Source organism: Aulonocara stuartgranti (assembly GCF_965226115.1).
Source record: "Aulonocara stuartgranti genome assembly, chromosome: 7".
NCBI classification, from domain to species: Eukaryota; Metazoa; Chordata; class Actinopteri; order Cichliformes; family Cichlidae; genus Aulonocara; species Aulonocara stuartgranti.
The window spans coordinates 26,449,789-26,520,095 of record NC_138945.1 but is presented as its reverse complement, the minus strand read 5'-3'; the positions used below and the strand labels follow the sequence as shown (position 1 = coordinate 26,520,095).

Below are 70,307 nucleotides of genomic sequence, written 5' to 3'. Positions count from 1 at the left end.
AAAAGGAAAGCCTCTGTGTCGCTAACACAGTAGCTGCTGAATAATAAAGTTGGAAAAAGTGTTATTAGACAAATTATGATATTGTCTGTCATTAAACTTTTAACATCTTTTAACATCTACCACGTCTCCGGAGGTATGTTATGGTGTAGGACTGAATAATTATTTGGCCAAACTTCAAGCAATGGGCTTTGTTTAATAAGAAAAAGCTTGTGCTTCTAAAGCTTGTGGCTAAAACACTTCCTAACATGAAGCCTGAATGGGTCATCGTGGTCTGGCGGATGTTAAAAAGTTAATCTGAGACATGACTAAACACAGAAGACGAGCATAAAATGTTTGCTAGTCTTATTGGGCATGAAATCCATTATTTTAAAAGGTCTCATATTTTTTTAAAGAGGCATCTGTGTACAAAAAATGCACATAGTATAATATTTGTATATAAAGTTAAGGATAGACAGACTCACAGATGATGCGCAGAGATACATTAGACATTTCCCCAGTTATGAAAAGCATGTGCAAGAGTGATTCCAGGCACAGGAAAATGTTCGGAAGAAAATAATGCCGAAACGTTTTGCCAAGCAGTGAACTGAAGCATTGAAGCACGTCTTCACACAGACTACCTGCTTAAAAAAGGTTTTCCTTAATTTTTACAGACTTGCCCCCCTAAAGAAAGGAAACCTTTATATGTAGCTTGATTTCTCAAAGAAGAAAACTCATTACATGGTTTTCACAAGAGAGAGGAGCACTTCACTTGGATCAATCAGTGAGTGAACTTTAAACTTGGACTTGAATTACTACTAGTTTTCAATCATCCCACGTTTTTGGTTTGATCAGCTTGAGAAACGAAACCCTGCATTTTTCTGAGCACACACACACACGCACACACACACGCACGCACGCACGCACACACAAAAGCTGAGATATTTTTCAGTCTTACATTTTTTTTCTGGACTGAATTATTATGGCAGGAAGGCTCCAAAGCTCGTGGAGCTAAATTTGTCTGTGTGTCTGTATTTGTTTGCCTGTCAGCCAAGCAACATGAAAGCTTGTGAGGGGAGCAGCAGAGCTGTAACAGGAAGCAATATCACTTCAGGAGCAGAATTATTATTGGGAGGTGACTTTTCACGAGAGAAGAAGCGAGGATGATGCACAGCTCCAAGTCATCTGAAGTTAGTTTCATGATGGTGACCTGCTCCACAAGCCAAAGAAAGCACTTCTGTGGTTGTGTATAAGTGATGGCTGTCACATTTGTGTATTTCTTATGACTTTAGTCTGCATGTGGTCATCAACTTACAACACAATATGTTCCCTGAAATTAAACGGTTATATTCACAAAAAGTATAAATCATAAGTGGTGTTTTTTCACACTGATTTCGGCGTAAATTCAACATTTCATTGTAATATTTCAGAATCAAGATGAACCATCGAAAGACTTTTACAAGTGTAATTTGTTGCATATTGCTGTAAAGTGATGATCTTACCTGGACATCCTCAGTACCACACTATCACAGCTCTACTTTCTTTTACTGGTGTGCAATTTGGCTGATATGGCCATATGATCATTTGTGACAGGGGTCATGTGGGTCAAGTGGGGTCATGAGTAGTATCCTGACATCCTGGCAGTCTAATCACCTGTTTATTTATTTAACAGCCAAACTCTGATCGACACCGACTAAAGCAGAGAGCGAGAAAGTGAAAGTAGCAGGAGGGGTTGATTAAGGTTCAGAGCTCCGTGGCTGGTGTTGGCGTGCATATCTCATATCCAACTGTTTGTCCAGCTTGTTATTCATTTCATAGATTGCAAAAATACAGATCCAAAAGTTCATAAAGATGTGAAAAAGAAATTTGGGAGGAAATAAAAAAAAAATTAAGCATCGTGTGCATAAAATGATGCCCGATTCATCTACCTGTAAATTATTTTCATCTGAATTAACGTTTCACCCAAATAACAGAAAAAAACTATATTAATTAAACTGCAAAACTATATGTGAGAGGGTTAAAATAATACTTTTTTGTTTTTAATATCAGTCATGAGCTCAGTTATTGTGAATTTTGCCCTTACTACATTCAAAAAGGAATACAGCCTTTCATCTGGACTGTAAGGGAAGTGCAGGAGCAAAGCTTGCTGCTGCCCTCTTTTGGAAAGTTCTGGTGCTACTTTTAGATTAAACTTCGCTTGTATTTACAAGCCTTTGCCACACAGTGGAGACGCATGATGGACTATTATTTCAGTATTTAAACACCTCTTTCAACCACTCACATAAGTATGTCCACTTTGGTTTTTGGTTATCTTACTGCAAAGTCTTCCTACATAAATTTCTGCACTTTATTATTTTAATGATCAGTTCTTAAAACTAAAGTTTACCCATTTGTTTCCTGTTTATAATAATAATAATAATTATTGCATTGGTTATAGATCTTGTGTAATGACTACAGCTGAACAGGTCGTCCACTGATGTCGGAGGTTCGATGCCCAGCTCTGAACCTGGCCTGAATACATCCACCAGCAAACAGTGCGTATGGCGGATGAGGCTCTGGATGAATGTGTGTACAAATAGGCAAATGGGGCCTAAAAAAGCAGGGCGTGTACAGTTACATTCATCACAGGACTGATGTCATCTTTCTGATGATATGGTATTTAGCCAATCACAAGAGTGCTTGGTGTTTATAAAATCTATTTTTTTCCTCCTTTCTTTAAGGAGGAATCTTGAGTGTTGATTTACTAGTTTGCACAAGACACAAAATGTAAAAGTTATAAACAAATGTGTTTTCATTTTATCGCATGCAGGACTGAAGAATTCTGAAAGTCTAAGAATGAGATGCAAATAAAGATATTTGCTATGCTGTGAGACGCACGCGTTATTTTCATCAGACTTCAATTTGAATATGATAATACAGGCTGGAATCACATGCTTTACCCGCATTTTAATATCAGCAGCACCACTATTTCTCTGAGACTTTGCATAGACAAAATTCACAAGACCAGAGTAAATGGAGTCCCTGGTCTTTCTTCCTCTGTGGGAATTTGAGGGTATAAGCATGAAAAGGAGCTTCCATAGTAAAGAACGCATACACAATTAGTTTAGAGGTTAAAATTTTAAGTACACTGAAACATTTTTCTGTCTTGTTCCTCAGTGCACCAATTACAGAAAGCACTGATCGTTTGGCTAATTTTCTCATCCTCTACCACATTTGTGTATAAGTGCTTCCACCAGCAGCTTTTCCTTCTCTGAGTGACTTTTTGAATATTTCATCTCCAGCGTGGAGAAGGAGGGTTGAGTTACAGCAGGATGAGTGACTGCAGGGCAGGAGGGTTGCAGAGATCCACAGGTGGAGCCTCGCACACATACGTGCTAGCGGTAAAAGGCTGGTGGGGCTAATTAGATATTCAATAGCACAGACACATGAGAGCACACACATTATTGTGATGAGAGGTGGAAACTGAACAGCACAGTAGCTACGTTTTGAGGATATGCTGGTTAAGGAGTATTAGTTACTCAGAAAGTTACTCTAATCAATGTCTTTATATCACTAATAAAAAATTATTGTAATGCCTTGCGAGCATCTTTGTGCTCACTGCTTTATGGTTTTACACCGCAGCTCTTTTACTCACTACTTTCATCAGCCAACCACAACAAGCCATTGCTACCCAGCAGACAGGTTATCAGCCCACGGAATGACTGTTATCATCTGTTAGCGTCATTCAGTAGGTGATCATGCAGGGCAGCTCTTGTAGCCGTGAGAATATGTAGGCTTACTTGTAAAATTTCATGCTTGGAGGCTTTTGGGGCTTTCTATATGGTGGAAGTCTGTTTTTACCCAAACCCTGGCTTTCCCTAGTTACAACCAAGTAGTTTTGGTGTTTACGCCTGACCAAACAGCAAAAAACCCAAAACCTAAAACAAAAGACATATGAAACTCAAGTCTCTTCAGTGAACATCACTGATTCTCTTAATGCAAAATTTTATTGTGCTTATAAAGCGGAAACACTGGGCCTGAACGTTGTTTCAGTAACACAGGACTAACACACCTAAATGAGGTGACATGAACTTAGTTTGTGGAACAGGCCAGATAGTGTTGATATGTCTGGGAATGACAATAACTGACTGCAATCAGTGAGGTGATACAAACAAATGCAAAGTCATCGGCAAAAGAATGACCACAGTGGATCATTTAGCTGCCAGTGAGACTCGTATTACTCCCAAAAAGACCAAAATAGAAGTCCACCACTTAGCCACAAAATGAAAATCATTTCTGCTGAATATTGTGCGTGTCCCTCTCAAACTATACAGATCAGAGCCACAGAAAGGTCTCGGTCAACTTCTTCCCTATGCTAAACCAACAAACGATGAAATCCACAAGACTGCTGAAGGTGTCTAGTGGTATCAGACAAGTGGAATTAGCTGTAGATCCTGTGACTTTAAAGGTGAGGCCTCCATGATTTTATACTACTTTTTTCCAAACACATCTCGTAAATGCTTGTTCAGATTGAGGTCTTGGGAATTTTGAGGCAATTTCAACTCTTTACTATGTTCTGCAAACCATTTATGAACATTCAAGGACTTCTGTTGTTTCAGTTATGAGCACAAGTCACTGTAACGGCCACATGAATGCCAGGTTTCCTAGCAGCACCTGTCAACCTGGCTTCTTCCTGTACTGCATCACATTGTCACCTCTTCTCTCAATAAATGACACACATGCGTTTGTTGTCAGTCGCATGAATTAAAACAAAATGTAATTCCTCAGACCAACTCATACTATTTCATTGATCGGTGGTAAGTTGAGCACACATGCCAATTATAGGCGCTTAGGAAAGAGGTTAGCATAAGAACTTTTGGTATGTTGCAATGCGTTCTGCTTTCTTTCTATTATATCCTTTTAGTAGTACCTGCCATTCTGGAGATGATCTGACCAAGAGTCTTGCAGTTTCAGCCATCAACAACTATGCTGCCCGTTTTTCCTGCTTCAACGCAGCAATTTTAAGAACTGCCTGCATGTTGCTAGTAATGTTTACAGGTGTCATTTTCCTGAGATAAACAGTGCTACTCACTCTGCCTGATAGTGGTTTTAAATGTGTGCCTGATGCTGTGAAACCCGATGACTCCATGAGTGTCTGCAGAAATCTATAGAACATATTATCGGGTTTATGAGGAGATCTAAAGCTCCTATCCCTACCATCACCTCCCAAAAATGTAGCACCTGGTTTTTTCATTATGTCTTGCGTTTAGTTTACCTGTTCACTTTTCATCGGAGTTTAAACGCAAATAACAATGACAAAGACATAAAGTGAGCAGGCATGAGTGGGAAGAGCACCCTACCTTTCTCAAGACCTTCAGGTGCATTAAACACACCTCTACTTGAGAGTTAGATCCTCCCACTCCCGCTCACCTGCATATAAGCACACCTGTAGCATCAGCAGCAAACAGAGCCTACTACATTCTTCTGGATCGTAGACTGACTCTACCTGAACAAAGTCCTGGTAAGGAGAATATATATCTTGTTGGTTTTATTCTTTTATTCTTTATTTTTAGGAATCAGACTTAAATGAAACAGGTAAATATTAATTAGTGGTTTTGCTTGCTTGTTTAATACATTTAATTAGTAATAAGGTTGTTATCATGGAATAATTATAATAATGCACTGACATGAATCCAAATAAAACTTCTAAACTTCTTGCTCAGTTTCATTCAAATGGTCAGCACACATATTAGTCAGTTGATAGCGTGATGATGATCCCACATTATAAAATGCCCATTTCCTGCTGTACAGCGTGTCCCGTTGTGTTGCTGGAATTCACTCTGAATATTTTCTAGATCATTTTCCCAAGCTCTATCTCTCATCTGAACAAGGACTGTCTGTCTCCTGCTGGGTCCTTTGTAGTGTTGTGGGAACGGTGTTGTGAGGATCAAGTGACAGAGAGACAGAGAGGTTCCCTTGACCGCTAATCTGCTACTGAAACTTTGCGAGCGTACACACACACACACACACACACACACACACACACACACACACACACACACACACACACACACAAAGCCACCCTGTCCTTCACTACGTTTGACATCCAAAAAACAGTTAACCTTTTGTAAAGTCAAGGAAATACCATGAACACCTGTTGCGTTGGTACTAATATTACTGACAGTAACATCATTGATCATTAAAAACCGATTACAAAGACGTGCCATTTGAAGGCGCATAGACACCTGTATCCTTCTCTGTTTGCTTCTGTTCTTTTAGAAATCCTCTATCAGTCTCTTCTTGAATATAAAACACATCTTATTATCAGACGTAAAAGAATATGTGAGAGTCCCACAGTCTCAGTGAGAGGCTCTTCTTCAGCCCATAGCCGAGCTGTGGTCATTTGCATTTAGATTTTATGCTGACTTGAGTTGAATTATGTCTGCACAGAGCTGAGACTGACAGACTGAAGAGTCTCCGGCCACGAAGTCAGTCATCTCTTGATGCAGATGCTTAGGATGAACAGCCACGAGGCAGCCGTGCATACGCTCATTGAAAGACTCCTTTCATCATTTTCAGTGGGCGATCAGTGGTCTTGAATATAAGACCCTACTTGTATTTCCATCAAAGTCTGCTGAAATGCTAGAATAAAGCACATTTGCTCAAGGATCACAAAAGAGCTTTTCTACAACCGGATCTCATGCAACACTACATTTAAATGACTGCCAAAGGTCAAACAGACTGGCTTTTGAAGTTATGATGTGTGTAATTTAAACATTCATCTGCTCTCTTCGAAGATATGAACCTGTAAGAGACTAAACCTCTGTGATTGTGCTCTGGTTCTGTTTCTCAAGTTTATGCATTTCCTCCGTCTTGTCTTCGTAGTTAAAAATAAACGTATAAGTACCCCAAGGGTAAGTCATGCTACATAGCCAAACTTAGCTAATATGTAATAACAGAAATTAACCATTTAATGTAAGATGAGAGCAGGTTTCAGCATTAAAGACAACTAAAAGTAATGGCTAGCAATGGAAATACACAACCAAAATAAATGTACATATGCTTTAAATACAAACAACTGGCTGAGATTAGTAGCTAACATTATAGCTAACTGTCAGCTAATAGCACAGAACTACTAAAATCAAGTTTAAGCTGCTCACTTGTTAACTTATAGGATGGATAAATAAATAAATAAAACACATTTAAAAGTTGTCATTAAAGTTATTCTAGTCAGTCTTGAGGAAAAAAATATCTATTTACCAACTGGTTGGCGAGTGTTTGCTGGAAGTCGCTGGCTGTCGGTATGAAATCAGCTGCAAAGAGGAGGCTACCTTTTTAATGTTTAATGCAGATTGCCACAGTTGCCTGTAGTTTGCTTGGAAGGTGCCAGTTGTCTGCAAATAGTCACAAAATACTTGCCGAGCAGTAGTAGAAGTTTTAAAAGTTTGAGGCAAACCTTAAACGAAGAATGTTCATCTTTAAAGTAAAATTTGTACTTCGTTGCCCCAACCAACACGTTTCAAAAGGTGCAGCTTTTACTCTGAAGGCGCTCAGAGAGTAGTTAGTGAATCTTTGCACTCAAGAGCACATGCTCCACGGAAACTACCAACCAACAAAATCAAGCTTTTTGCCAAATGGTCGGGTATCTGGCAAGATCTGTCGCTGGCTGACGGGGCAAGGCCTAGCATCAACCTCCAGCGACCATTTGCCATCAGGTTGGGGAATACACATTTTGCCCTTGCGACCAATGGTGTCCAGGGCTGTGTAATTGGCGTCTTGTTCAACTGACCTGACATTTGTCACATTTACAAAAAATGCTAGACAAGTTAACGCCATGCGGTTAGTGGTCACATGACTGCAAAACCTTGATATTGTAAGGTAAAAGCTGTCCAGATCCAGTTTAAATTGAGTTGATAAAGGGGCCGTGAGGCATATCAGAAAGGTTGGGAACCACTGGCTTGAAACACAACATTGTTTAACCCCCGAACCTTTTTGCTTTGTTCTTTACGCCTTCACAGCCGCCAATCATGGCCTCCAGTATTTCAATGAAAAGCTACTCTATTGGCCGTCAGCCCTCCTTTTCCAGCCGTTCGCTGATGGACACCGGCCGTGCTCGCTCTCGGGCTTCTGTGTCTTTTGCTGTAGCGAGTCCGCTCACCCGTTCAGCTTCCATCAGCCAGGATCTCAACGGGCCAGCAAGCCTTCAAATTAGCGGACTGCATGGCAACAGCACCAATGAGAAGGAAGCTATGCAGAGTCTCAACAACCGTCTGGCCAACTACCTGGACAAGGTCTGACAATAACACAGCACTCCACTGTTACGTTATCAGCCCAGGAAATAACACAAGCAGTAAGCTGAAAGACTTTGATCATTAACCTGTGTCCTCCCTTCTCTGTGGCTCTTTGTATCCTCCAGGTGCGTTCACTGGAGCGCTCCAACGCTGATCTGGAAATGAAAATTAAGCAGCTGATGCTCGAACGCATTCCCAAAGGTCATGACCTCGATTCCATGATGGCCCAAGCTCATGCTGTTGAGCAAGAGGTAGGCATCGAGTGGCAGGCAGGCAGGGGAAAATGTCAGGTCAGCATAAGATCTGAGTTTAGAAGGGGCAAACAAGGCTCAAGGTTATAATGACTGATCACTTTACATAGACAAAACATTCATGCAAATATCAGATCTATTTTAGCAGGAAGTGCACTAGGAGAGTCATCACAGGCAGAATCAGCTCATACTTCTAGTTAACAAGTAGTAAAAGAAGCCAGGCCAGAGTTAATGATTGTTTTGTGCTTTTTAAAACAGAATTAGTCACAGTTCAATGAAGCTCGAACAAATCCAACTCTTAATGTATCATTTAGAAACCTTGTTGCTATTAGTGTAACACACAAAGGTAACATGAACATACACTAAAGTTAAATTATATTATATAAGCTTTAGTCCAGGATTTAATGCTATTATTGACCTATGTTAATATTTATCAGGTGAGGAAGAAGACCTTGGAAAATGCTCGTCTCATGCTAGAGATCGATAATGCTAAACTGGCTGCCGATGACTTCAGAATCAAGTGAGTGATTAATGATTGCACCATGGTGATATAAAGCTGTTTTCGCAGAATGATACAAAGAGATGTTTCTGTTAATAATGTCATTGACGCCTCTGTCAAACATTTGCTCAATCAACAAAAAAATGTTTGCACATTAACACAGCGTTCTTTGGAAAAAGTTATTTAAGTACTGATTATTAAATTAAAAGATTACTGTAGGAACACTAAAAAGCATAAAAAGGATAGTATGTCAGCTAACATACAGTTTTCATTACATACAGCCAAATATTTATCAGTATATATCAGTAAATGTATATTTAATACAAAGTTTTTCTTATTATTAGAAAATGTTTGTGTTCTTTGAGTTTTTATTGCTGTATTAATTAATTTCAGGCTACTTTTGTAAGACTTCCTGACTGCATAGGCATTTCTTACTACTTTGACTAATAAATATTATGCAAAGGGAAGTCAGAAGCAGAAGTACAGCAACACAAATGCAAATGTTTAACTTTAATTATGAAAAAACAAAACATTAAAGTACTTTTTCCTGCAAACATGTCATATCCAATCATATCCATAGGCAGTTTCTACCGCAGTAAAAACAAGGGGGGGGAAAGCAGTTTATCTGTGGAGGTAATGAATAAAAGTTTACTGTAATATACGATGCTGCTCGTCTTTCCAAACTACTAGATGGGAGACTGAAATGGTGATGTGTCAGTCTGTGGAGCGAGACTGTATTGCCCTGAAAAAGGCCAAGACCGATCACGAGCAGATCATCGCCTCTTTGAGGGGAGATTTGGACAGCCTGAAAGAGGAACTTTACTTCCTCAAGAAAAACCATGAAGAGGTTAGTGTGTTTGCCACCATCCCCATGTTCTCGTTTTCTCTTCTCACTACTTGACATTTGTGTAGTCTCATTTTCATTTTGGCCCTCTCCCTTCCCCAGCCTGCCCTCACAAACACTTGCTTGAAACACGCTTGACCCACTTTGGTGGACTCAGTGGGCTTTTTTAGCGCCAACATAGACAGAAAACGATGTGTGGTTGAGGAGAGTGCAGCGATAGGTGGTCCTCTGGTTACTGTGGACAAAAGCAGCAGGTAGATCTGGTTGCTCACACCTGCTCTCTCTATCCAGTCAGCTGATCCGAGGTGTTCTCCAAGGCAAAGATAAACTTACCCCCTCACACCAAAGGAGGAACTGATCTCCCTTTTACTGAAACAAGACTGTGTAGATCCTATTTGGTGCCACTTAGAGGCCACTAGAATAATGTGATGCAAAGAAAGAAGCAATATGTCCGAGACTGGAGGTTTTTAAAACCTCATTTTCACAATGAAACAATGAACTGCTGCAAATATTCAGCATGAATTTAACCAAATAAGAGTAGATTATTAGAACAGATCACATATTCTTAATTTTTATGTATTTTACCCATGTGGTGCTTGCTTTGTGAATGTGAATCTCTGGAATCTATGCCTTTTTGTTGAATATATGGCAACTCATTTAGATAAGCAGTGTCTCTTTGGGGAGCATTGGGACATTAGATAGACCCTAAGCAAGAATTCAGTGACTAAGCATGAAATATATAAACTATAATTCAAGTTTGTTGCCCAATAAAGTTTAGAAAAATGTGTATAAACATATATCAAGAGCTTTAGTAATACACTACTTTAGAATAAAACAGACTAGTGACAGAGAACAATGTAACAAAGAAGAGAGAGTGAAAGAAATCCACCAAGCATGCTTGAGCAGGATTATTTGTGTGCAAGTTGAAAGGCCAGGGGTAAGCTGAGCTCTTTCCCATTCAGTATTTATGAGAAACATCTAAATAATTAAAGTGCCATCACATCCTCTCTGTCACTCTGCGGTGTAGGGTTCAGCGATCTCTTCCACGCCTTCTTCATATGCTGACTGTGGAAACCAGTGTTGGTTACATTTAATTAGAAGTGACATTTAATACACAGTGCAACTAAAATAATTTGGTTTAAAAATGACAATGTGAGCAATGTAATAAAAACAATCTCCTGTGTGCCTACAGGAACTCGAGCAGATGAAGTCTCGTATTGCCAGAGATGAGGTGAACGTGGAGGTGGACTCTGCCACCGGGCCCGAGCTAGGCACCATTCTGTCCGAGCTGCGTTCCCAATATGAGGGCATTGTGAAGAGGAACAAGGAACAGGCGGAGCAGTGGTATCGCAAGAAGGTGTGGGGAGTAATATCTAGTGTGAATCACTGTAATAATGTTGAATGGTCCTCGCAAAGTTACACAAAAGGTCACAGAAAACACTTCTTTGCCAGCTGGAGACGATGCAGAATGAGGTGAAGGAGAGCAACGAGGCTCTGAGGGGAGCTCAGGGAGAGCTGACCGAGAGGCAGCGCTTCCTGCAGACCCTGGAGGTGGAGCTGGAGAGTCTGCACAAACAGGTGAGCTGGGATGCAACAGCAAGATGAAACAGCGCACGGACATACTGTAAATTCCTTTAGCTTCCACTCATCACCAACTGGTCATGTTAGATGGTTTTTCCTTCCGACTGTCTTGTGCTTGCTCATAGGGGTTGTCTAATTGTTGGAATTTTCCCAGTTAGTGTATTTACCTTTAAATACAAAGCACCTTACTGTCATTTGACTGTATGTAAAATCGAATTGAAAAAGTCACTGTGTAGACAGAGAATGTCTACACAGTGACTACAGCAAGAAAAGTCGCCCATCCCTAGGAAAGGTTGTGGTGTAGGTGAGGGTGTGGTCTTACTTCACTGCTGTTTTTCCTTTCTGCAGGCAGAAGAGTGACGTGTCTGTGTTTCGGTTAAAAAAAAACATTTTGAGTTGTGCAAACATAGCCTAATACCCGCAAGAGCAGTGCAAACACACCTCAGGCGTGATTCTAAATTTATGGTTACGAGTATTAACTTTTCAAAAAGCCGCACTGAAATATGGTGTTGTATTAAAGAAAGAGATTTGTCCAACAGCAACAGAAAATCCTTACAGATGTCCAGATAAGTTTCGTGTACATTCTTTGTACATTTCCAGACCACTGCATCTTATATTCTGGGAAAAAATCATTTTGTTTTTCTTTCGTTTAATCCTGTGTTGACAGTAAACATGTTTTACCGTGCAGGGACATATCACATTCAGTTGCAAAATAGTATGGGGTGAGGTTCAGTGGCGAGGTGGGTTAATTGTGTCTGAGCAGCAAATGTTTGCTTTAGGTGCCAAGGACTTGTCCGTTCACAGGAGTTTGTTGATATGGGCTTGGGAAGCAATTTCAGAATCAGGCGACCTACTATGTCATCATATTACTGATCGCTGGTTACAACACAACACAGCAGAGTCACTGTTATGAGGAGAATCATAGGGTTATCATGTCCGGTGGACATGCCGGTGTTTTTTAACTTGATACTGATATCACGACTATGAGGAATATTCACGGCAATTCCGGATATAGATTGCTTTGTTTTGTTCCCTTTTGCTCCTCAGATAGCAGCTCTGGAGGGAAACCTCGGTGAGACGGGTCAAAAGTATTCTGCTGAGATGGAGCGGCTGCAGGTCACCCTGAACCAGCTGGAGGAGGACCTCTCTCAGCTCAGGCTGGACATGCAGCGCACCAAGACCGACTACGAGCAGCTTCTTCGCATCAAGCAAAACCTGGAGATGGAGATCGCCACCTACAGACGCCTGCTGGAGGGAGAGGACTCGTAAGTATAGCAATACTAATAAAGATGTAGCGCATGTCTCAAAGGGAAATTATAATTAAGTATGCTTTACCCAGCCCTTTAAAATAAATCTGTATGTTAGCTTTGGCCAGCAGGTAACACAGAAACTTTAGTGAAGAAGTTAGAGAAGGACAATAACACACCTGATATACTCAGAGATTATGGTGCATCCTTGTAGTTTGATGTTCAGTCAGAATGGGGATAATTTGGCTACACTGTTGCCTTGATCACAATACCTGTATGATCATCTTACATCAAGCGTTTCTTAGCCTGCCGCCTGGCATTGTTGGGTGTAGCCGTTCTCAGATGTCAGCTTTGGTGAGAACACTGTTACTGTGGCAATGTTCTCAACAGACAGGAAAACTGACGAGAGTGTAAACTGTACTGCGTTGTTTATAAAACCTAATCACAAAAAAATATAATGATAAGCAAGTTGTAAGAAACTGAAGCTTGCTGTCAGTGTCCGGGCGTGTTTCATGCTAAGAGTCCTTTTAGGGCAGTGTTTTTCTGATTGGCTGCCCCTAACAAACCGAAGGTTTGAACAACAAATGGGTGGGGCTTTTGCACTCACAGCCAGATCTGTGTGCCTGAGGTGACTATATTAAGGATATCTGCTCTCACTGACATCAAAAAGAGCTAAAAACTGAAATAAAGCTGCATGAAACCAGCTATTATAAAATATATATAAGTTCCCTTTAAATGATTGCTTTGATTGTGTTAGTCTTGCTTTAATTGAAAGGTAATTCTAACAGGTTTTCTTTCTGCCCTTCAGAGTCAAAGAAGTCCCTCCTCCACCAAAAAGTGAGTGAGTTATTGAAAACTTTATGGAAGGAAAGAATGACCAAAAGTGAAGTTATGAGAAAGATAAGTCAAGCAAAAAAGGAAAACTGTATTCAAAGTCAAATGTGGATCTGAGCCAGCATTGTAGTAGACAGACAGACAGACAGACAGAAGGGTATATCTATCTTTTACCACACCCAGGAGGCCCACAAATAATTATAGTTATGTAAATATCCAAACAATGCACAAACTACTTACAGCTCAGCTCCTATAGCAACTAATGTGGGTCTGAAAACATTTCCCCCGTGTTGTGTGTCCTAATCTCTCTGACTTGCACTGCTGGATTAAGAAACTGGAGTGTGATGTGATGTGAGATGAATAGGTAACACAACTTTTACAAACTCTGTGCTTTAGTAGCAGTCACATATCATCCTATATGTGAAACTACTGAGATTTTACATTTTTTTAATGTATTTATATGCGTAAAAAACTAGTTTAGTCAGCCTCACATTCTCTTCTCATGTCTTTTAAACACAGAGGAGCCCGAAGTCCGCACCAGAAAGATCGTGAAGGTGGTGACTCAGACCATGATCAACGGCAAGGTGGTGGACGAGTCCAGCGAAGTGGAGCAGATTGAGGAGTCGAAGAAATAGAACAAGCAAAGAGCCAGCTGAAATTTTAAAATAAACAAAATAAGTAGAAGTTAGAACTTTTTTCAAAAAAAAGGAGAAAAGGAAAAACAAGAAAAATTAAGAGTCCGCCCTATTACTCATGAATTGTGAAAATGAAGCTGAGAGCATTGTTGGAGGTACAGTAATGACTGACTATGAATGTCCTGTGTTTCCTATCATCTCACATGAAACGTGATTCAGACGTCACTACAAACAAGCTATGCTTTGCATGAGTTCATTGACTTTTAGATAGAAATGTGTGAAAACTGACTGATCACTGCTAAACTCTGTTTTACTAATAAAGGGTTTTGTAGTCAAATGATGTTTAATTCCTAGTGCGATAACATTCATTTTACTAAATGAACCTCTGTTCCTTTTACAACAATTTCATGTCTGCTGTTTACTGTTTGCATTCTGAATACAAAGACAGAATAAATCCACAATGTGTCCACCTTCTCTATTCTTACATCACCTTTGATAATGGCCTAGATTTTGGGATTTTTTGAGTCTGAATTGAGCAACTTAGAGTCAGCCTAAAGGCTTCATGAGGCTATTCTTCAGCACAGAAGTGCTTTGCCATGTTAAACGTCTGTGAAGGTTCTCATTCAACCAGGTCATCTTAGTCTAAGAAGATTGGAAAGAAAAGCGCCTGGACTTCTTTAAGTTGTTTGAAGACATTTCACCTCTCATCCGATAGCTTTTCTTTCCCAGCTCCTTAGGCCATGTTTAAAAGATTTTATTTAATTAAACAAGTTTACTGAAGTTAAGCATAAAGTGCAGCCAGGTTTAAAGGGACAATATATAAACAGTCATGAAAAGTACAACCTAGGGCGATCGTGGCTCAAGAGTTGGGAGTTCGCCTTGTAATTGGAATGTTGCCGGTTCGAGCCCCGGCTTGGACAGTCTCGGTCGTTGTGTCCTTGGGCGAGACACTTCACCCGTTGCCTACTGGTGGTGGTCAGGGGGCCCGGTGGCGCCAGTGTCCGGCAGCCTCGCCTCTGTCAGTGCGTCCCAGGGTGGCTGTGGCTACAATGTAGCTTGCCATCACCAGTGTGTGAATGTCAAATCAAATCACTTTTATTGTCACATCACATGTGCAGGTACATTGGTACAGCACATGTGAGTGAAATTCTTGTGTGCGAGCTTCACAAGCAACAGAGTTGTGCAAAATACAATAATGTAAACAAGCAAAATACAAGAATGGCTACATCTGAAACTAATAAATATATGTACAATATATAATAGTATATGCATTTCTGGATGTGTATACTAAATATTTTTCTACGTGTGTGTGTGTGTGTGTGTGTGTGTGTGTGTGTGTATACACATATTTTACAAATTAAATAGAGTAAACAATAAATAAAATATATAAAATAAAATGTACAGAGTTGAGACATGTGCAAAACAGTGGCATTACTGTACAGTATGGAGTGCATAATGTTAAAGTTCCAGTAGTGAAGCTGAGGTGTCTATGAAGTGTTCAGCAGTCTGATGGCCTGGTGGAAGAAGCTGTCTCTCAGTCTGCTGGTACGGGACCGGATGCTGCAGAACCTCCTTCCTGATGGAAGCAGTCTGAACAGTTTATGGCTGGGGTGACTGGAGTCCTTGATGATCCTCCCCGCTTTCCTCAGGCACCGCTTCCTGTAGATGTCTTGGAGGGAGGGAAGCTCACCTCCAATTATCCGTTCAGAGCACCGCGCTACTCGCTGGAGAGCTTTGCAGTTGTAGGCGGTGCTGTTTCCATACCAGGTGGTGATGCATCCAGTGAGGATGCTCTCAATGGCACAGTGATAGAAGGTCCTGAGGATGCGGGGGCTCATGCCGAATCTTTTCAGTCTCCTGAGAAAGTAGAGGCGCTGCTGCGCCTTCTTCACTGTTTTGTTTGTGTGTACTGACCACGTAAGATCCTCAGCCAGGTGTACACCAAGGAACCGGAAGCTGCTCACTCTCTCCACAGCAGCGCCGCTGATGGTGATGGGGGTGTGTACTTCTCTGCACCTCCGGAAGTCCACTATCAACTCCTTTGTCTTTGCGACGTTGAGGGTGAGATGGTTGTCTTGACACCAGTGGGTCAGGGCGCTGACCTCCTCCCTGTAAGCCGTCTCATCACCATTGGTGATAAGACCCACCACTGTAGTGTCGTCCGCAAACTTCACAATGATGTTGGAGCTGTTAGTGGCTGTGCAGTCGTAGGTGTGGATGATGTAAAGCGAACTGGATGTGTAAAGCGCTTTGGGGTCCTTAGGGACTAGTAAAGCACTATACAAATACAGGCCATTTACTTGTGGTGCCAGACAAAAAGTATGGCGATACCAGAAGTAGTAGGAATCATCCAAAGTAACAGACAGTGCACACGAGAAGTGCGGAAGAGAGTGCAGGCGGGTGGAGATGAGTGTCGGGGGTTATTTGTGACAAATAGATGGCAGCAAGAGTGAAAGGGAAGGTTTACAAGATGTCAGTGAGACCTTCTGTGATTCATGGTTTGGATACGGTGGCACAAAACAACAATAATGTGGCATATAGTAGGGTGGGCCTTGATGACTGTTTCCCTCTTTTGTTACAGGATTGTGCCATACTGCTGCTGTCTTGTTGTGTCTTGTTGTTGTTGTTATCTTACAAGCGTCTATGGACTGGCCATGACTGACTCCCGGTTTTATGGTCTTTTACTTGGAATTGTTTGATATCTTTTAATCTTGCTTTTATAAAAAACTGTATCTTAGGCTGTATTTGTTTTATTTATATCTCTTTTACTAATTTGTTTAACGTTTTATGCTTTGTTTTGTTGCTTTACTGGAGGTGCGGCCGATTGTTGAGGGGCTAGGCACGTGAGGTGGAATCCCCTTCCCAATGTATGAGATTGTACACATACAGATGGTAGATTGCACCATTTAGATTTCAGTGTGAGTGACAGTGAGGTTTGCAGTGGAACTACACGGGTGAGTAATTGGGGGCACCCTTGGGCACTGCTCTCTGTAGGGTTGCCTCCTCAAGTGGCCGGTCTCCACCATTTTGTTTAGGTATTTTTATTGAGCCGTGATTGTTCTAGGGTAGCATCGTGGCAGCAGCCTGGTCATTTTAATCATTGTTTGTTAAAAAGGCATTTTAATTAACTGTCTTGCAGTCTCAGCCCTGCTACCTTAAGAACTTTTCTGATTTTACAGTTCTATGCTTTTAGTAGTTTTTCTTAATACATTTTGATTTGTGGAATTGATCTGCCTCACCTCTTCTGAGCTTGGTAGCTAGTGTAACATTTACATTGGCTATAGAAATCTGTCCTGGGGTGTAACTCCCTCTCCAGGTGGCGTTGTCAGCATCTCATAGTCACCTTCACTGGTTATCCCTCCTTCACGCCACCACATGATTTTCGTTGGGAATGACCAGAACAGACAAGATTAGAGCATCATGGGTACATCAACTCACGGTGTGCTGCAGGGGGCTGGTGTGACAGAAGATGATGTGATGGATAGGGTGAGATGGAAGTAAATGATTTGCTGTGGCAACCCATAAAGGGAGCAGCAAAAAAAAAAGAAGATGAAGAAGAAAATAATACTAATCATTTTTAGGGGTGTGCAGTTAAATTTTAACACAAATTTTGTATCGAACCACAATTTCTGTGACTCATTAAAAGTAAAGAATGATGATAGACAGACCTGGAGGGATGGTCTCACTAACTTGACATATATGAGCACAATGTATATGCTGTACAGTCTTTTTATTTATTTTTATTAATGTTTGGGTTAATGGTTAACCTAAAATCCATCCCCAGAACTATCTTAATATCTGAAAATGATGGGCTCAGTCAAAAGTCAAATTTTCTCTGCTGGTGTCGTCACAGTTGCTCCTTTTCAGGCAATGAAACCACGGCCTACAGCCCGAGCTATTCATAAACAGAAAACTATATTAAATTGGGCTCAAAATCCAATCAAAACACACTGATTAGAAAGCAGGATTTGTGAATAATGCTTTTGTTGTTTAATAATTGATTGTTGTTAATTTTCTGCAATAAATGTTTATTTAAAGAAGGCCAAAGTAAATTTCCAAACATGTTCCTCCATTAAAACATTGTTGGGAAAACAATTTCACTCTAAGAAAATGAAAAGAAAAAAATCAGAATGAAATGAGTATTAAATGGATTGTAACAGTTAGTTTAATTCAAAGGTTCAATGTCCAACAGGATCGCTGAGATAACGCAGAGAACAGGAAAGTACAAGGAGCCCACCTGGAGTAACTATCAAGGGGAATCCCGTTCAGATTACATCACTGTCTTTTGTTCTCAGTGTATTGTAAAGAGGATAATTACAGTCATGGTTCTGAACCAAAACCTGACTTTATTTATGCTTTATACATTTTTCTTGTCAATTACATTTTAGTTGCAAATACACTGAACAAAAATATAAACGCAACACTTTTGTTTTTGCTCCCATTCCCCATGGGATGGACGTAGAGACCTAAAATTCATTCCAGATACACAATATAACCATCCCTCCCAAACAGTGGTCACAAATCAGTCCAAATGTGTGGTAGTGGGCACATCTGCTATATTGAGATAATCCATCCCACCTCACAGGTGTGCCACATCAGGATGCTGATCTGACATCATGAGTAGTGCACAGGTGTACCTCAGACTGCCCACAACAAAAGGCCACCCTGGAATGTGCAGTTTTGTCTCACAGCAAAATGCCACAGATGCCACAAGCAATGAGGGAGCGTGCAATTGGCATGCTGACAGCAGGAATGTCAACCAGATCTGTCGCCCGTGCATTGAATGTTCATTTCTCAACCATAAGCCGTCTCCACAGGCGTTTCAGAGAATATGGCAGCACATCCAACCGGCCTCACAACCGCAGACCTCGTGTAACCACACCAGCCCAGGACCTCCACATCCAGCAGGTTCACCTCCAAGATCGTCTGAGACCAGCCACCCAGACAGCTGCTGGAACAATTGGTTTGCACAACCAAACAATTTCTGCACAAACTGTCAGAAACCGTCTCAGGGACGCTCAACTGCATGCCCGTCGTCCTCATCGGGGTCTTGACCTGACTCCAGCTCGTCGCCGTAACAGACTTGTGTGGGCAAATGCTCACATTCGATGGCGTCTGGCACGTTGGAGAGGTGTGCGCTTCACGGATGAATCATGGTTCACATTGTTCAGGGCAGATGGCAGCTGAGAATGTCCCAGTTCTTGCATGGCCAGCATACTCACCGGACATGTCACCCATTGAGCATGTTCGGGATGTGCTTGACCGGCGTATACGACAGCGTGTACCAGTTCCCACGAATATCCAACAACCTCACACAGCCATTGAAGTGGAGTGGACCAACATTCCACAGGCCACAACTGACAATCTGATAGACTCCATGCGACGATGTGTTGCACTGCATGAGGCAAATGGTGGTCACACCAGATACTGACCGGTTCTGGGTCCCCAGACCCCCAATAGCGCAAAAAACTGCACATTCCAGGGTGGCCTTTTGTTGTGGGCAGTCTGAGGTACACCTGTGCACTACTCATGATGTCAGATCAGCATCCTGATGTGGCACACCTGTGAGGTGGGATGGATTATCTCAATATAGCAGATGTGCCCACTACCACACATTTGGACTGATTTGTGACCACTGTTTGGGAGGGATGGTTATATTGTGTATCTGGAATGAATTTTAGGTCTCTACGTCCATCCCATGGGGAATGGGAGCAAAAACAAAAGTGTTGCGTTTATATTTTTGTTCAGTGTAGTTACTCAGTCATTTTGTACTCCACTGATAAAAACTGCCACCTTTTCTCAAAAGTTTTAAAGTCAGAAGATGATGTTGCTCCCTGCCATTTGTGCAAAATGCCCAAGAACACAAACTATGCAAACAAACAACAAACTCCAGAGAGTGTCTCAGCGCAGCAGCCTTTTAAATTATGTGCAGCAAGCAAAGCAAAAACTAAAAAAAAGAAAAATGTGGTGCTTAAAAGAAGAAGAGGAGAGTGCAGGATGAGGACATTGCACTTTGGATTTGAGCAGTTCTGTCAATGACTTTGCTGCGCAAAGAGTCTGAGTATGAGAAGTTGTGTTTGCTCTGGTACAGTGTGGTGGTAAGAGCCCAAAGAAATATCTGCCCCGGGGCCTATCACAGAGTTATTACGCCTGCAGTTCAGCTGCAAACATGTGAAGCCCAAAGTCATTATGTGGGAGGGCATGTTTGTTGTCACTGAGGTAAAGTGTTGAGTAATATCTCAAAAGCACTGAAAACATACTGCAGTTCTTTCACTAAAGACATTTTTGAGGTAGCTCCTCTAATGCCGAGGCAAATATAGAAAAAAATAGGCTGAAAATAACAGGGTCCTATAGTGACGGGTGATGTACTTGTAAGTCTTTCCTGTTAGGTATTTTAGTACCATGGTAGCATTTACTGGATATTGTTTTATAGTGACATTATGCAGGAAAACTCTGTCATTCAATAAGGCCCCTTTTGTTTTAGTTATTTTTCTCTTTGACCCAAGAATTGATGTGTGAGAATCACAGGCTGGTACAAGGTTGAAATACCACAGAGATCACTCCCTCAGCTACATTAGTTTCTTAATCTTTTAGACGCCTGTTGAAGGCCAAATGGTTTGTTTCAGATTTCACTAATGTAAGAACTCTTCGTTTTGTGCCTTGAAAATATGTCGCTGAGATAATCACAATTGTAGCTGAACTAATAAACTACACAAAGGATGCTTCTTCACCCAAGGGCAGGAAGACGCTGCCTTATCTTGGTCTGTACTGGTTTAAACTGATAATCTGCTGTCTCATGAATTTTACCCTCTATATAAACTGTTGTACTTGTGAATAAAGTTGAGTCACTTTGGGAAGACAATCTAAAGCAGTCTCTGTTTTCTTGTTCTCCCAAGCTGCTCCCGAGCTGCTCGTACTAACACGCTGAATGGCATGCTTGAATATTACTTGAGAATATATTTGACTGTGTTACAGACTAAGGGACATTCTCTGCTGATAGGTGAAGGTACATTCTCTGCTGATAGACGTCCACGCCTCGGAGGAAGCCGATCCACGGAGTAGGCCCTGGAAACAGTTTCCTTCAATTTTGGTGTCAGAAGTGGGATATCCAATTTCAGGTTTTCCCTTAACAAAGATGCTATTCAAAAATGATAAAAAGGGGCCCTTAACAGTAACCCTGATTGAAGCGGTGCAAGTAGAACTAAGTCCTTTAGATTGTTTATTCATATACACAGGACAAGTCTCTAGTAAGGATGTTAGCATGATTAATGATTCTACCCACCCCTGCAACCAAATGAAGCGCCCCGAAGACCGCACTGAACCTCTTTCGCCCCCAACACAGGTGCGCCATCACCCAAATATCTTGATGACATGCATACACCGACCAAAACTTGAAAACATAAATTATGACACACAAAACTATACGTTCTTTTCTGACTCTCCAGGAGCACGCTGTAACGAAACATGGCTAGCAGCAAGTGTTGACAGGACACAATATAAACATATGTTTTCTTATATATATGCATATATAAGTACGCATTCAGATAACTCAACAATCCTGCATTCGCCCAACACACTAAACGACTCGTACTGGGGAGGCATATTAAAAGGCTTTACAGCTTCGCGCCTGACCAGACCAATCCCACATGCTTATTGGATGTGCAATAATACTCTTAGATTAGCCTTACCTGTTAATTGGACCGGTACCTGCGGTCTAGTAACTTTAGCTCAAGAACTACTGATACAACAAACCTCGGATCTGCCTGTATCCAGCAGACGGACGGAACGCTCCGCTTATTCACATAACGTTTACATAGATGCTATAGGAGTTCCACGCGGGATACCAAATGAATTAAAGGCACAAGGAGAAATATCAGCAGGGTTCGCCTCAATACTACCGTGGATACAGGTAAACAAAAATGTAGGCTGGATCAATTATGTTTATTACAATCAGCAAAGACTTACTAATTTGACCAATACGGCCCTTAAAGCCCTAGGAGAACAAATGTCTGCTGCCTCCTTAATGACCATGCAAAATAGAATGGCCTTAGATATGCTGTTAGCTGAGAAAGGAGGTGTTTGTGCTATGTTTGAAGATGTTTGTTGTACTTTTATTCCCAATAATACCGCCCCTAACGGTTCATTTACACAAGCTATGAATAAACTTGAAGCATTGCAGATAGAACTAAGAGCCAATACAGGTCACGGTCAGTGGCTAGACAAGTGGATGCAGGACACGTTTGGAAAATGGAAGGAACTCATTGTAGCCTTTGTAACAGTTGTAGCATGTATTATTTTGTTTTTGATGATTATTGCCTGTTGTGTGATACCCTGTGTACGCTCAATGATAACCCGTATAGCTACTAGTACAGCTACTTCAATGTATTTGCAATTAGCACAAATTGATCCTGAGGATGTGCCAGATGTTACCAATGATGTTCCTGATGTGTATATTGAACATTAGGTTGTGAACTATTACATTTTATGATTTGCTTTTTATATTATGTTATTACATTTGTGATTTTTCCTTTCTATTTGAGTTATTATTTTTAAAAAATAATAAAAGAGGGGAACTGTTAGGTATTTTAGTACCATGGTAGCATTTACTGGATATTGTTTTATAGTGACATTATGCAGGAAAACTCTGTCATTCAATAAGGCCCCTTTTGTTTTAGTTATTTTTCTCTTTGACCCAAGAATTGATGTGTGAGAATCACAGGCTGGTACAAGGTTGAAATACCACAGAGATCACTCCCTCAGCTACATTAGTTTCTTAATCTTTTAGACGCCTGTTGAAGGCCAAATGGTTTGTTTCAGATTTCACTAATGTAAGAACTCTTCGTTTTGTGCCTTGAAAATATGTCGCTGAGATAATCACAATTGTAGCTGAACTAATAAACTACACAAAGGATGCTTCTTCACCCAAGGGCAGGAAGACGCTGCCTTATCTTGGTCTGTACTGGTTTAAACTGATAATCTGCTGTCTCATGAATTTTACCCTCTATATAAACTGTTGTACTTGTGAATAAAGTTGAGTCACTTTGGGAAGACAATCTAAAGCAGTCTCTGTTTTCTTGTTCTCCCAAGCTGCTCCCGAGCTGCTCGTACTAACACGCTGAATGGCATGCTTGAATATTACTTGAGAATATATTTGACTGTGTTACAGACTAAGGGACATTCTCTGCTGATAGGTGAAGGTACATTCTCTGCTGATAGACGTCCACGCCTCGGAGGAAGCCGATCCACGGAGTAGGCCCTGGAAACAGTTTCCTTCATTTCCTGTCTGATTTATATGAAGCACATTATCTAGAATGACTGACAGCTCTATAGTTCACACAGACTTAGTAATTAGTTTGGTTGTATAATCTTTATGAGTGACATTTAGGGTTTTTTCCTCTGGCATGATAATCCTTTAAAAGCTCATGCTATTATATGAATGCACACTTTCATGATTCTACAACCAAACCGTCACAACAAACCCAAACAAAAAAATAAATAAAGATAAATCAGGACAAAAGCAGGTACCAGTTATGACAACACTGTCAACTTGTTTATAAAAAAATGTATCATCCATGTGTAACAACAAACAATCGCAGGAGCCACTTTTACACGGGTTCAAACGGGAAGACTTTTTTAGCGGTCAAACATTTTGTTTTTGTGGAAAGGAGCATGATAAAAAGGAGCAGACCAACAAAAAACATAATAAGACATCAACAGGCTTCCTGAGATCATGTTACAAATATACATTTTCTGTGAGTGTTTATAGAAATCTGTGGTTTTAAAAGGCCACAAAACAAAGTTTTGTTTTATTTAATCAGATTTTCGTGTATAGAAAACTGAAACACCACTGACTCAACGCCTTTTCCCGTTACTCTGAATAAATAAGACAGATACATGCAAGTCCTGTTCACAGAGCACTGAGTTTGTAAAGACCAAGGCTGATGCATTGTCGGCCAGCTCACAGTGTTATAAAGCAATTGACACAGAAAGTCTGATAAACTTTAGGACAAACAAACTCTGAGAACTGCCTCACACTAGTGCCACATGGTTACATGGCAAGAAGCAGCGAGATTAATTATTAATATGCCTGAAATAATTTCTAGATTCATGGATTCAGAAAATGAAAATCTTCTTTGTACAGACCAATTGCTGTCAATTTGAACACAAGGCTTTCAGATGTTGGACAGTTTGGGGCCTCTACTGTAATATTTCCAACTTCATAACCTGCCAGATGTTTTCAGTAGGTGACTGGACTGCAGACAGGCCAGTTGTGATGACCCTCACCCTAATGTCCTTTCATCGGCTCCACTTGGCAGTTCCTTTCTGCAGCTCTTGGAGAGGACGAGTGGTTTGCTCCCAATTAGCAACATTAGCAACAGCTGAGCTCTAATTTAAATCCCTTAGAGCTCAGCTGCCGGGTGGGTCTCTTCCCTCATGAATCATTTGGGATTTTGGTTGTGTGTTGCTTAATTTTCTTTCACTGAACAACACTACATTCCCTGCTCACTCACAGTGCTGACTACACATGTCTTGGTTAATTCAAGTTCCTAAAGGATGTTGCTTTAAAATAAACAGTTTTTTAAAGGGACATTTGTGTGAATCTCACTCTTGGTCATGGCATTGTGACCCAGGTTGTGACACGGTTTAGCATTTCAGCTGTTTCACCATGCAACCAGCTAATGTGTGCCTCTGCTGAGAGCATACATAGTTTCTTTTAGGCAGAATTGTCTTATTAAAAAAACCCATTGCTGAAAATGCATCATCCGAATGGCAACACAAGTTAATGCAACATCTGCATAAATATAGTTAAATAACAAAGGTATATTCACAGATGTGAAAGTTACCCCTGCCATAAGTACCTAATGGACCTAATAAAGACGTATAATAAAAATTTAATTCTTACTTCTGTATTAAAGCTATGATAAAGAATATATTTCTTATATTGTATGTTTTTCTTCTTCTGGTAATTCATCCAGAAAGAGCTGCAAAAATTTTGCATTAATAGCTAGAAGCAGTGGCACAAATTAATCTGGCAACCCATGTCAGTAATTATTTAAGTAGTGAACAACTTTACTCCAGATTACATGAATGAGACTCATATTAGCCATTTACATCCTCAGAGCCGCACAGGATGCACAGTGAGGCCTTCTAGGAAAGAAATCACAATTTCACGCCAGAAATCGCTCTAAACAATAATTAACAATCAAAGACTCTTAATCAAAGAGTACTAATAAGTCTGTTTACTCTGACAAACTTGTTTGTTTACAGTCTGCCTGATGAGATGTTTTTACTTCAGTATAGTGTATTTTTACTGTATTGCCAAAAGTATTCTCTCATCTCACCCTTGAGTGACATCCCATTCTTAATCTGTTGGGTTTAATATGATGTCGGCTCACCAGACTGTCGTTTTGTGCTACCACCTCTCAGCTTCAACTCTTGTGGGAAGGCTCTCCACGGAATTTAGGGGTTTATTTATTTATTTTTTTGACCATTTTTCCAGGAGCACATCTGTGAGTTCAGACACTGATGTTGGGTGAGAAGGCCTGGGTCATAATCTCCGTTCTAATTCAGTTCTGTGCAGGCCAGTCAAATTCTTCCACATCAAACTTGCTCGTCCATTTCTTTATGGACCTTGCTGTGTGCAATCCTGTTTTAATAGGAAGGGACAATTCCAAACCTTTCCCACAAAATTGGGAGCATGAAGTTATTCAAAATGTCTCTTTATGCTGAAGCTCTAATAGTTCCTTTCCCTGGAATTAAGCTTGATCCCAACTCCTGAAAAACAATCCCACACCATAATCTCCTGGCAACCGCCAAACCCAGACTCATCCGTCACATTGCCAGATGGAGATGTGTGATTTATCATTCCAGAGAACAAGTCTCCGCTGCTCCAGAGTCCAATGGCAGTGTGCTTCACGACACTGCGTGCTGATGCTTTGCATTGGATTTCATAATTTAAGGCTTGGATGTAGCTACTCGGCCATGAAAACCAATTCCATGACTGCTGTTCTTAATCTGTAGGCCAGATTGGAGGTCTGAAATAAATGACATGGTGGGCCGAGTAAACACTTTTGGCAGTATAGTGTAGCTGATTTATGGAGCTCAACCTGCTTGTAGATGTTCATCCTTTGTTGTGTCCACTGAAGTGCAGAGCAGTTACATTACTTCTTTAGTGTAGAGAGAATCACAGAGAATGTGCGAGTAGATGACTGTAAAGACGAGGAGACAAGCAGATCTGTGGATTAAGCAGTCTCGTGGTGTTTCAAAAACAAGCACTGCAAGTTTTCTCTGAGTACAGACGATGGTTGGACAGCATTTGAAAGATTTCATCTCAGCAAAATATTGCCGTAAATTAAATCCATTATATTTCATGCTCAAGTTTATCCTTCTGTTATTGTGCTATGGGAAAACATTTCAAGGCCATTCTCTAATAATTTTTTTTCTATTTTTCATGCCTTGGTCTCTGATATAGTTTGTTTTTTCTGCAGAATTGTTTAGCCACAGAGGCTGTGAGCAGTCATGTTGGAAACTTCTGCTTGCTTTTCTTTGGATTTTGTGATGACATCTGTCATCTGCAGACAAGGCAACAAAAGAAATGCATTAGATATAATAAGCAACTGTTTAAATATTTGAAATCACCAAAGATTGCACACATAAGGAGTATAAAAGTTTATGTTTTACTGTTACCGTGTTGGTCACTCCAATCATCCAGTAATTTATCAAGGGAGATAATAGTGAATGAAATGCTTCATGAAATTGTCAAGGTTGTGTAGTATTTTTCAAGCCTGGGGTTTAACGTTTAACGTTATTTAGCTGCCCTCTGCTGGACAGATTTTATTGTGGTGATTAATTTGTAAAGAAAACATCCATCCAGTGCATTTAGGTATATGCCAGTATGGACCAAAATCTCAGAAATGTTTTCAGCAATATGTTGAATCTCCACCATGAAGAATTCACACAACTCCCAAAAGGGACCCAATGTGGGACCAGCAAGGTGTACCCAAGGAAGTGGCTGGTGAGTGGGGGGAAAGAGTTTATGAGGAAGGTCTAATAATGATAATAATAAACTGGGATTGCAGACTTTTGTCACACAGAAGCATAAAGCGCTGCTGGGACTTAGCAGATCTGATGGAAACTAGGAGATGGTGTTATTGGCGTTAAACAATCCTATCAGAGTTAAGCCTGCTGCCTAACCGACTATTTCTAACTAACACTGTCCAGACTGCCCTGCCAAACATTCCTCTTACTAATATCCACGATCCCCCGAATCTCTGAGCAAGAAAGACCCAACAACAAAATATTAGAGTCCCTAAAACTCCCTGGTTCTATCTGAGTAAATACATTACTTTCCAGCTTATTGTAGAACACCAACACAATCACTCACCAGCTATAGAAAGCATTTCTGTCTCTGTCATTCTTGAAATTAAAGACGTATTATTATGTTGACAGATGTCTTTCCTCTTTCTCTTGCAGCATTTGATCTAACTTGTATTGTAACTTTACAAAAAAAGAAGGGCACACAGGGTCAGTTGATCTTTGTGGTTGTGAGGCCTAACCTGCTGACACAAGCAGTCCAGACAAGAACACTCCTAATTTGATCCATGACCCTAGAGTACCCTCAGCTGAGTTAGTATAACAGGACTAAGATCGCAAAACATTAGTAAGCTCATTACTGCTCGAGTGTATTGCGTGGTTTTGGCTGCATTTTCGTGGGCTCAGAGAGGATTACCCACTTACTTTACATGGCTGTGTTTTCAAAGCTGGAGCACTGACAAACATTCCCTATGTTTCTGTGGTTCGGTGTGCTACTTAACATCTTATCTTAGTCCGTTTAGGTTGAATTTTCTTCTTTATGGGCCAGATTTTTGAGCAGCATAAAGAAGGATGTTTTTCAGACATATTTTGTTTAGAAAAAACATTTATTTTAGCTTTCACATTCACACGAGACTCTGGAAGACTGATGTTTTCCTTTAACAGACAGTAGATGGATTTGAGAAACAGTGGAAGATCTCAGATATTCCTCTACTTTCATGTGTTCCTCATGCACATTCACTCTCACATTCTCCCACTTCTTGGTGTCAAACCACCTAGACTGCAGCTAGCTGGCACACTCTTCTGCTCCTCACTCTTTCTCTTAATCCCTTTCGATTCAGCAGGCTCCAGACTGCAGGACAGGTTGGAACTCTCCAGCCATGCAGATATCGTCCTGCTTTTGGCGGACGACACGCTGGATGGCGGGAGGAAGGCCACGGGGGTTCCTGGAAAAGACAAGGGCGTAGCCGTCCTCACAGCTGCCGTCTTCTTTCAGGGTACGGCAGGCGTAGGTGATGGCGTAGTTGTCGTAGTCTGTGTCAATCACCCAGTAGTTGTCGCCTGAGTTATAGAAAGGAGGAGTGTGAGGAGGAATGAGGGGATAAAAGAAATATACGGGAGGGTTCAAGTGTGCAGAACCAACCTCCACTGGACAGGTAGCTGGCCAGTCCTTGGTAGTTCATGAACATCTTGCCGGGTGTGGAAGGGTCAGGTACAGAGTACTGTGCAGCCATGTCAGCACACACAACCCAGAAGCTGCGAAACAGTGATACAAACACAAATATGTCTAATACTATATTTTACACTTTCTCTAAACAAAGCCTAGCTCATTGCATGCTTATCTAAGCTTACATTCCTGTATAAAAACCCTCTCTCTAAACTGTGTTTCTTCCTAATCCTTCCTAATCCTGAGAAAGCCAAGCCTGCAGCTAATGCTGTCCAGAATGTTCTTCTAAAAAGTGTATGTGTTTATGTCTTAAAGCTTTACTGGAACTCAAGCACCACGTGTAAGCTTTTCTTAACCGCTGACCTGATAAACTGAAGGTTCAAGTTACCTTCACCTCATCAGGTCTTACAGATAATGAGCAGATAATGAGATAATGAGTGTAATACAGCAATATGGATGCATACATCAACTGTGAGGGCAAAAAATCTGCACCCGACCTTTTAACTTACCCAAACAGAGTGACGCGTCCCTTGGAGGAGGCGGTCATGGAGCCATCGTCATCGATGGTGTACTCTGCTGAGATGTTGTCCTGCAGGAACAGGCCTTCAGGGTCCTTCTTCTGCAGTGCATACCACTTCCCTGCATACTTCAGTGAAAATGAAACGAGAAAAGCAAAGTCAGAAATTATCCTTTTGTTGTTCATCATTGTTGCTGTCTGTGTATTTTAAATTCACTCACCCTCTTGGGGTCAAAGTCCTCTTTCACAGAGAAGCTATCAACAACGCAGGAGGCAGACAGACAGCGTTCCACGCAGGACACCAAGACCAACAGCAGGGCAAGCTTAGAGGATCCCATTCTGTAATGAACTTATATATCAGTATTTTCAGAGTAATCAAAGATTCAGTACAAGAGAGCCCGCAGTATTCATTGTAATAGGCTGTTAAATACAAATTTGAATGAATAAGTTCCACCGATGAAAGAAAAACATTTCTGGAAAGTTCACGACAACGCCTGGAGTCTGTATACTAAAATCGGAGATACAGTCAGTCAGATCTCATTTTACACTCGAGCACTATGTTCCAGTCTATCATTAATGATATCATGTAAGACTATAGGAAAATGACTAATTCACAGCTATATATGTCCAGCTCACCACTCTCAATAATTAAACCTAACGGGAGCTGAAGGAACATAAATCACACAATTTCTGATCATCACGACTGACAGAATTAAAAGAAATTCCCGAAAAGTAGCTGAAAGGATATTTTTTTCAAATAAATATTTCAATGTCATACCTGTTTTGGGTTAAATTAGCAATAGGAGTTAAAAATAAGTTTTCTGTGTGCAGTTATCCACCAGGCTGGGTCTTGTGTCAGAAGCTGCCTTTATATACATGCACCACAGACAAGCTTATGGCTGATTTTCATTGCCTGGGACTAAATAAGGTGCTTAAATCTAGAGCTAATCCTGTTCGTCTGAAATCCTTAACGTAATCTGGCTTTTACCTTCAAACCTGCCCAAGACTTACTATAAAAACAATTAGACCATTATGTAAGTGACTGGAAGAGCTGTAAAACAAGACACATGCTGCCAACAGATGGCAAGTGAAATGTGTCTGACTGCGTGCAAAATACAAGCAGTGGTTGATTTTTAAACTTAGAGATTTGATAATAGTAATGAAAATGCATGTCTGAAATCCAAACAATGAGGTCAATTGTTTGGATTGTTTTGTCCATTTTATTAAAACCAGGAATCTTTATTGGGAGTTTAATTAAAGGACAAAACGCCAGGCTACACAATGAAGACAGAGGGAGACTAAAATCACTGTGTGACACCACATTGAAAAATTGAAAATTCCAAAATTTACTGGATTTTGATAAACCCAAAAAGGTATTTTATGAGGAAGCAGGTTAGTCTTTTCTTTTTAGTAGATAAAATAATGGCAAAAACAAAAGAGTTTGGGGTCAAAAAAGGGTCAAGAGGTCAAAAGTCAATTTCAGCAATGGAAAAGTGCTGTGTTAGCATAGTACAAATTCACCTGAGAAACTTCCGTGTCTGTTTAGGATGAGAAAACAAACAGGAAAGAATGAGTACATGCTCCCTTTTCCGACATGCATTTCTTGAAAAACAGCCATGCAGTAAGGAAATAAGCTCTATCTTAGATCCCACATGCAACATTTGTGTGTGAAGTGAGAGAAAAAGAACAACTTGGAGCTCAAACCACCAAAAAACCTATGTTTTTATCAGCTGCATAATAAAAACGTGGTCAGAAAACACTGATTTGAGATGTGAGCTGTATTCTGTTTTGCTTTGATACTTTGGCAAGTCTGGAAAGTGTTGTAAACAACTGAGATGCACTTCATTGATAAGCACAATTTAATGGACACTAGCTCAGGCCACCAGGCAGGAGAGGGTGAATAAAAGTAGACAATCTAGTTATGTCATCTTGTTTTGGCTGAACAATCAAGGTGTAATGCTCTTTAAAAAAGTCCAAAAATACTGATAGATGAGTAAAATAAGAAAATGTGCCCCACCTGTTAAAAAATATATATATTTTAAAGAATTTTGGTAATTTCAGAGAATTGGCCTCACAAGAGTACAAACTAAGCCCACAAGAACATACCGGACATCGCATTGTTATTCATAAACTTACACACAGACCCCTGTTTGTGATTTCTACTTTCCTGGATTGACCTTGGTCACCTGAGATTACTGCTGGCATTTTACATCATGTAATAATATCCACAGGTGTCTGTTTTAAAATTTACCTTAGTGTCTGTTTGTTTATATTCGACTTACTACTGTTACAAATCCTGTTTAATCCGATATCCGGTGAAAAATTAAGCAATCGGTGTAAACTAGTGCAGCTCCGAAAGTAAACAGCGTCTTCAGTGAGGACACACACAGACAAGTCAGTCAAGACAGCAGCTCTATTTTCTCCACTGACTGGAGGAATACAGTTTAATCCTGCTTGTAAGAACAGAAATAGATCCCTGATAAAAATACGTACTCTACACCATCGTTAAATTCCTATGTGAAGAAATACAGTTAGTTCCCTTATAATACTGTTGTATTTTCATTTAACCTTGAAAAAATCTAAGCGTGGTATATGTGTATGTAAAGGTTATGAAACTGGCCACAGTAATTACTAACAGTTAAAAAAAAAACTGGTGTCATTGTTTGACCTTCAACTACTTTAAATCTCAAGAATGATCTTCAGGTAATTTTTTTTTACACTTCTGGCGTTTTGATCTGTGAGCCTTTCTTTAGAGTGTGTAGGTCTTAGGCTTTAAGAGCTCTAACTAAAAATATGTTTTCTATCCTTAATGCAAGATGTTCTTTGTATAAATCTGAGGTTCCTTGTTTGAACAAAATGTTTTGATGTGACCGTAAATGGAAACAACATGGTGGCAATCTGGTATCGGTCATTTTGCTAATTTGCTACGATATGTATCAAAGGCGAAAGCCCCAAAATGTAAAAAAAAAAAGTAATTTTTTTTTAAAGTACTGGCAGCTTTGTAAAAATACTTTCAGTAGCCTGCAAAAAAATACAAATAAAAAATAAAAATGCAAAAAAGTGGAATAAACCCAAATCACCAAGCCTCAAACAATGGATGGATGCTGTCAATGATATCTACAGTATGTAGTGGAAAGTTCACTTTTAGCCCAAGAGGAGAAATCTTTACGAGAAAATACACTTCTTTTTTTCAGTGAACTCATTATGAACAATCCAGATTCATAATTCATTGAGGCAGAGTTGTATTGACTGATGTGCCCCAATATGTATGCTTAATAAAGACTAATAAAAAAAAAGGAAACCCCCCAAAATAAAGAACAAAGTGAAAAGTATGGGGAAGTCTGTTAATCCTTTTCGGCAGCACATACTTTGTAACATATGCTTAGATAACCACTGCATGTGCCCACACAGAAGGAAAAATAGGAGACTTGCAGATCATGGATCACTCAACATCTTTCTAGCCTGCGTCTGTTGCCATCGTGTGGTGCATGGCAGGATTGCAATATAAGAAAGCTAATATGTGAGTAAATCTTTCAGTTTATTTTCATTTTTTCATGTACTAAACTAAAAGTCTACATCTTTGGTTTCATCTCTGTTATTGTAGAGTCTTTAGGTCACAATATAAAGCACATTGAGATGACTCTTGTTGTGATTTGGTGCTACATAAATACTATTGAATTGAACTGAATTGAATAGCTCGACAAATACTGAAATAGTAGTAACATTAATGACCATATGGCTTTTCATCCAGACCCATAATTAGGTAACATTTTCTATTACTTGGTTCATGATCAACACATGCAAAACAAATGACACTGACATCGGCTTTATATGTGCTTTGTTTTGCTAACAGTGCTAATGAAAAAATGTTCACATGCTAACAGAAGGTGAAAACAGTAGACATTACTATTCATTAGCATGTTGAACAATGTCATTGATTCAGTTCAATTTGTCTCTATTCAAATTAACAATTAGATTTATTTCAAGGAACTTTACATTATAAGCTGTTTTACTTGCTATGATTAGTGCTGTAGCATGCTGATTGCAGCTGTTAGCTTTAAGTGTTTGCTCAAGTACCGTATTAGAGACCACTGATTAGGCACAAGGAAACAAGTTTATCTGACCTAAAAAAGTTAAGAATAAACTTTGGGCTTTTACAAGAGGTCAGCTAAAAAGAACTAAATTCAGGATTTATCTGAAGTAAATTGGGACATACCTAAAAATAACACTGCTAGCTAATGTCTAAAAAATACTTGACCAAAACTAAACAAAGAATCATGGGAAACGACAAACAAGAACAACAAAAAAACAGTTAGTGTAACAGTTACTTTTAACTTAACATTAATCAAATCCAAACCAACCACATACAGAACATCAAAACCAATGAATTAAATCAAGGTATTTTGACAAAACAATTCCATTCCACCCCTGTGATGTGGCAACACTTGGTATATTCCAATTACCACTTCCTGTATTTATAGGAGCTCCATCCACTTCATTCAGAATATACCACCAGAAGCATTAACAGAGCCAGAAAACAAAATTATATATGTGTAATTTAGCCAGACTAAAAACTAAGATGATTCAAATGCGTGTTCAAGTGTTTTTAGGTGACTTATACGATACTATTATACACTATAGTTGTGTGGCTGATAATGTGGCCGTCTCAGTACTTCACAGAGCTGCTAACATGGTGATGGTGGGACGCTTTAGTTTGCTGGTCACTGTGTAAAATTTAAGCATTCATTCATATTAGGTAAACTAAAGCACTAAGAAGAGGAAATATGCTGGTGCACAAGTGAGCATGCATAGTGAGGCTCAGGTGAGTGCGTACATGATTCCTGTGTAGATGATACATGGAGTAACACAACCGGTGCACATCATACACATCCTTATCAAACTAAATCAATAAACACCTCCTGACCCTATCATGAATGTGCACAGATACGCACTCACACAGACACACACAGTACCAGTAATCTATTGTAGTGGAAGGAGATTATGTATTTGACCTTTTGTTTAAGATGTTTATGAAACCTTATTATAGACAGGACCTCAGTGCACTGAATCAAAGGATTAATTTTCCCACAGAAGCACACAGCGTCTCATTTTCCACTGTCTATATGTGCATTACAGGTTTAAAGACTACATGAGGAGAAAGCCAGAGTTTGGGTGCTGACCTCATCAGGCAGCGTTTTAACTAAACAGAGCTTATAAAGAGGAGGTCGAGATTAATGAGGAACTAAAGAGCTTTCACAGGTAGACCTAGGAGAGAGAGACAGAGAGAGGGAGAGAGGCAGAACTGGCATACTGTAACTGAAAAATATAACATATACAGTAGACATGAAAAGCAAAGGGTGTGTATGTAATACAAATATATATCTTATAATTTTGTAGATTTTATAATCATTTAGATTTAATAATGCAACAAATTTTTCATTCACAGCAGTGCAGAAATATGGAGACAAATAATATTTTATTTACTGATTTTATGTTTCATTAAAGTTTTCAGTAATCAGTCAGCTAATTAATTTGTTTTTTTCATATTTGTTTTTCTTACTAGTCATTTTTACTGTGGATCCATTGCTATATCAGCATTTACAAGTAAATTTACACATTTACAAATTGTGTTTATCAGTGGTGCACATCAATTTTGTATTAGCTAAATATTCCTAGTAAAATTGAGTAAAATTGTATTATTGTTATTATTTATATTTTGGACTAGCACAAAAGAGATAGAAAATATATTTATACTAATGATTATTAGTGGAGAATTTAAAAAATGTTAATAAAATAATAAAATTGCTATTTTTAACATCTGTATTGACCCAGAAATTTAAAAACAGGACCATCATTTCTATTTATTGGTTTCAGAGCCTTTAAACCTATATCTGTATATCTATAATGCTTATATATTTAAACAAATGTTTAAATGTTTAAAACACCTCAATAAAAAAAACAGTCTGAGACCAACGAAGAAGACTCGCTGTTTTTTCATTGGTTTTTAAGCTTTTTATTATATTCTCCCCTCAGAATTTTAAAGAAAAGTTATAGTTATTGTGTATTAAGTTATTGTGCCACGATGCTTAAATGCGTACATCAACAAAATCAGTAATTAACAGCAAAAAATGAGCCAAGTTGAATTTGTAGTGCAATGCCAGCAGAAAACCTAAAAAATAATTATTCCTTTAGGGACCTGACAGTATATATTTTACTTTTGTTTTGGACAAAAGCACAATGGTGTCTGGATCCTTTGGCCTACATATCCCTTACTACATGATCAGCTGATGAGTTTAGTGTAGGCAGATCCCCACTAACCTTCAGCACTATCTGCTGATGACAGAGGGATTGTTGGATTCAGCCCGCTGCCTTCTCCTCAGGGATCTCCCTTTCTCAGTCTGCTTATCCCACTAACAAGAGGGGATTATTTTTTTTATTTTTTTATACCTGCATTTGAATGTGTCCACTTCTGTTTCCCACCTTTGTGTGTAGTATCTGGGTAAGATTTCTTTCTTTCTTGGGGGGTAAAGTTTAGAAAGTTGTCACTATGCAAGTGTTTCCTTTCTTATTTTGTCTTCGATTTCTAGGTGGGGAAGTTGGAGGAGCAGTGTTGGACGTAGTGGGAGCTCGATCACTGAGCTGAAGAGGGAGAAGACAGGGACACTTGGAAGAGGACAAGGAAGAAGCAATCATGGGTGTACAAAAGGAAGACGTGGAAAAGTTCCTGAACGGGAATCCTGATTTTGCTAAGAAGTACTTTGCCAAGAAGATGAACACCTCCACCATATCGAAAGTTTCAGGACTCCCAGAGAAACAGATCGACTTCAGCCAGTTTCAAGAGCTCAGTCAGGTAAGTTACAGTTTTATTTTTTGTTTATTATTAATATTATTTTTGATCTTTAGTGATTTTTCTGTCCTTTTCAAGATCGAGGAAAGCAAAATCATGTATGACCTGATCAAAGACATGCAAGAGAACATCAACATGGAAAAGGTGGTTTTCAAGATCCTGAGAAGAGTCAGCGCACTCTTGCACGCCGACCGCTGCAGCTTGTTCATGTACCGCCAGCGCAATGGCGTGGGAGAGCTCGCCACACGACTCTTCAACGTGAGCAAAGACTCCGAGTTTGACGATTGCATTGTGCCACCAGACTCTGAGATCGTGTATCCGCTGGACATGGGAATAGTTGGCAATGTGGCTCTGACCAAGAAGTCAGTTAATGTGAAAAACGTCAAGGAGGTAAGGAGGAGGGAGGGCTAATTAATTAGAGGGAAAGCTTAGATGATGAAGGTGTGATTCATATTAGATCACCACCAGGTGACACACAGTGGCTAGAATTAAGAATTAAATCAGTTATAAATATATCACAATAACAGTTTTGATTTATATTCTCATTTATTCTCTCCAATGGAAGGTAAAGGTGGTGGCAAGTTACCCATGATCTGTTCAGTTCTGTTGGATAATCTCATTGGTTGCACATGAAAGAGGCAAGAATGTCAAGATTTGTTACAGTCTCTTTAAAATCAGCCTCTTTAAAATCAAACAGCAGGAGCTGCCGCTGCTCTTTTCCTCACAGAGTAACAACAAAGTAACATTTTTGCACGTTTGCTTTCGTAAATATTCACATATATTAGATATCATACCCTAAAGCCTCATGGTTATAGGGCGAGTAAAAGAAAAGCTAGTCACACACTACACTTGACCACCTGAAGGTGTAAATCCCCTTGTCAGACATAATCCATTTATTTTCAGATCCCATGAGGCTCTGCTCTAGCTGTGGATTAGACACCTCTGGCATTTAGTCAGCAGGAATCTAAAACAGATCATTTCACTTTGATAGCTTACTTTTATATCCCTGTATAAACCTTATATTGTTATTTACACTGTTATATTTTAAAGGAACAGTAGCGTGCATCATACGTTTTGTAGTTTCATAATTAAATTGAGTTGACAAACTAATAAAAATGTGGGATTTGTGGGCCATATCATGCGTTCTTACCTACACACTTACCTCTTATTATAGACTCTATTTATTCTCTAATAAATCTACTCTTGGCTCCTGCAGAACTCTGCTGTATAAAAGTTGTTCATTGTCTCTATGTCACCGTGTTAAGTTGGAGTATTTACTATAAGTGTACACACATTAACTGTAGTACATTGTAAAAGTCTTCTGTCTTCAAAACAATAATCTTAAATGAATTTTTCTAGCGATGTATTCGGCTTTCAGTAAGGCCTTATGAAAGCCTTTGCGGTGTTATATTAATAATGTTTTCTGGATGAGCAATTACATGTCTATGTGCTCTGAAGGCATCTTTCCTGCATTTTAGAACCAGCACTTCAGCTCATTTGTTGACGAGCTCACAGACTACGAGACCAGGAATATTCTGGCTACACCCATCCTCAACGGCAAAGACATGGTGGCAGTGGTCATGGCTGTGAACAAGACCACAGGACCACATTTCACTGCTGAAGATGAAGATGTGAGTCCAAACCACAAAAGCACACGTGCTTGAACCACTCACAGTTGAAACTAATGTGCACAATTCTGTAAACAATGTTTTTCTGCTTTAAGGTAAAGACAATCAGCTTTAGACAGTCAGTCAGCCTTAAGATTGTAATTAAAGACAATTAGTTTCTTATTACAACTGATAAGTATTGCATGAAATATGGGCAAGGTCAGTATGTTCTCTGTTTAAAAAAAGGCACAATAATAAATATAATAATAATAATAATGTGATGTTGCTGATTATATTTATAGTACATTATCTTCATCACCCCTCGACCTTCATTTACAGCATTTTTTTGTACCACAAATTTAATTCTGCCACTTATTTTTTATGTTATTTTGACCCCGTTTCCTCCATCCTCACAGCTTTTTTTGAAGTATATGAGAGTTGCCACTTTGAACTTGAAGATCTACTACCTGAGTTACCTCCACAGCTGTGAGACGCGTAAAGGACAGGTACAGCAATTTTAATGTGCTGTCTTTGATGTAGATACAGAAATATTACTGCAGTGTTACACTTGCACCATGTATTAACCTAATTTTCACCCTTCTTTAATGTATATTTTGCATGTTTTGTAGCTGCTGCTATGGTCAGCCAACAAGGTATTCGAAGAGCTGACAGACATCGAGCGACAGTTTCACAAAGCCTTGTACACAGTCCGAGCCTACCTCAACTGTGACCGCTACTCTGTTGGTTTACTAGACATGACGAAGGAAAAGGTGTGGCTTCTTTCTGTATCTTTGTGTGTGTTAAGCCGTATTTTTGTACCACCGTGAAGTTACTGACTCGTTCTCTGCTTCCAGGAGTTCTTTGACATCTGGCCAGTTTTGATGGGAGAGCAGGCACCTTACTCTGGCCCTGTAACCCCTGATGGCAGGGTATGTTCTTTTATTTTATTTATCTAACATTATTACCAGCACTGCCTTTGCTAGTAAATGTCTACACACTGCTTCCTCTTTCTTCCTGTTTTATTTTGATTTTAGGAGGTAATCTTCTACAAAGTGATTGATTATATTTTACACGGAAAGGAAGACATCAAAGTAATACCGTAAGTGGTTAGATGAAAAAATAAAAGAGATTAATAAAGTTTTAGTGAGAGATAACATCTGTTGATTTACTGCCTGTGTGTCTTATAGCAATCCTCCCGCAGATCACTGGGCTTTGAGTAGTGGCCTTCCCACTTATGTTGCTGAGAGCGGCTTTGTAAGTTTCTTTTTAATTACTTGCAGAAAGCTGTCAAACCAGTTTAACCTAATAAATATTTCCAAACTGATCAGGTTGTTCTCTTCCCTCTCGTAGATTTGTAACATTATGAATGCAGGCGCTGATGAGACGTTCAATTTTCAGGTAAGATATTGTAGACGTCACTGTGTAGAGAGGACGCTACTTTATTAAAAATAAACAGACAAAAAACAAGCAAAAAACAGTGCAGAGTACTTTCAGAGCAGTGGCAGTCACAGTGGTATCCGGGAACGCCCAGGGGTCTGTGACCCATAGCCAAGGTTTGTCGTAACTTTAAAACGTTAATATCTAAAACTTCAGTCGGGGTTTATCAAACCTGTGCTGCTTCTTCCTGGTTTATTATCCAGGTGACTAGTGGGCAAGAGGGATATCTGAATCAGTTATCATCTTTAAGTTATTCCAGGAACAAACTGGTTAAACAGAGAAAATATGCAGACAATCATACTAAGCTTGAATTTTTTTGAAAACACCAAAATGCATCATTAAACCAGACAGAATGATTTACTGGAAAATTAACATGATTAAAATGAAACCTGTTTCTTCATTATTATTAAGACCCCCTGAAGTATTTGGGCTACAATGTTTTAGATTGTAGTTACAGTTCTAAGCTTAAACAGGCCACGCAAGATGTTCTGCTTGTAAAAAAAGCTAAAGAACCTTTTGCATGTAGACATATGTTATGAGGTCTGCTTGTTTCTTGTGTGTTGCAGAAAGAGCCATTGGACAGCAGTGGCTGGACAATAAAAAATGTTCTCTCGCTGCCAATCGTCAACAAAAAGGAAGAGATAGTTGGCGTAGCCACGTTTTACAACAGAAAAGATGGAAAGCCTTTTGATGATCAGGATGAGCAGCTCATGGAGGTAACAGTAATCTTCACAAAATCATTTAGTGCAAATAAAGACAAATACAGTCCCACCAATGTAATCTGGGAAGATAAAGTGTCTATATCTGTTTTATGTTTATGTGTGGAGTCCACTGCCGACACTGTTTGTGGTGAAGGCTGTACGTGTAACATAGATGGCCATCTTCTGATGATTTTCCTGTTTCTCAGGCTTTGACTCAGTTCCTGGGATGGTCAGCGTTGAACACAGACACCTACGACAAGATGAATAAGCTTGAGAACCGCAAAGACATCGCTCAGGACATGGTGCTCTACCACGTCAAATGTCGAGATGATGAGATTCAGAACATCCTGGTTTGTCCTGTTTAAATGTGTTTTCTCTCCCAGCTGTTAACTGACTGTAAACATTAGAGTATTTAGATGAATGACAATAGAAAAGGTTTCCAGCCTCATTTGAACTCCCACCTCACCAAAAGACATTGCAAACCATCCAAAAAGAACCAAAAAAAGCTTTTCTTTTTTGACAAGATTCACTAATTTTTCTCTTTGTAGGAGACCAAACTAACACTTGCCATCTTTGTACTTGGCGTTGTTGCCTCAGTTTAAACCTATAACATCAATGGTTTTTGTAATTTCTCCCAGTACACCAGAGAGCTCTATGACTGTGAACCCAGAGACTGTGAAGAGGACGAGCTCCTAGCTATCCTGGTATGTCCAACATGCGTATTCTGATGTCCAGCACATGAATTTGTCCCTCAATTTGGCATATGTTACCAGAAAAGTTTGACATTTTCCATATATGTCTCTTTTTCATTCATTTCCCTCACAGAAAAAAGACCTTCCTCCACTAATTAAGAAGTTTGAGATCTATGAGTTCCGCTTTTCAGATTTTAATTGCACAGAGATGGAGTTGGTGAAGTGCGGGATCCAGATGTACTATGAAGTCGGTGTGGTCAAGAAGTTCCAGATTCCACAAGAGGTAATGCAGATAAACACAAGTGTGCATCTTTATCTTCAGTTTGTGAACAGCCTTTTGGAGCTGTGTCGTTTTTAAATAGATTTAATGATTTGCTGCTCTCCTCTCAGGTGCTGGTTCGATTCATGTATTCAGTCAGCAAAGGGTACAGAAGGATCACCTACCACAACTGGCGTCACGGCTTTAATGTTGGACAGACGATGTTTACGCTACTGACGGTATTTCTTTAATTTTATTAACCTCCATTTACCTCAGCTTAAATGTATATCTTTATACACAGCAGGGCAATATCTTGTGTGTCTCTGTGTGCTCAGACAGGAATGCTGAAGCGATACTACACTGACTTGGAGGTAATGGCGATGATAACCGCAGGATTCCTTCACGATATTGATCACAGAGGGACAAATAACTTATACCAGGTCAAGTAAGTGCTTATGGGAACTTTTTGATTTCTCACAACAAAATAAAGAAAACTGCTTAAGGTTTGCAGCATTATATAGCATTTAGCAATATATTGTACAGTACCTTGTGCAATATAATTACAATACCTTGTAATCCGAGTAAAGAGATTCTCCTCTTTCTGAAACAGTTTGAATTTTGTCTCTAACACAAACAATTAGTTATAGTCATTTAAAGAGTGCTTGTAAAGTGGGCCTGCTGGCAGGTCGATGATAAAAAGAAAAGTTAAGGAAGGAATTTTTGACGTAGTCACTATATTAGGTTTATTTTGAAAGGGGGAAATGATGAGGTAAATTCTCATTTACTTTCCAGCAACGTGTTCTATAAAGTAATTAGCAACATGCCCTAAAAAGGAAAAAAACTACTGGCCGTTTAGCTTCGATGCTACTCTGCTGCATGTGCTGCAGATGTCACTGAAATGGCTGCAAATGGTGAAATCTAAGGCACAAATCAAGTAATTACACGATTTCTGAATTATGCCAAGCAATCAGCTTGTAAACAGAAACAGTGAGTCGTCATTGTTCTGTTCATTTGATGAACCATAGCTACACATATACACACACAGGATATAGTGATCCACAGTCATTACTACAGTGATTATGCATTCGCTTGTAGTTCAGAATGAGCATTAGATCATCTTAAAAGTTCACCTGCACATTTTAACCTTTCAGGAGATCTTTTGAAAACAAAAGGGGAAAAATGTGGTAATAAACTGAATGATGTTTTAAAAAGCCTGTAAATTCTTTTAAAATCTTTCATATATAGTAACTATTATGATAACCGACTTCAGTCCCATTTGAAATCTTGCTGGTATCTGAGGATTTTTATTTTCATTCAACAGATCTGGTAATCCTCTGGCCAAGTTACACGGCTCTTCCATTTTGGAACGGCACCATCTAGAGTTTGGAAAGTTCCTCTTGGCTGACGAGGTGAGTAACAAGACGCTAACGAGAGATTAGCTTAGGTTACTTGTATTCTTTATTCGGTCACTAATGACATTTCTTTGCTCCTCTCCTATGCAGACACTGAATATCTATCAGAACCTTAACAGGCGACAGGTTGACCACGTGATCCATCTCATGGACATCGCCATCATCGCCACTGACCTGGCTCTTTATTTCAAGTCAGTATTACTTTTCATTTGCCTGCCCTTGCTCCCTGACGATAAATGTCTTATTTTTCTAATGTTTTTACTGTCAAACTACATTAAAAATAGACAAACAGTAAGTAAATGATTCTTCTCCTTGCACCTTTCTAGGAAGAGAACCATGTTCCAAAAGATTGTGGACCTCTCACATACGTATGAGGATGAAAAGAAATGGGTCGACTTCATGTCACTAGAAACAACCAGAAAAGAGATTGTCATGTGAGTGCAGCTAACATGCACAGTGTTACTTGCTCCTGCACATTTCTCTGAGGCTGCAAACTGTTTTCTGTTTCAGGGCCATGATGATGACCGCATGTGACCTGTCCGCAATCACAAAGCCTTGGGAAGTTCAGAGCAAGGTGAGAAGCACAGAAATTATTGGTGTTGATAGTAAGCTGAGTCACAAATGAGTAAATAATGATTTTTGCATTATTTAAGAGCATAACCACGTTTGTATGTCTTCCAGGTCGCCTTGTCTGTGGCAGCAGAGTTTTGGGAACAGGGTGACTTGGAGAGGACTGTACTGGAGCAGCAACCCATTGTGAGTTTATTTACTGCTGGAGTGTATTTGTGCTCATAAAAATAGACTTATTTGTTTCACATTTAAATGTATAATTATTCATTTGTTGTTGTTTTTTTCATGATACTGCCAGCTAGATACAATGTCCAGCACTATATTTCCTAGCTTATTACAGATGTGTAAAGGGCAGAATAAAGTTGTAGTGTCTCTTCAGCAGCCCACACACGTCACTTTAGGGATCGCACTCATTATGTAGCTGAGCAGAAACCCACCTGAGGAAAGGTGAACTACTCGTACAGAGGCAAAGGACGTCATAAGACAAGTTTCAAGTAAAAAAATAAAGCTTTTTCAGACAAAGTGAAGTGACTGGGGGCGATCGTGGCTCAAGAGTTGGCAGTTCGTCTTCTAATCGGAAGGTTGCCAGCTCGAGCCCCGGCTCCGACAGTCTCCATCGTTGTGTCCTTGGGCAAGACACTTCACCCGTTGCCTACTGGTGGTGGTCAGAGGGCCCGGTGGCGCCTGTGTCCGGCAGCCTCGCCTCTGTCAGTGCGCCCCAGGGTGGCTGTGGCTACAATGTAGCTTTCCATCACCAGTGTGTGAATGTGTGTGACTGGGTGGTTGACTGAATGTGTAAAGCGCTTTGGGGTCTTTAGGGACTAAGTAAAGCGCTATACAAATACAGGCCGTTTTTACTATTTTAAAGTAAAAATGTAACCATGTGTGGAAGTGTGTGTGATTAGCTACAGACTTGCACTGATTTCATTAATTATATGACAGTTCTGACTGCGCTAAATGTTTGTCCCTCCCACCAGCCCATGATGGACAGGAACAAGTCAGCTGAGCTTCCAAAGCTTCAGTGTGGTTTCATTGACTTTGTCTGCACGTTTGTCTACAAGGTAATAATGATTATTACATTCTTGCTCACCGAATATGTGCACTGCATGGCTCCTGTCACTGTTTCTGTGCAAAAACTAGGTTAGTCTGAACACATTTAAACCACTGGGTCAATTCTTCTTCTTATTGTTATTTTTTTTTATTATGTATTTGTGTTTTCAATGGAGCATCACCATCTCCTGTACAGCTCCCCTCTTCTGTGCTGCTCCATGCTAATTTTTCATTTCTTCTTTGCATCTTATCTTTAAGGAGTTTTCTCGCTTCCACCCACAAATCCAGCCCATGCTGGATGGCATCTTAAACAACAGGAAGGAGTGGAATGCCAAAAAGGAAGAGTACGAGGCTAAGCTCAAAGCCATCGAAGAAGAAAAAGCTGCTAAAGAGGCAGCGGCAGCCAGCAAAGGTAGGGTGTGTCTTTACAATAATCAGAACCCTACAAGGAACTGTTAAAAAGGTTGTTGACTCAGAGAGGCAGAGCACTGAACCCAAACAGGTGGAACAATGTAAAGTGCAAAAATAAAAGAAATGCAATGATTTGAAAGTTATTAAGTAATCTGAAGGTAGCACAGAGACAACCTTTCACAGTGCTAAAAAAACAAACAACAACAACAAAAAACCCCACTTTTAAATCGATACCAATTAGCCCAGTTTGGTGTCTGGACTGTTTAATACATGCAGAATTCAATGGATAGCTGAATATGCTGTGCCCAAACCTTCAAATATCATTCAGCATTAATGGGGCCTTCATAGAAGGGCAAGTTACTCACATCATGTGCACTAATCCATCTCTACACCGTTGAGCTGCATGCTGATAGTAAGCCAGGTTGAATCCTCCGTCTTTAGTGTGGAGGATTCAACATTAAAAAAAAAAACAAAAAAACAAGAAATAATGTCAGTTTTCTACTTTTTTTCCACCTCAGTTCATCTTGAATGGGTTCAGGCCCAGAGGAGGTGATAGTGCTTTTAATTTGCTTCACATCTGAAACACCAAACCTCTCTGAGGTCTCTTTTTCTACCTAACTATGTCATTGACTTGTCATGAAACTTTCCACCAGGTTTTCAGCCTTTCTTTGGTCTAACACCAATATTTTTGAACAGTGTTGTGTCTATTTTTAGTTAAATATCTCGTTTGGATTGTAGAATGGGTTCATATATTAAAATTAGCCACAACACAAGTGATCATTTGGTTTCTAGTGCTTTAATTGTATACTTACCCTTTTGTTGAATATTTAATTGTTTAACAGCGGCTGCAAACAACCCCAGTGGTGGGTCTGGCTCCAAGACCTGCTCTGTGTGCTAATCAGCCAAAGAACTGCTGACATTCCTGGGGTCTACGAAGACACTCATGACAGACTGAGTCTCACCCCAGCAGAAACAAACAAAAGAAAAAGTCAGGGAGACGGATATATGAATGCACAGCCCTGTAGTAACTCTTCAGAAAAGGGGGTCCAGTCGGAAAAGGAAAAACCTGAACACGGCGAGATCTCCACCAAGAAGAGCAAAGCTTTATTTTTAAGAGGCCAGGTGAGCCAAAAATTAATTCGGATCAAGGAAAGACTGACCACATTTTGAAAAAAGGAAAAAAATCCTGCGATTACATTTGAGGCAAAATTGCTGCTTCCTGTCTTAAAATAATTGTACTTTTATGAATCAAGACTGAAGATGATTTTTGCATCTCGTGTTCCTCTGATCTTAAAAAAGTTTGCTTATCTTTAAAGGATTTGTGTTAGTGACAATGTGTGAATGTGTGTGTGCTTGTTGTGTGTTTCTCATATGTACAACTTTTTTATTTTTTCCCCAATTCTTCCAAGTATTTATTTACATGGCAAACATCTCAGGAGGACACAGCCTACATCTGTGTAGTAAACAATAATCCTGTACAGAAAGGGAGTGCAGTGCTTTTTTTTAAATGCTCGGGCCTCTTTAGATTATTTAAAATGTTTGGGCTTTTAATTTTCCATATATTTACTATTATAGTACTTTAGTTTTCACAGAACATAGAGTTATTGTTTAATCATATTCAAAAGTAATCCACTGTTGACTACTTCCAGTCACTATTTACAAATGAGAGTCTGTTTACTTTGTCTGCAGAGAGCCAAAGGTAAATGTTCGGTCGTGCTACAGGAACAGCTTTTAAAAAGAGTTTTACAGTGAACACTTATGAGTTCACAGTCAGCAAAAGTCTGTAGATGCTTATTCATGATGCCTTTATATTGTAAATATACAGTATGTGGTCTATGAGTGTGAGACGGTAGCCTCGGATATGTATTTTCCAAATATAGAATTATAAATGTCTTATTAAATAAGAGCGGGAAATCAGGTGGTCACACATAAAACTGATTTATTTGGTTGATTTTGTCTGAGATTTAATTAATTTTGCTCTGTTCATATCTGCTACAACATGAGCACAATCAAATACTGGGATCAGAAAGTTTACTCAAACTGCTTTAGAGGGAGTTGTACTACATCAATCCCTGATTGAAAGCTTCTCCCTGCACTGGACTCCTCCCAAATAGGACGAGGAGTCAGTCAGAGCTCACCTGCTCAGCATCAGGAAGAGTAACCATAATGACAAACAACCATGTGGCTTATGTGAAAGGATACAAAAGGAAAAGCAAGAACAAGCAAACGCCACACGACTGGTCAGGTTTCGAGACCCAAACCCAGGACTGTTGTGCTGCGAGGCAGCAGCACTAATCACTGAGCCATCAGGCTATTCTTATAACAATCCCTGAGTGCAGGCCTCGAAGGCAACAAGGACACAGAGCTGTTTGAGACAGCATGAAGAAGCAACTGAGCTTTGTGTATAGACTTGTACATACCATCGCCCTTCCTGTAAATATAAAGATGCAAATATTTTTCTAGTTTGATGCTAGAGGGCCTTACCTTATTATTTATAAAGCACTAGAAAAAGAGTCATAAAGCTGAATAACAAATGCATTGTGCTAGCTTCAATTTACAAATATTTAAAGTGTTCCAGATATGGCACTGCTATGATAAAAATGCCTGTGTGATAACATTAGGTCCCAAATCAATTTAAATGTGCTTTGGATGTACCGTGGATGTTTTTTTAATAGACTTAAATTACTTTTTGGTCAGCATTTCAAAGCTTGCCTCCTCATGTGCTCCAAATGTACAATGATGACCCCAATAAAAGCAAGTGTATTTTTAACCGAGTGGATTTATTTCCTGTGATGGTGAAACTTACCAAGAGCCAACATTATTGTTGGAATCTGGTCATTTATTCATCTTCCCCTCATCCTGAATGCAGGGGTCAGTTAAGGCGCGTCCTGGCCTTAACTGACCCCCAGCCATTATGATTATAATGCAAGAACATGTTCTATATAATGCTATAATGCAATATGGAGTTCATTATGAAGGTTACAATATTACACAACCCACAAGAGTATTGAGGGATCGCTTCTGTCCACACTGCACTTTCTACTACTGGTCCCTGACCCCAATCCTAGGATTGCTGCTAAACTAGGCCAGGATTACAACCACGCTCCTCCTCCAGACTCAATTCCCACTGAAGGACAGGTGTACACACAAACACAGACTAGCTCGAGTTACGAAATGTGCATGTGTGTTTGTCAAACGCAACTAGAAGGTTCAAAAGGCTTAGTTCAAAATAAGAAGTGACGACTAATACGAGGCAAATTCAAAAAAAGAAAAAAAAGTAAAGGACACTTTATTGATTACATTGGAAATATTTATTGTTCAGCAACATAAGTCAGGAAATGGTTCATTTGAGGATGGTGTCAGAATTTGCTGCAGAGACAGAAAAAGAATGAGGAAACATGAATATGTTGGCATTAAAACAAACAAACCTAATTTCATGTGACAGACAAACAAAGGCTGTGTGTGATTCTGCGTTACCTTCAGAGAGTTGTTTGTAGATGCGTTCCTGCTCCTCTCTGGCCTTCTTCTCCGCTTCCTCAACCCTCCTCTCCTCCTCAGCAATGGGCTTCAGGTAATCTTAACAAAAATTACAGAGCCCATCACTAAGCATTCTTAGAAATCACAGTGGTATTCTTAAGACACATTACATAAGTGTATCTGAGCATAGATAGCCCTCATTTTCTAAGACTTTTGTGACTTCATAAATCCATCCTTTAGTTCCCCCTCCCCATGTGCTAAAGACATCTTCATGGAAATTAAGGGTGCCCTAAAGTAATCCTTGCAAGCACATATCCCTTCCTCTGTGACATAAATTTATTAATAAGCAACTCCTGGAGTTAGTAGTAGTTTTCGCAACTGTTTTTCCTTCTGTCATACTAGTCTGTGTCTAATTATGTGTGCCTTCTTACATGCTTCATTCTTAATATAATTTTAGTAATTCAAGAATTAAGGCGGCAACGTCCTGAAGCTTTATGACTTTCAAAAGATAAAGAGTTAAATGACTAAAGCAGATAAAATTATCTTAGAATAAAAAGAAAGCTTTCTATGAAAACTTTACTTTAAAGAAAATGTATGTGTTTTAAAAGACCCTGGAAATTTTAGCTAACAAAAGCAAAGTGGCTAAACTACAAGCATGAAGTCTCGGTGTTAGCAAAGGAGCTCAAAGCAGCTATGAGCTATGAGCAGCTATGAAACAGAGAAAAACAAATCTGTTGCACCTGCTTTTGAGCAACACCTAATCAGTTGTTTCAGTAAGAGAAGATCCTAGAATTCAGAATCAACCACGAAAACTGCAATTGGTGCATCTCCTGTTTAGGGTATAAATGCTGTGATATGTGGTACAGTAAAAAATAAAATAAAACCCTTGCATCTGTCACAAACAATGTACATTCCTGACTTTCTGTTCCAAGTTTTTCCTTTTACGCACTGACACAAACCAGTTAACGCATGCGCACACATGGACTTACCAAATCGCTGTTTGCCGTAGATCACGCCGAGTAGCAGGGCAGACCATCTGGCCGTCTGAAATGGAAAACATATGGTGTTAACAAACATGTTATCAAGCGAAACATGTGTGAATAACCAGCTAACCATGCGTGATTCATATGTCGCAGCTCACGCACGGTTATCTTGTTCATCTTATCATCTTGTTCATATCATATGAACAAGATGAACTTAATTTCCACAGCCTGTTCTGTCGTTACTGTCAATCGCTGATATATAACTACCATTTTATGCTTAATTCTGTAATTTCATATTTAAAAACATCGTGTGTGGTCACGATACCGTACAAAAACCTAAACGAAGTGCGCCAAATGAGCCGTGACAAGGGACGAAGTCCAGTTTTTCTCTGACCTTTCAGCATACGTAGTGAACAACAACCACAACACTATTAACTATTACTCAGCCTAACAACATGGCATGGGTATTACTAGTCATAATACCTGCCTCTGTCAGATGTGAAAGATGCCGCAGAAAGCAACCGTTTGCGAGGAAGCATTCACCTCTCAATGTCACTGCTAGCAAACACTAGCTAAGATGCTAATACATTAACTTCCATTAACGCGAGTCTGCGTGTATTAGGGACAGACTGTGGCTTAGACATATTTGTCCATTTACATTTACAGTAATAAAAGCTATACAAGCTACAAAATTAATGTTTTACCTTGATGAGCGGCGACACTGCAACGGGGGGAACCATGTTGAAGCTAGGATGTGACTTCCGGTCGAAGCGGAAATAGTTTTTTTCCCCTTGAAGCAGTGCAAAATTGGACTTTTAGCGGAACATGAAATAATAATAATAATAATAATAATAATAATAATAATAATAATAATAATAATAATAATAATAATGATAATTATCATCATCATCATCATCATACGTCAATGCAAACAGTGGGCTAACACAACAGATATAAAGCTGCAATGTCGTGCCAACTTACCACACGGACAAGGTAGAGTGCTTTAACAAGTTAGAAATAAATAATTATTTGTTGAATATCTGTTGCAAACAATATTTCGTTAGACAACACGGTTTAATTCAAGTTTTTCTTCCATTTATATCTAACCTTTTATTAATGGGGCAGTGTTTGTTTGATAAATCTCAGAACTTGCATTATGTATTTTCAGAGGACGTTTCCAAAAATGTGTAAGAGATACTGATTTGGTCCGTTTTAGTGTTTATTTCAGTTCTGTTTAGTTTCATTTAGTTTACACGTTTTTATTTAGTTAGGATTTACTTTATTTAAATGTTCATTTTATTTTTGTTTTGGGCAATATTTGTAAAAGTCAGTATTTATGAATCTTAGAATATACCATATAGAACATACCATAGCAATATACCAATATATCCAGACATGGACAGAAATATGTCAGATTAGTGTGCTTTCTTCAGCATATGAACAGTTATTCAGTGGTAAGCTTGGCTCAGAATGAAGGCCTGATAGTCAGAAATAACAGGAAAATCCAGAGTATCTGATAAACAAAAGTGCATTATACGTGAGTAAAACTAACATTTCTGATGATAAAAGCATCTTTGTTTTTAAAGTTTTTAAAGAGTTTTACAATGAAAACACTTAAATTGTTCACAATTTAGTGTTTCATTCGTAAGTGTTTCAATTGAATCACGTGGTTTAGGTGTTATGTACGTAGTCATGTGTCAGTACTGCCAGGTTTTTATTTGTTTTTGTGATTTGTGTCTCATTGAAGTTTGAATTCGCTGTAGTTTCTAATAGCTGCCACTAGAGGCTACTAATCCCCTTCTCCTAAAAAACAAATAAATAAACAATCCTTTGTTGACTCACCACCATCCATTAACCAGCCAAACTTACATTATTTAAGTTCAGAGGTACATATCGAAAGATGCAGTGCATATTAATTTGGGGTCTTTATTATCTTTCTCAGGTATTGTCTTATTGCAACAACAGGACAAAATATAATGTGTTGAGAAAAAAATCCAAATAAATCAAAAAAAAAAAATACAGGAAGTTCTTCTTAACTTTCTATACAGTGCATGAAAAGTACTTTGGCACAGAATTACATTTGTCTAAATCTTTAGTTAGACAAAGATAAATGTTTGAATTGGCCTTATAGAAAGGAATATACAAACAGTACATCATCCGCCGAAAAGACAACAAAAGTACAATCTTTTTATTAGCTGTATACTGCAAATATTCTTAAATTTTTGCAAAATCTTTGAAGCAAATTCATAAATTAAAGCCCAAACGAGGAAGAAATGAAGAAAACAGACAGAGAAATATATTAAAATACTGTTGTTTGAACAAATATTTGACACATAGTTTGATTTAGAGCTTTTTGGGGGGTGGGGGTTAAAGTATGAGATTGTATGTGGCTAGCCTGGCTCCAGCAGTTGGAGCCACCAACCACACATTTTTTTCTGTCTAATTTCGATGATATAAAGAAAAAAAATAGATTGACTCCAAATGGCCATTTTATACCAACTCCCAGTGTATAGCAACAGTAAACATAATAAATAACAAAAGATGCAAATAAGCAATATAAAACAAAAAAGCTGGTGCAGGATGTTCTTTAATCGTTGTCGTAGATGCACTCTGAAATGAAAGCAAAACAATAGTTAAAATGTATTTCCTGTGAGGGTCGTATCCACAGCCAGACAAATAAAATAATTTTTTTAATATTAACCCACACTCAACACACAAATCAGAAGTACAGCTTTTTTGGTTTCACACTCTTCTACTGGTTTCACATTTGTTTGGTTTAGCTGTTTTGGTTATTTTGTTTTAATACACTGACACCGCAAAGTATTCGACATGATGACAAATGGATTTCGTTTACATAGTTTACAATTGATAAGTTGAATGAATTTCTTTTTCTCAGTGTTTTGAGTCATGTGTCTGCTGCTCAGGTCCTTCCCACTTTTGTGAAAGAGGAGGGAATACACAATCTTAACCAACCATCTTAACCATTAATAGTACTGCACTTGTTTTGCAGTCAGAGGACCTGGGCACTGTGCAGTCGTTGAGTCAACCATGAACTCCCAAAGTATTGTGGAGTTAAATATGAGGGTGTGTCAAACACTGTCAAAGTCCAGAACTCAACCATATAGAAAGTCTGTGGTGGGACCTCAAGAGAGCTGTGCATAAAGAGCCATACCTGCAAACCTCAATGTACTGAGGTTTGTGGGAGGGTTAAAATAAAATCCACTTTTTAAAGACTGCTCTGTCAGCAGTTATACTCCTAAAAGTTCAGCTGCACAGCAATGTATTCAGAACGTACCGTCTCCAATATCATCATAGATATCTCCATCGCTGTAAACAAAAACAAAAACATCAGTACTGCCAGTATGTTGTTTAGTTTCTAGCTTAGCATAAATGTGTGAATGTCTGTAGTACTTACTCCATAGCAATGTGGCTGGTCGATACATAACCAACTGTAAAATGCACATTTTAAGGGTTTAATGGTAAATAGTGCTAGGATTTGTTAATTGGGTAAATGGAGATCTTAAATATATCTATCAATTAATCAATATAATTGAGTAAATAGATACTCACACTTGCCGTCTTCATTTCGACAGATCAGTTTGTTATCCACAGCTTTAGCAATCACATCAAGGGCCTCTCCTGCTTTTACTGGCAGCTCTTTGCCACTCCATTTTTTATTTGTAAGATTGTGGATGACATTCACCTGGTACAGCACCTGTATTTCTCCTTCATACTGAAACAGATTTAAAATTTATATATCTATATATGTGTGTGTATATATAAAAACATGCGAAATAAGATAAAAGATATTGTAAGTGTGGTTGAAACATGTTAGAGTGACAAACCTTAAACTTCTTCCTGAATTCCTTCTCCTCCTTCTCAAACTTTTTCTGCTTCTTAGGGTCCATTTCGTCAACTTTGGTTTTGATTTTCCCAGGTGGAATACTTGATGGGAAAACAAACAGAAATTGGAAAGAAATAACAGCTGTATTAAGACATTTCAGTTCATGGATCTAAACAGGTTGGAGTTGATCTTAAATACAGTCTTTTGTTGTGAGGTTGATCTACCTGCTGATGGGAGGTGGGATAGGTGCATTTTGAGAGTCGACGTCATCATATATTTCCTCATCAATTGCTTGACCCGGCTTATCTGTGTTAACACAAGGAAATGGTCGGTGAGTATTGGATTGGATAGTTTTCACTAAGCCTGAATGAAGCTTTAGTTTGCAAACCTTTCTTAAAGGAACACCGTAGACATTATAATAAATGTTACAAAAGAGTAAATATAACAAGTATAACTCACAGACCATCACTATAGTGTTACAGTGGAAAAATACTACAAGTTAAAGTCAAGAAAGTGGGACAGAAATGGCAACGACACAATAGTATCAATATAAAGTTGAACGATCTTAGAACCGATTAGCCTCAATAAGCCTTTGGGTCCTAAAAGACAAACCAACCTGTACCAGAAAAACTTATGTGTGCATTAACGTCTTGTTATGTTAGAGAAACCGTGCCAAGTTGTGTTATTTTGAAATGGACAGTAAAGTGGTCAAATGAGTCAAATGAGTTATACCTGAATTCCCATCTGCTGTAAATTGGCTGGGTGGAGGCACTCTGGGACAACAGAGGAAAAGATAGTTAAAAAATATTATATCCTTTATATTGCTACAGTATCATCAGTTAAAAGTGTGTTAATGTGACTTAAAGCAGCCCTGATTAACAATCATATTCAACTCTGGTTAAAACATGCTTTTGACAGTGTTAGCTGTTAATACATTGATTTTTCTGATTGAGTTGTACAGCAGTCGCGCACATGCAAATTACTCCCAAAGATTAGTAAAATCACAGGTAGTCAGTGATCAGACACAAACATGTAAACGTAACCGTTAGACTCCAGCTTCTCAGACTGCGGAAGTTAAACTGCAAATTAGGACGTTTCAGTGTTATTCAGACAGAGGTGAAGTGTTTTTTCTGATGCCGATGTCGGGAGAAATCAAAACTGAAATGCGGCGTCACTGATAAAAGAGGAGTGACGGCTGAAAGATTAAGGATTAACAACAGTGGACAGTAGATCTGTGGTCAGTCTTACTACTGAGTGTATTTTACACTTTAGAGCTGGCAGGGCGTCTGTTTCGGTCAAACATCCGCAGGAAGCTGCGGGGCTTCAAAGAAGACCTGGGATCGAAGGGACTGGAAAGCCAACCAAGGATGTAATGATCTGCTCTTCTGTCATGTTTTCTGAATCTTTCCAGAGTGTCTTTACGTTTGCATTTACCCGTTTTTTTAAATAACAAAACCAGTTCTCACCTGACTTCTAAGTTTGGATCGACAACATCATCATATATTTCTCCTTCTTCTCCTCCTGGTAGAGGTGGTAGGACAACTACAAGGCATAAGAGATGTAATCAGCAAGATTTCATTGTGTGAGCAACAATATTATTAATATAATAATATATAATAATAAAATGAAACACAGTATTGTAAAATGTACCTCCTGGTCCTTTTTTAGTGCTGTAGAGAAAAAAAAGAGAGATATTAAATGAGAAGCAGGCCAACTTGGCTAACTTTGTTTTTTCACAGTAAATTGGAGAAGTGCTTCATGGGGTAACAGCAAGACAGTAACACTGGAGTTGCCATTAGCGTTTCATAACCCTGACTGACTAGCATTTTCAAACGTATTATCTACGTCTGTGTCTGTGAAATGCTTTGAGAAGCTGGTCCGCAGACACATCACAGCAGCCCTGCCCCGCAGCCTGGATCCACACCAGTTTGCCTACAGAGCAAACCGATCCACGGAAGACGCTGTAGCCACAGCACTCCATGCTGCATTAACTCACCTGGAAGAGCATGGTAGCTATGTGCGGATGCTCTTCGTGGATTACTGCTCAGCTTTTAACACCATCCTTCCACACAAACTGGTGGCCAAGCTACAAGACCTGGGGCTTCCATACAGCACCTGCATGTGGATCAATAGCTTCCTCTCGGGCCGTAGACAGAGAGTCAGAGTTGGCCATCACACATCCTCAGCCCTGAGTCTCAGCACTGGCTCACCCCAGGGCTGTGTGCTCAGTCCACTGCTCTACTCTCTCTACACACACGACTGCACTCCTCGCCACCACAGCAACATCTTTGTGAAATTTGCAGATGACACCACAGTGGTGGGGCTCATTTCCAAGGGAGACGAGTCTACGTACAGAGACGAGGTGGAGCAGCTGACGTCATGGTGTAAGGCCAATAACCTCCTCCTCAACACTTCAAAAACCAAAGAGCTCATAATAGACTTCAGAAGGAAAAAGGCAGAGATCCAACCACTATTCATAAATGGGGACTGTGTAGAAAGGGTGGCAAGCTTCCGCTTCCTGGGAGTCAATATAGAGGAGAACCTTTCCTGGAGTGTGAACACCTCCGAGCTGCTGAAAAAGGCCCAACAGAGACTGTACTTCCTGAGAATTCTCAGGAGGAATAACATCACACAGAGACTGCTGGTGTCCTTCTACAGAGCCACCATTGAGAGTGTTCTAACTTACTGCATATGCATCTGGTACACTAGCTGCACAGGGGCTCAGAGGAAAGCACTCCAAGGGATCATTAACACCGCCCAAAAGATCACTGGCTGCCCTCTCCCCACACTGGAAGTTCTACACAACGCCCACTGTTTTAAAAAGGCCCAAAACATCATAAAAGACACCTCACATCCTGGCCACTCCCTGTTCGAACTGTTGCCCTCAGGCAGACGGTACAGGGCAATCAGAGAAAGGACTAATAGACTCAAACACAGCTGTTATCCAACTGCAATAACACATCTGGATACTACAAAAAAATGTCCATCACGCCACTCTTGTGTTAATCTATGCACGGTCTGAAGCATGTGTGTGGGAATGTATGTGAATGTTTTACTGTTATATCTTATTAGTATTTTAAGTATTCTATCTATTTTATTTATTGAATTTTATTGTTTTATTTATATTTTGATATTGCTAGGGATGATGCAATGATCGGGGACCATTCTTCATTTCGTTGTTCTCATGACAATGACAATAAAGTTTCTGATTCTGATTCTGATTCTGATTCTGTGAAGAAGTGTTGGGGCCACATTAAGGACTCATCATTTACAGTTGCAATCCCGTACCTGTTATCAACTACATCGATGTCATCGTAGACTTCGGGTTCGTACGCCTGCTGAAGTGAGGCTCCTTGATTCTTCAAGGAGTTAAAGTCAATTTCTACTGAAGTCGTCTTCACGTAGCCAACTGTGAGAGCAAAATGAAGCATTGACGAGATGTTAGTGTTGCTCCTACAGTCAGCTTTGAAGCTAAAATATTGACTAAAAATGGAAAAAAAGACCATAGATGGTGCATAGAGAGATAGCTGATCCTGTATTTGCTGATACAAGTGACAATTTATCCTGTCAGCAAAGAGTTAGAGTGGAAGGTGACGAGAAACTGAGAAAATTGAGGGGTAGATTGTGAACCTACTGGATCCATCCTGTGCTCTTCCCAACCATTTACCCTCGGGGTTTCCCTGGACTCGAATGATGTCCACGGGGTCTCCCTGCTTCAGACCAAGGTCAGTCTTGCTGCTTCGACAATCTGTGGATGCCTTTCCTTTCTGAAGGACCTCCAGGGGACCAACCAACTAACACACAACCATGCATGCACATGAATTCAAATGTGCACATGACAAATAACTTGGTTTTGATGACTGAGGTGTGACAGTCTTATTGATTCTACCTGAGACGTTCACTCACTTTGAATCTTTTCCGGGCCTCTTGTTCCTTCTTCTCGCGTTCCTTCTGCTCCTTCTTCTCAGCCTCCTGACGTTTTTTCTCCTCTTTGTCCTCTTTCTCTTTCTTCTTCTCTTGCTTTTGTTCCGCTGCTTCCCTTTAACACCAAAAGTACAAAGCATTTAAAAACAAAAGTTTTGATAGATGGATGGATAAATAGGTTTAAGATTCAGTTTTATTGGGTAAGAAAGGTGAAGAAGAGCTTTCAGACTGGGTGGAGTTTGTGACAGAAAGCTAACAGGAAGCCTTGAAGGGAACAGATTACAAGATGGTAGCGATGTATAGTTTAATGAGCCACACATCAATGCTGAAGATGCTCAGATTCTCACTGGGAGTAACAGGGATTGATTGTACCAATTTAGTCAAAATAAACCTGGTTTATAAATGTATATATTTTATGTTTATGTAAGATATTCTTAGGTTCTATAAAAACAAGAGCTTCATTTGATATCATTACCCAAAATATTCCAAGACTTCTGATGTCCCTTAAAAAGTGAAGTTAGAAAGGAGATTTAATTTACTCTAAGTTTGTCTGCTCCCTTGTTTTAATCGGTTAAAGTGCCACAGACCGAAAAGCAACAACATATCATAGTGATGCAAAACAACCACTAGATGGTAGTGTTAATAAGGTGTGACGTGGACACAGCTGAACATTTACCGCAGACATTTTGAACTTTGGGTCTAAGCAGACTTATTTCATACGCAGTCCTCAAACATTGTGTATAAAAAGGCCAGTTATTCTTTCACACTTTAAAACCTAGACATCACGAGTGAGGTGTGGGATAAGCCAATGGAGGTGTGACAATCTCTCACCATCGTTCATCAAGATCTTCATACATCTCTCCATCATCATCATCGTCGTCATTAATTTCCTCCTGGGAGGAGAGGACATAAAGCAACAGAAATATATAAGGCTATAACCTTAGTCAAGTTAAGACACGTTTAATTTTAGAGTATAAACTTTTCAACTTAATTATTTGAATTCGTTAAAGATATTTAACCTCCAGAAGTTCTGCTTGGACTACAAAAGCCTCTTTGAAGCAGACCTACAATCTGTCAAAAGTCATGTTTTTTTACCCATACGTTCATTTATAATTACTTCCAGGGCTCGTGTTATTTAGTCACTATTCTGTTGCCGTTTCCTTCTGTGGTACCACTGGTGGTGATGTGGTTTATTCTGCACTTTCACCTGCATGGCAATCTGTATTTATATGAGTGAAAGTAATTCAGCATGTCTCACCTTTCCTCTCTGGCTTGGGTGGGCTGCAAAAAGAGAAACAATAAAGCAGCGTTACAATGAGACCCTTTTGAAGCAGATATCACTATCTGAATTCATGTTCATACTGTGAAGTTTAACGTGCTCAATGCTGACTGTCAACTGTACCAAAAACATTTTAAGAATTAGTCTTTTTTTAAGTATGATATGAAAATACATAATATTTAGAAAACTAAATCTCTTTAGCTTCATGCTAACTCTTTCATCTTTCAGCTGCTGCCTTCAAGGGTCGCCACAGCAGATCATCTGGGTCCATCTCACCATATCCCTAGCATCTTCCTCACCATCTTGTAAACTTTCTCTTTCAGTCTAGCTGCTATCCTTCTGTCAAAAATCACTTGTCTCCATCGGCTCCACCCTGCCTGCACTCTCTTCTTCACCTCTCTTGTGCGGGTCTGTTGCTTTGTACGGTAAAGTATTCATGTTCACTGCTTCTGCTCCCTGCATCTTATCCTTATGCTAACTAATGTAGGTAAAGGTAGGTAAACAGTGATGGTGAGGTTGCACTAGAATCCACTGGATTAAAAAAATATTTTGGGATTACTCCAAAATGAAGCATTTAAAATAGTATACTTTATACTTAGGAATAGTTGAAGCCATAACATTTTGAGTTCTAAAAATATTCTTTTCTTCCTTTCATACAACTCCACACATTTTCAATGCCAATAAAATGCATTTTACGTATTTAGAAATTACCACTGTCTCCTAGCACAAAGTTCAGCTTCTTCTGTTTTCCTGTGATGTTAAAAAAAAGTTGTGCAACACTAGTTTTAGAGACTTAGAGACTTTTACTGGACCTGCAGATGGTGGTAGAGGCGGAGGAGAATTGGTCACGTGATCGACATCGTCGTAAGTGTCTTCTTGCTGGTTCCTAAACAGCAGGTTAGGATTTAGCTGTTATTAATTCGAGTAGCATTATCCAGATAATACACAGCATGTCCAACATTTATCACCGTGTTTCTGTTCAAACAGGAAAATGAAAAAGTGTGTTTAATGTGTCACTCACATGGCTCCAGGATGTCGTGGGGGCAGATTTGGCAGTGCAGGTGGTGGGGCTTGATTCTGGGCCACATGGTTGCTCGCAGCAATGGGTTTCTTAAAACTGGGACCTGCAGCAGAAACATGCAGTGTTGACGCTGTGTTAGCCGATTACTCTTTAGGTGGTTTTGCTGTACTTTACTTGCTTCCAGTGTAAATTTAGCACTTTTTAGACCAATGCAAATGAATTTCACCAACACTGTCTGACACCATCTCTGATGACCACACAAGACGTGTACATAAATAGATGGGTATCTATGTTTCTAAATGTGAAAAACTTCCATTTTTCTTTGAAATAGGTCTCTCTAATTTCTGTGATGATTATATATGTCAAAGAGTCACATCAGTCTCATCTAGACACATCGAAACTGGCGCAAAGATGGTCCTCTGTACATAATCTTCAGAGACTGTTGACGGTATGTGTTAATAGGACTCTGACTATGATCAAGAATAATATATAAAAAATTTCTGCAACGAGGCATTTGAATCTCCTAGAGTGTTTTTCCTGCTTAAGTAACCCTTGTCTCACAAGATTTCGAGAACAATGACCAATCTTCGTTCACTGTCCACATAAAAAAATGTCCCAGGAACTTTAAAATGTGACTCACGGAGTTTTGAGAGTACTGAAAGCAAAAGTGAAAATGGCTACGTCTTTATGGAGTCTTTTTTGCCATGAAATGTATTCAGGTGTATAATGTGTAATGCACAACAACCAGGAAGTAATTAACAGTAAGTGCTTCAAAATGGTGTGTCTGTAATGTCGGTAAATGTGTTTCTTTGGCCACTAAATTTGAATGATGCACCTAAAAACAAACTCCAGTAATGTAGGCGATGCGAATTATGTAAATCTTTATAACTTTACTCAAGATCAATATAGGATCACAAAAGCCATAAGAAATAAAGGAAAGAAAGTGAGAGTACAGTGTTATTATCCAGAGTTATTACTAGTGGACGCTAGGCAATGTGGTTTGGTGGAATGAATCTCACAAAACTGCAAAACTGTGATCAGAACATTGCTCTCTTGGCCTTTAGAATTCCAGCCAAGACAGCCGACCCGACCTCTGACTGGAATATATTCACGTATGTTTCTATAGACAGAGCCTGTCTTTAAAAAGGCTCGCTGGCTTGCTGGAACTTACTTCCCCATGTGGTGAAACAAACTCGGCTGTCAGAGTGGCGAGTGAAGTGGGGGTAGAAAAGAGAAACTGGACAGGGAACTTGCAAATAGAGGAACCTAGTGTCACTTTAGTCTCTTATGTGAAGCTCGGAAGAACTGCAGCATTTGTGTAAACACACTGAAAATACACAGAGTATCTTATGCAGTGCAATATTTCATGCACAAGCATACTTTGTGTATTTCTTTTAGGTCTTATAAGCTAAAGTATGCTCAATAACTGCTGGCCAAACACTGCCCACGTCACTGAAACCACACTGACTTGTGAAGCAACTTCTATTTCACACTTCAGAAATGCGTTAACAGATCCTGTCCAAAGTAGCATTGCGGGCGATATAGAGGAAATGCACTTCAACCAATAAAATAAGAGGAACACCTTCTTTAGACAGTCACGAGAGCTGCATGCTCTTGAGTGCCCCACATTAACTCTTACACATTTAACCCTTTTCACGGGGGTGGGGAGACTGACTCTGCTTCTATAGAGAGTCCATTACATAAAATGTTGCTGGGGCTTGTTTTCCTGCAAATTCTGCTGTGTTTAATTTGCCATATGTGTTGTATACAGATTGAGATTAGAGAACCAAACACCCATGAGACCAAACTGAAAACAAAGGATGTAAAATCAAACAAAAAGCTGAAGTATTTCTGACTGGGGGGGTGGGGGGGCGCACATGTGCATCCCTGCTGGCTGGCAAAAGTTTACTGCCTGAAGCTGAACTCCCTGTCTCACATATGTAGAGCATATTTTCTACTTTCTTGTACGTTAGGCCATACTGCAAAGCAATAAAATGTTCATTTTCATCTCATTTTGAAAAGCCTATTTTGTGAGTTTGTTAAGCATTTTTTTAGAGTTCTCTTTTGATAGAGATACACATGATCTCATCAAGATTTGTCAGCAACCACAGCGGTCATCCATTTTTTATTAATAAAAAACAAATCCAAGACCTAAGTTTGGGTTTAAATGCTGTTTTCTAGTATTTCTTAGTGTACTCTTTGGATATTCAGCATTTCTTTAAACTAGAAACACCGAACTGTTCATCTATCAAATAAAATAAGTTTTTTTTCTAGTACAAGTGTATTTATTTACTTTCAAATAGTAAGGTTTCTTGTTCTGTATTGAAAAGTACACATTCTAGTCTTGCAACACTTCTGCTGTCATCTTACAGTAATGGGTGATAACAGGTAATTAAAATAAACAACAAATATATTTACATCTATGTATATTTTTTAAAGTAAAATTCTGAACTCTCCTTCGATTCTGAATAAAGGAAGTAGCTAACGTGCTGGGTTAACTTTAGCTTCATGAAGGTGTGATCACACGTGTCTGGGACAACGTTAAACTGTGAAAGCACGCCTCCACTGCATACTTGTGTAGAAAACACCAGACTGCTTTTCATTTAGGTTTAGTATCTTGCCCTAAGATCCTGTGTCATGCAGACTGGAGGAGGGATCAAACCACTGACCTTCAACTTAGTAGAAAACCTGCTTGACCTGCTGAACCACAGCCACCATAAGTGGTACCATATAAATGAAACTGAATTGAATGATTCAGTAGATGATTACATTTAACTTTTACAAATATGGAAGGCTGTCAGCAGGTTTCTGAATGCGATAACTCGAGAACAAAGCAACATAGGAGTGCCAAATTGATACAATTGTATCTACTAAAACTATTAGGAGTTGTTTAAATCTCAGTGACCTCGGCCTCAAGGTCAGGGGTCAGGGGTCAGAGGATAAGTTTCCTCAAAATCTTGTGAATGTGACAACTTTATCGTGGCTTGCTATACAGGTGGATGTCAGCAACCTGTCTGCTATCCGCCTAACTCAGTAATTCAGTCAATTTATGCTCACGACACCCTAAACAAACCAAAGTTTCAAGGCACACTTGTGTTCATATTTGTGAAAAACAGCATCTCAAACATTTTACATGCTCGTGGTGCTTCTTTTGATTACACTGTCAGATTAAAAGACTTTTGGTCATTTGGACCACTCTATTGAAGCAGGCCAAGTTTTCTCAAAATATATATTTGGCTTCTACGTGGCTTCCTTCCTTTTGACACCCTGAGCCAGATGAAGCCACAATCCAAAAGGCAATGACCTTTGGCTGAAACGTGGCCCATCTCTTTACTTTTCTTTGGGAGTTGACTCAGGATGAGTACAAACACCACATGTCAGCCACAGGTCTACCAATTATGGGCCAGATGTCAGATGTGTTATAACATTTGGGTCACATCATGTACATGCTTGCCATAACCCATATCGAGCATGGTTCATGACATTTAGCTCAGGGCTGGGCCACATATCACAACTAAAGGTGGGTCTTGATACAGCATTTGGTCTCAGTGTTGCTAATTCAAGTCAATAACCTGGACTTATCTATAGCTTGTGTGTCATTGGGGTCTTTTGGGGCATATTTATAACAAGTACAAAATCTCTCAGCTTTGTGGTTATTTGTGGTTAATTATATTAATAGCCTGCCTGTGCAACGGTTTTGGTTGAGCGAAATTATAGTATTTTATTTTTATGTTATCCCTGCATAGTACTACTTTTCAAGTATATGCGTCTGTGCAGTGTACAGATCCAGAGTGTACTATCCGAGATTGCTAGTGTCAGCAGACAATTTAGCATCCAACCAAACTGTTACGCCTCTTGGCTGTATGTATGGCAAAAAGTCAGCATGCCACTGACCAAAATGATAGTGTGGCTTTGCGGTTACACGGACAAATCCAACTTACCCTCGTCAGAGGCCTCTGAGCCTCTTTTAATGTTCTCCAGGTTGACTTTCGGAGGTCGGTTAGGTTTAGCAGGAGGAGGACCCAGAGCCAAGCTGTTGGGGAGAGGGTTACGCTTTGGGCCTGATGAATCATTTCCGTTAACACCACCGCTGGCCAGAGGAGAGGGCTTGACTGGCTTCTTAAAACTGGGCTTCTTACTGGCTGGAGGTTTTGGAGGAGGAATGGAGTTAGTAGCTGTAAGGCCAGGTTTGCTGGTCCCACCACTCTCTGTCTGCTCAGTCTTTTCCTCCTTGTTGAACAGATTCTGAGCAGTCCTGAAGTTTGAAGTGGGCTTAGAAGAAGAGTGGGCCAGCGATGAAGGTTTGATCACATTGTCTTTGTTCCCTCCTGCCTGTTCCTCAGCTTGCTGCCGTAATTTTACAATGCCGCCAATCGGTTTTTGTTGCACACCAGGCAATTTAAGTGGCGCAGGACTGCTGTTTGGTGCTGCATTGTTTTCGTCTTTAACCCAGCTGGGCTTGTTGCTGATTGCTGGTGAAGGTTTAGGAAAGGCAGGTTTGGACTCAGACACGGTGGAGGTAAGAGGAGGTTTGTTGAATGGAGGCTTCTGTGCCAGGCTTTTAACTTCAGGAGCCTGTGATAAGGGTGATTTCAAGGGTGTCTGCTGTTTATTAACAGTAAAGGGTTTGCTGTTCGTGTTGCTATCATCCTGGATGTTGGCAAATCTGCTTGCCAAGGCTTTAGCTTTATTTGGCTCTTGTACCTCTGTGTCACTTTTAGTAGATACTGTGTTTTTTAGGAAACTTGGTTTTGGAGCCGTATTTACTGCACTGCCAGAGAGGCTTTCCAAGACTGGTTTCTTCTGTATAGGTGGGCCAGAGGAGAGGGTCGGGTGCAAGGGTTGTTTGATACGTCCAGGGGGCGCAGAGGAAGTCTCGTCAGTGCTTCCCCCACCTGCTTGGAAGCGAGCCATGATGGCCTTTACATCTGACTTATTGTCCTGAAGGGAAAAAAAAGACATAAGGGGTTCAGAAAGTGAGTTAATAAGAATCCAACACCACAGTAAGGATCAAACAGATGTTTACTTAAAGAAGAATCTAAGCTAAAGGAAAATAAGACCGTGCTTGCTAGAACATAAATGGCTTCAGCAGAAAATAAAATCCAGACAGAGCAAAAAGGGAATTTAAAAAAATGAGTTGCTCACACTGAGCTGCCATGAAAGTTCAAATAGGAACAGAAAGTTTCATTTCTTCTCATTGTCCAGTCAGTAGAATTTGTGCTTTCTCTTCAGTTTCTCTTTCACTGCTCAATTAAACGGTCTTTTTTTCTCCCCAGTAATTTACCCAAGATCCCTCTCACACTATTTTTTTCTATGCACACATAGAAACTTAATGCACAGAGCTTTGTCTCAAAAGGTTAATCACAGGCTTTGTGGTTCAAACATGTTCAAATGACACTACATCTCAAAGTGTAGTAGTGGTTAGGCCAGCACCTTGATTGCAGCTACGGATTTGCAAAAGTGACCCTGTTTGTTAGTGTCTCTCTGTTAAAGATTTAATGTTTATAACAAAATATCCTCTGTCATGAAAATAAGGGATTTTATGTTCCTTGACTATAAGTATTCTCAGCATTTACAGGATTGTGTAATACAGGAACTTTGCAGATGACTCATGTCATTATTTTTCTATGTTTGGCACTCTTAAGCAATATTTGGAAAAAAAGAGACTATTTTCTGTCTTACAGTATTTTACCTTGAGAATTGCCAGCATTCAAAACACATCTGTTTCTGAGTCTGTTGCATTTGGCAGCATGGTGCAGTGGTTAGTATTGTTGACTCATACCTGGTATGAGTTCTGACCCTTGTGGTCAGGCTTTGTATGTGCATGTTCTGCCTGTGTAGGTTTTCTCCAGGTGCTCTAGCATCATTTCACAGTCTAAAGACATGGATATTTGGCTAACTGGTGGTTGTAAAGTTGTTGTAGGTACACTCTTATGTTGCCCTGTGATAAACTGGCGAGTTATCCCTACTCTCACATGATGTCAGAGTAAATGTGCTACATATGTCTGTACAACAAAAGAATCCTATAGGTTAAGATTAATAAAAGAAAAGATAATCAATCGAAGGATTGAGTGATTTTTCTTTTCTTCAGATGTTTAATATACTTGTCTTACAATCCCACACAATAATGTGGAAGTCTTAACATCAACTACTGCCCAGTTATTGTCTTCACTCCAGGTTTCATCATTTAAAAAACACACAATAACTAAAAACTTCAGACTAAAAAGAAACCCTTCTCTCAAACCACACTCTGTACCAACTTCCTGGTTTGTCACTGTCATAAACACAAGTTTCAAATGGCCCCAGTTTAAAAGCATTTATTACATGGACCTTTGTAATATACCTGTTTCAAGGTAGCTGCAAAATGGTGTTTACACTGGAAATAATTTAGATGGTCTGTGTTTTTAGAGTGGCTTTGAATGAATGAGGAGTTCAAATATGTGAACTGGAACAGTCGGTCTGTGAGTATGTAAAAGTGTGAGGCAGGAATAAGCTGCATTACTAACCTGAGGTACATTATTAACCACACTTTCATCCAGCGTCAGTTTAACAAAGTGTCATATATTTGGCTCGTGACCAACTAGGAGCCACACCTATTCTAATGAAGCTGGCTTGAGCAGGAAGTAGAGATAAGAGCATGAGGACACACAGCTGCAGCTATTCCTATGGAGCAATAAAAGCAAGGGAACACAATGCAATGGAAAGTGCAAATGCGCACCGCTATAAACAGAAACACTTAGCACACAGTGTTAACGTGCACTTATGTGCTGAGACTTAGACACAAAAACACAGAGTGAAGTGGAAGCTGATTTCTCTTGCTGACTTCTCATTGTAATAATGTGATATTGCATATGATGGCTCAGTGAGTTTCATAATCAGCATACAGTCCTGTGAAAAAGGAATATCACCCCATGGTTCAGTAGCTTGTAGAAACACCCTTAGTAACAATAACTAAAAATAGTTCTCTTCTGTATTACGTTGCAACGTTATAGAGGAATTTTAAAACACTGCTTCTGTTCATTGAAATTTGTGGGCATTTTTGCATTTGTATTGGTTTTGGATGCACAGCTCTCTTAAGGTCCCACCACAGCGAGGTTGAGGTCTGGACTCTGACTAGAGCATTGCAGTCCCTTGTGTTTTTTCTTTTTCTATTTTAGTCATTATATGTGGTTTACTGCTGTGCTTGGCATCATTGATCTGTTTCGTGACCCAATTTCAACCAAGATTTAGCTGAAACTGCACATTTAATTCTAGAACACTTTGGTATACAGAGGACTTCATGGTTGACTCAGTGACTGCAAGGTGCACATGTCCTGTGGCTGCAAAGCAAACCCAAATCATCAGCATCATCCATCAATAAGCTTGAAAGCTAGTGTGAGCCGCTTGTATCAACATGCTGTTTAGTTTTCCCCAAGCATGGTACAGTGTATTATTATTGCCAAACATTTGCTCTTTGGTCTCATCTGTCCAAAAGGCACTGTTCCAGGAGTCTTGTGATTTTTTCAGATGCAACTTTGTAACCTAAGTTGTGCGGCTCTGCTCTTTTTAGAAAGAAGAAGCTTTTTCTTTCAGCCTTTCCAGACATGTCATACTGTAGCGTCTGAGAAATACACTTCCAGTATATTTTACTGATGACATAATGCCCCAGTACTGTACATGGATCTATCTACTCTGGCGACCCTCTCTCTGGAAAGTAAGGGAGTGACAAAAAGTACCAGTCTCAGTCTTTAAGATGATGACTTTAGTCACCACCAGTGACCATGGACCAGACCATGTAGGGAATTTCGAGTCTTTAAAAGCTACACTGTCTAAAGAACTGAATCAGCAGTGGAGAAGTGGATGGTGTTTTATTTGATACATTTGGACACATTTTATTCTGAAATGTGCATTCACTGTTATCAATGAATGCACATCCACTGTCAACAACATGGCTTCAGTGTTGAAGAGAGAAATGTCAGCATATGCTCTTTAACAGCCAATCTCTCAGTAAACTGAGAGAGACAGTGGGTGGAACTTCACTGCAGTGGTGCCAGTAACATCAAGCGTTAAATATGTTAATGCTGAGCCTGAAATGCGGTTGAATATTAAATCGGTAGAAAGAAAAAGAGGAAAGTTCCCTCATAATACTTCTGTTTTTTAACAGCTATAAATTGCCCAATATGTTATGTACAGGATTATTGCAGTTGCTTCTTCTCGAGATACGGGTGCACTGCAGTTGCAATTTTGTAAAGGACCTGCAAATTTTGTCACATACCAGAAACACCTCTTGATAGGATAGCCATTTATTGCACTACAGCTCAACACAAAGCTGCCATAGTTTGTGTGGCACCTATATACTTCTCTGAGATGGTTCAAAGGTTTGAACCATAAATTTAATGCAAAGCTGTTTAATGTAATTCTAGCTATGAAAATAATTATATGTAAATAATCCATTGTTATGGTGCAGGGTCAATGCACAAATAACATAATAAGCACAGAGTCTTGGATGCTAAACCAGTTACTCCAAACACATTTTCTCTTTTAATGTTTGTTCTTTCACAGAAGCCTTGTGAAAAGTGACCAGCTGAGAAACGACAGAGGAAGAGGAACCACGATTTCTATTTACAGTGTGATGAAAAGTGCAGAGCAAAGGTGCCTTGCTTAATCGAACTGACACAAAACCCAGAACCACCAACCCCAACTGTGAGGTTGAACTTTTCATTTTTTACACAGTACGTGAAAAGAAAATTGGGAGAAAAATGCTTTAAATATCAAACTATTTTTAACGAGTTTAAACACGTGGTTTTAATTCAGCATTTTACTTTACTTAACTTTAACGATCACTGAAATGAATGAAAGCTTATGTTGACTGCTCAGAATACAAATATGACAACTCTGCTTTTGTCAGTGTGTACACATTAACTCGCTCAAGCAAATTAAAATGTACCAGTTTGTAATAATAATCAAGTATGGCTGACTTCTAAAAGATACAAAAGCTCATGCTATCCTGTCACGATAAGCCGTCTATAACACACATAACAACCATTCTGCAGTTTCAAGAGCAAGTTCCTTCTGTTAAACCCACAGTGCCCACTTAGAGTATTTCAATCGTTTAAAATGTGATGATTAATTATTTAAGTGTCTTAAGTTTTACTCACCATCTTGAGGAAGACTTTCCCAGGCAGAGAGCTGGTCAACGACTGGCTGGTGGATAAAGGAGAGTGTTTGTTCAGTGCCTCTGTGCGAGTTTCTGTTTCTGTCACAGAGAGAAAGGCACTGAGATAGTGAGTGTTGATAGTGAATGACAAAGAGTGTGGCTGAGCATTGAGCATGTATGTCTGGGGGGGGATGTATACTCCCGTTCTTTCAGTGACATAAGCATCTGTCTACAACTGACTACTTCCTCTCTTAGTAGTATGTGTGTTTTGTGTGACTGTGGGTGTCACAACTCCTGTTATCTCCGTGTTTTGATCTCATTGATTTGCCTATCCCTGGCAAATTCCCTGCAGTTTCCCACTGTCCTTAACAAATGATGTTCACTCAGTCAGAGGCAGGTCAAAATGAAAAAACAAACCAAAACAGCCACAGTCAAAACTGTTTCATGGCAACTGTGTTAAAGAGGTGTTATAGCTTGTATGATGAAAAGGTTTTTGGTCAGCAGTGCGGGAAGACAACAAGCCATAGCCAATGAACAACATTAGAAGACAGCACAGGAAACATTGTGGTCATATGAGCGGCGCAAAGACAAGACAAGCGTATAAGACCAGCGTACGTCCATGCTAGTGGCTCTTTGAAGCCTTAGAAGTGCTTTGAGCTAAAGCAGAGGTGCCACAGTTCATTTCACAGAGGGGCAAACTGGTAAATGACAATCACATAAAGGGCCAAGCTTATATATTGAATTTATCACATGGCCTCATGTACTTTATGCAATTGTGTTCTCACACACTTATCTTTAAATATGTGAGAACACTTTAGGTTTATCTTATCATGTTTTCAAATGATAAGTCAGTGGTTTTATGGAAGAAAATGGTGTTATTTACATGCACTATTCAGCCTTCTGACATGAAAATTGGCTGCATGTTAGGATTTAAGAATTGCAAATGCGCACAGTTTTTCTGTTGTGAGAAAGTGAGCTTTACAGCTTCACTAAAAGAATACTTATAGTACTAGGCTTCATTTAGAAAACCTCTGTTAACGCTTCATGGCTTAAGTTTTGTTGTGGGTGTGTAGATCAAAAATGGCAATGATGATTACAAATAATCTTGTAGGAAATGCACAAGGGTTGTCATGGTCCTGGGTCGGTGACCCAGCGCTTTAAGTTTATTATTATCATTTTCCAATTTATTATCATGATTATTATTATTGTTTGAGTTCTACGTGTTATATTCGGTCTGCCTCTGAGTCTGCGTCTGTATCTCTGTCTGTCTATGGTGTCACCCCGTCTGTTTGTGAATCTGTCTGTTTAGTTCAATGTCTTGTCTGGTTCCATGTGTCTGAGTTTCCTGTTTTATTGTGAAGGTCTGTGTCGTATGTGAGTGTGCTCTGTTTACGTTTCCCCTGTCTCGTCAGCTGTGATTTCTCCCCGGTGTGTTCCCCTCCTATCTCTCATCCCTTGATTACTGCCATCTGTGTATTTAAGCCCTGTGTTTCTCTGTGTCAGTGTCGCATCGTACTCTCAACTTGCTGTGTGTTTGTAATGTCCTGGCCTACAGCACCTCGGTTTAGAGTTTTGTTTTTGTAAGTTTTATTTCGTGAATCATTCCTCCAGCAATAAAGCTGCGTTTTCAGTTTATTCCCATCTCCAAGAGTCCTGCAATTTTGGGTCCACCACTTCTGCTTGCCTGCCACACAGCCAACCATGACAAGGGTGAAGAAGTAATTTATGTAGTCTGCCACTTCATGAATTGTCTGCCTTCAGCATTAGCATTCTTCTTTTTTTGCCAGTCTTTATTAGCTAGGTTATTACTCTGCATATCCAGTGTCTCATATGTAACTGCAGGCGACAGCTACAGCTGGGTGGACCGAAATTTAATGAGAAGATGTAGTGATAAGTAAAATTTGTAGAGAAGTTTCAGTTTCAGCATGCTAACAGCTAATAAGCTCAATTTAGAACTGAGAACACACTCTGTATAAAGAGCAGAAAATACAAGTGTCAACACAGGCTTTCTATGTGAAAGTTGAGTAACTCCACCAGTTGAGGCTCATTAACCCTAAAGAGAGCTAAGCAGCCCCCTAGTGGACACCAGTATGGCATTTTCTATCTTATTTTGTAGTAACAATTAAAAAAAATTCATGCAACATAGAATTTGTACCCGGAATCAGAACAAGCTGTAAAATCTGGACAGACAGTATTTTTAATGATGGCTACACATATCTTGTTGCATCCTTTCATGTTTTGTAATTTGCTTGTTCCTTTTCTTATCTGTCCCCCTTCCTCCATTGTGTTTGACATTCTCTGTATTTGTGGTTACAGGCCTGACCAACCTGCTGTGTTTGTCTGTTGTTTCTTTTCGCACCAACTAGTCCGGTTGGTGGTCAGTGGGGTCAGGAGGGGTCACTCCTGGTAAAAGTCTGTTACGCCACTGTCAGTGGAAGCTCAAAGGGACTATTTGGATTTCTCTCCAAGGTCTCTAATCGACCTGGCTTCCTTTTCCTTGGAATTTGTGAGGCACATAATGTCA

General features: G+C 39.6%; 5 protein-coding genes across 7 annotated transcripts; 2 read left to right on the top strand and 3 right to left on the bottom strand.

Annotated features, from left to right (window-relative positions):
• The first annotated feature begins 5,428 nt into the window (after nucleotides 1-5,428).
• LOC309709751 (keratin, type I cytoskeletal 18) lies at nucleotides 5,429-14,551 on the top strand. 2 transcript variants are annotated; one of them, XM_082538569.1, is made up of 10 exons: nucleotides 5,429-5,476; nucleotides 7,974-8,246; nucleotides 8,372-8,497; nucleotides 8,935-9,017; nucleotides 9,687-9,843; nucleotides 11,033-11,197; nucleotides 11,293-11,418; nucleotides 12,469-12,686; nucleotides 13,477-13,505; nucleotides 14,022-14,551. In XM_082538569.1, exons 2-10 carry the CDS (start codon nucleotides 7,983-7,985, stop codon nucleotides 14,135-14,137), a joined length of 1,284 nt encoding a protein of 427 aa, XP_082394695.1. In that variant the 5' UTR covers nucleotides 5,429-5,476; nucleotides 7,974-7,982; the 3' UTR covers nucleotides 14,138-14,551. The 2 variants fall into 2 exon arrangements, with proteins under 2 accessions (XP_082394695.1, XP_082394696.1); XM_082538570.1 differs by lacking the exon at nucleotides 5,429-5,476 and adding an exon at nucleotides 7,626-7,670.
• Nucleotides 14,552-28,037: 13,486 nt separating this feature from the next.
• rbp4l (retinol binding protein 4, like) lies at nucleotides 28,038-30,021 on the bottom strand. The gene is made up of 5 exons (XM_082542585.1): nucleotides 29,912-30,021; nucleotides 29,355-29,472; nucleotides 29,126-29,262; nucleotides 28,593-28,705; nucleotides 28,038-28,510 (listed from the first exon to the last, which is right to left on the bottom strand). Exons 2-5 carry the CDS (start codon nucleotides 29,469-29,471, stop codon nucleotides 28,287-28,289), a joined length of 591 nt encoding a protein of 196 aa, XP_082398711.1. The 5' UTR covers nucleotide 29,472; nucleotides 29,912-30,021; the 3' UTR covers nucleotides 28,038-28,286.
• Nucleotides 30,022-35,454: 5,433 nt separating this feature from the next.
• Nucleotides 35,455-46,889, top strand: pde6b (phosphodiesterase 6B, cGMP-specific, rod, beta). The gene is made up of 24 exons (XM_082542282.1): nucleotides 35,455-35,632; nucleotides 35,721-35,983; nucleotides 36,059-36,370; nucleotides 37,459-37,611; nucleotides 38,004-38,093; nucleotides 38,217-38,357; nucleotides 38,442-38,516; nucleotides 38,622-38,686; nucleotides 38,775-38,841; nucleotides 38,938-38,985; nucleotides 39,591-39,740; nucleotides 39,932-40,075; nucleotides 40,364-40,429; nucleotides 40,551-40,700; nucleotides 40,808-40,915; nucleotides 41,012-41,121; nucleotides 41,998-42,085; nucleotides 42,179-42,279; nucleotides 42,415-42,522; nucleotides 42,599-42,662; nucleotides 42,770-42,844; nucleotides 43,636-43,719; nucleotides 43,967-44,120; nucleotides 44,962-46,889. The coding sequence occupies exons 2-24, from the start codon at nucleotides 35,825-35,827 to the stop codon at nucleotides 45,015-45,017; spliced, it is 2,568 nt and encodes an 855-aa protein (XP_082398408.1). The 5' UTR covers nucleotides 35,455-35,632; nucleotides 35,721-35,824; the 3' UTR covers nucleotides 45,018-46,889.
• Nucleotides 46,890-47,407: 518 nt separating this feature from the next.
• On the bottom strand, nucleotides 47,408-49,369 carry atp5mea (ATP synthase membrane subunit ea). Its single transcript, XM_082541588.1, has 4 exons — nucleotides 49,284-49,369; nucleotides 48,586-48,640; nucleotides 47,597-47,695; nucleotides 47,408-47,488 (listed from the first exon to the last, which is right to left on the bottom strand). Exons 1-4 carry the CDS (start codon nucleotides 49,317-49,319, stop codon nucleotides 47,463-47,465), a joined length of 216 nt encoding a protein of 71 aa, XP_082397714.1. The 5' UTR covers nucleotides 49,320-49,369; the 3' UTR covers nucleotides 47,408-47,462.
• A 1,120-nt stretch (nucleotides 49,370-50,489) lies between these two features.
• fyb1b (FYN binding protein 1 b) lies at nucleotides 50,490-68,004 on the bottom strand. 2 transcript variants are annotated; one of them, XM_082541586.1, is made up of 19 exons: nucleotides 67,785-68,004; nucleotides 62,589-63,588; nucleotides 58,648-58,750; nucleotides 58,439-58,512; nucleotides 57,606-57,628; nucleotides 57,179-57,240; nucleotides 56,330-56,462; nucleotides 56,058-56,217; nucleotides 55,712-55,832; nucleotides 54,074-54,093; nucleotides 53,890-53,965; nucleotides 53,689-53,772; nucleotides 53,156-53,196; nucleotides 52,648-52,729; nucleotides 52,425-52,524; nucleotides 52,150-52,312; nucleotides 51,995-52,028; nucleotides 51,875-51,906; nucleotides 50,490-51,189 (listed from the first exon to the last, which is right to left on the bottom strand). In XM_082541586.1, the coding sequence occupies exons 1-19, from the start codon at nucleotides 67,956-67,958 to the stop codon at nucleotides 51,167-51,169; spliced, it is 2,505 nt and encodes an 834-aa protein (XP_082397712.1). In that variant the 5' UTR covers nucleotides 67,959-68,004; the 3' UTR covers nucleotides 50,490-51,166. The 2 variants fall into 2 exon arrangements, with proteins under 2 accessions (XP_082397712.1, XP_082397713.1); XM_082541587.1 differs by lacking the exon at nucleotides 53,689-53,772.
• Between the last annotated feature and the right edge of the window lie 2,303 nt (nucleotides 68,005-70,307).

Coding starts and splice junctions, on each gene's coding strand:
- LOC309709751 (XM_082538569.1), top strand. CDS start 7,983: ATGGCCTCCAGTATTTCAATGAAAAGCTACTCTATTGGCCGTCAGCCC. Junction 8,247..8,371: donor TGGCCAACTACCTGGACAAG/GTCTGACAATAA, acceptor TGTATCCTCCAG/GTGCGTTCACTGGAGCGCTC. Junction 11,198..11,292: donor AGCAGTGGTATCGCAAGAAG/GTGTGGGGAGTA, acceptor CTTCTTTGCCAG/CTGGAGACGATGCAGAATGA.
- rbp4l (XM_082542585.1), bottom strand. CDS start 29,471: ATGGGATCCTCTAAGCTTGCCCTGCTGTTGGTCTTGGTGTCCTGCGTG. Junction 29,263..29,354: donor AGGACTTTGACCCCAAGAGG/GTGAGTGAATTT, acceptor TTTTCACTGAAG/TATGCAGGGAAGTGGTATGC. Junction 28,706..29,125: donor GGACGCGTCACTCTGTTTGG/GTAAGTTAAAAG, acceptor ACTGTTTCGCAG/CTTCTGGGTTGTGTGTGCTG.
- pde6b (XM_082542282.1), top strand. CDS start 35,825: ATGGGTGTACAAAAGGAAGACGTGGAAAAGTTCCTGAACGGGAATCCT. Junction 35,984..36,058: donor AGTTTCAAGAGCTCAGTCAG/GTAAGTTACAGT, acceptor GTCCTTTTCAAG/ATCGAGGAAAGCAAAATCAT. Junction 42,086..42,178: donor AGTTCCTCTTGGCTGACGAG/GTGAGTAACAAG, acceptor TCTCCTATGCAG/ACACTGAATATCTATCAGAA.
- atp5mea (XM_082541588.1), bottom strand. CDS start 49,319: ATGGTTCCCCCCGTTGCAGTGTCGCCGCTCATCAAG. Junction 48,641..49,283: donor CAGTGTCGCCGCTCATCAAG/GTAAAACATTAA, acceptor TTTCCATTTCAG/ACGGCCAGATGGTCTGCCCT. Junction 47,696..48,585: donor CTACGGCAAACAGCGATTTG/GTAAGTCCATGT, acceptor ATTTTTGTTAAG/ATTACCTGAAGCCCATTGCT.
- fyb1b (XM_082541586.1), bottom strand. CDS start 67,958: ATGCTCAATGCTCAGCCACACTCTTTGTCATTCACTATCAACACTCAC. Junction 56,463..57,178: donor GAAGATCTTGATGAACGATG/GTGAGAGATTGT, acceptor TTGGTGTTAAAG/GGAAGCAGCGGAACAAAAGC. Junction 55,833..56,057: donor AAGAGCACAGGATGGATCCA/GTAGGTTCACAA, acceptor TTGCTCTCACAG/TTGGCTACGTGAAGACGACT.